This window comes from Crinia signifera, chromosome 3 (genome assembly GCF_055691185.1).
Source record: "Crinia signifera chromosome 3, ASM5569118v1, whole genome shotgun sequence".
Classification (NCBI taxonomy): Eukaryota; Metazoa; Chordata; class Amphibia; order Anura; family Myobatrachidae; genus Crinia; species Crinia signifera.
Window position 1 is genome coordinate 272,451,525 of NC_139219.1, and position 72,089 is coordinate 272,523,613.

At 43.1% G+C, this 72,089-nt stretch overlaps 1 protein-coding gene across 1 annotated transcript; it reads left to right on the top strand.

Moving 5' to 3' along the window:
• The first annotated feature begins 4,318 nt into the window (after positions 1-4,318).
• Positions 4,319-42,987, top strand: SERPINE2 (serpin family E member 2). The gene is made up of 9 exons (XM_083178064.1): positions 4,319-4,474; positions 22,511-22,786; positions 24,432-24,659; positions 25,180-25,377; positions 27,211-27,406; positions 28,973-29,073; positions 33,667-33,753; positions 34,299-34,382; positions 42,360-42,987. The coding sequence occupies exons 2-9, from the start codon at positions 22,534-22,536 to the stop codon at positions 42,395-42,397; spliced, it is 1,185 nt and encodes a 394-aa protein (XP_083034190.1). The 5' UTR covers positions 4,319-4,474; positions 22,511-22,533; the 3' UTR covers positions 42,398-42,987.
• The last annotated feature ends 29,102 nt before the right edge of the window (positions 42,988-72,089 follow it).

Sequence of the window (72,089 nt, forward strand, 5' to 3'; positions counted from 1 at the left end):
TACATCTATCTATCTATCTATCTATCTATCTATCTGTCTGTCAATATCTATTTACCTCTGTCTATTTACATCTATCTATCTATCTATCTATCTATCTATCTATCTATCTATCTATCTATCTATCTATCTATCTATCTGTCTGTCTATATCTATTTACCTCTGTCTGTCTGTTTATATCTGAGGCAGGGCCGGCGCCACCACTAGGCAAACCTAGGCATTTGCCTAGGGCGCCGGCCACTGGAGGGCGGAAAATGCCGCCCGGGTACCTGTACCTGTCTATTTAAACCTGGCGGCGGAGGCAGCGGGGGTCCCTGCAGTCTATTAAAAAGCACGAGCGCTATCCGCCGGGCTATGCGGAAGCGCTTCTATTGTGAAAACTCTGGCAGCCAATCAGCGTGCTGCCAGTGTTTTCACACTAGAAGCGCTTCCGCATAGCCCGGCGGATAGCGCTCGTGCTTTTTAATAGACTGCAGGAACCACCGCTGCCTCCGCCGCCAGGTTTGATTAGAGAGAGCGCCGAACGAAAGGTACCCCCCCCCCCCGGCACCGGGGCGCCCCCAGCCCGACTCGCCTGGGGCGCTCCGGTGCCTTGCACCGGCCCTGATCTGAGGGTAAATATATATATAAGGGGGCTCGTCATAGTAAAATGAATTTATTCCAAAATACTGACACAAACACTTATCAATCATTAAAAATCCTGGGAAAGGGTTACTGTAACAAAAAAAAAAATCAAATGGGAAGAGCTACTCGAACAAAAAAATGTTTTGGTAGCATGAAATATCCCTTTATGGGCAATAGAAGGCAGGGCATAAAATTTCAGTTTGCAGGGGGGCGCCAGACACCCTAGTTTGGACATGCCTGCTCTAATCTGTTTAGTGAGTCATCACCACTGCTCACATTTATCTGCTTCTACACTGAAACAAAAAAAAAAAGTAAAAAAAGGGGCAGACTAGATGGGCCAAATGGTTCTATGTGTCTATGGGGGTTATTTTGGTTCACTCTTTCTGACAAATTCCTTCTTAGATGTACAAAACCATGTGCACTGCAGGGGGGCAGATATAAAAGGTGCAGAGAGAGTTAGATTTGGGTGAGTTATTTTGTTTCTGTGCAGGGTAAATACTGGCTGCTTTATTTTTACACTGCAATATATCTCACTTTGAACTTAAACCCCACCCAAATCTAACTCTCTCTGCACAAGTAACATCTGCCCCACCTGCAGTGCACATGGTTTTGTCGATCTAAGAAGGAATTTGTCAGAAAGAGTGAACCAAAATAACCCCCTATGTTTCTAAACAGCCCTCTTACATCAACCAGCACTACTCTGTGACTGATAGCACCCTTAAGCATGTTTCCCCTTCTTGCTGGGTAAATGTGAATAAACTCCTCTAACTTTCTTTTATTATTTTTTCTTTTGTTTTCTTTTAGATTGTAAATTTGTGAGCAATGGGCATAATTCAGACCTGTTTGCTGGGCTGCTAATTTTTGGAGCACTGCGATCAGGGAAACGCCATCCTGCCAGAATGAGTCCAACCCGGTGCAAGCCTGCCAATTGCTCAGCAGCTCACCATCTAATGATTTTTCCAGTGTGTTCAGCCCATGCGTAGCCCAGGACTTACTCGGCAACTGCAATGGAAAGAGGCTGATTGATGCTTTAGCTGGTTAGCAGCCACAAACGGCAGGTTTCTGTCAATCACCTTGCATACGGTCAGAGATCAAAAAAGTAGCAGGATCTTAGTAAGGTCCTTCTGAGCGATTTTTATATATATAAAAAAAACAGTACTTGTGTATTATCACGGTGCCCAAGTTTCTTACGTAAGGCACCATAGGAAAATCGCATCGCATCGCATCGCATCGCATGGGCCATTATAACGGCCATGCGATGCAATGCGATGCGATGCGATTTTCCTATGTAATTTATTCACTGCTCTCTTAGCCCCGGGGAATCGCATTGCATTGCATTGCACCTGTACAATGCCATTAGGTCTACAATGCCATTAGGTATACAATAATGACATATAATGAGGTTTTAGGCACCCCCCACTATCCATGCCACCCCGAAGCGTGGCGAGCGCAGCGGAACGCATCCTCCGACCTTTTAATACCCCTACTATCCACGTCGGCATGGAGTTGATTTTATATAGTGTGGCGAGCCACCGAGCCCGAAGTGTGGCGAGTGCAGCGAGCCCCTCGAGGGGACGCAGATTACTTTACATGTATTCTGCGTCCCCTCACCACGCTTTGGGCTCGGTGGCTCGCTACACTATATAAAATCAACTCCACGCCGACGTGGATAGTAGGGGTATGAAAAGGTCGGAGGACCCGTTCCGCCGCCGCTCGCCACGCTTCGGGGTGGCGTGGATAGTGGGGGGTGCCTAAAACCTCATTGTATGTCATTATTGTATACCTAATGGCATTGTACAGCCATATAGTACAATATAAATAAAAGAGCACTGAATAAATTGCATAGGAAAATCGCATCGCATCGGCACTTACAAAAAGATGCGATGCGATTTTCCTACGCAGAATAGCCCACTAAGCAAATAGCTTAGTGGGCACTGTGATAATACACAAGTACCCAAAAAAACTACATTGTTATTGTTGACCTTTTGACTACATCCAAAAAATCTGAACTACCCAATCAAAGACAGGACAATTGGAGGTGTTTATCCCTATACTACAAGATATATTATTACACAATAATACTACTGTCAAGAATTCTGGCATACACAACATTACCCCTATGGACAAGTGTAAAGAACATATTGGCTCCAATTTGTACAGTATTAGTAGTAGCCATCTTTTAATCTCAGTGAGTCGCTTGGACATGGAACTGTAATGTGTTTAACAGACAAACTGAACGTTTCCTGGAAGTCTCAGGATGAATAAGGAGTGACCATACTGGTGGGCGGAGATGTTTCCAGTTCAGACTTCAGCTGTCCCTGGGTTTTCAGCCTATTGCACAAGGGAAAATGACTTTAATGGAGAATACTGAGATATCTGTATTTTAATTAATGTTACAATTAAAAAAGCTACAAAAAAAAGGTGAAGTAATTTTATGATGTACACCCCTGCAGCTTGATGAATTTGTGATTTTGTGTGTGGGGGAGGGTAAAAGGCTTGTCGGCAGGGAGCTGCTACTGCTGTTGGTCACCCGCAGCAGCCCCCCTCCTATTACACAAATCAAAAAATTTATATTTATGGGTTAAGCGGTTCCCCCCTGCACTATATGGTTGGCCCTGCAGTTGCCACTGGATGGGAGCAAGGTGTAAAAAAAAAAAAAAAAAAAAAAAGTAACTTGGGATTACCATGCAGGTGAGGCAGATGGAGAGTTTTAAGGTGGCCATACACCTGAAGGCAGTTAACATTGTTCAATTAAGATGGATTTCAATTCAATTTTGCTTGTCGAAGCAAAATCGAATAAAAAATGTGTCCAAATTGAAGCGTGTGTACATCTCATAAACCTGTGTACACACACAAAGATTTATCTGTCCAGTCTGGTGGGAACAAAAATCTATCTATGGGAGCAAATGACATTGAAGCATTTACTCCCAAACACTGGAAAACAAATAAAAAAAAGATTGTTTACATAAATTTGTTAAATCAAACAGCTTTAAACAATTTGTCTGAATGACTATTGTCTGCTTTCCAGCATTTGGGAGCAAAAGTTTTTTGTTCTTTGCTCCCAATGATTACCAAATCTTTGTTCTCACCAGACAGATTGGGCAGATAAATCTTTGTTTGTGTATCCAGCTTACAGGTGCCCATACACTTATCCGATTTGGGATGATTTTAGCCAATTCCAATGATTGGGCTGAGAAATCGGGCCAAATCGGATGTGTTTCACTTCCCATTCGACCCTATGCGTGGTCCCGTGCACATTGAACCTGCTGCTGTATGTGTATGTGTGCTGGGGGGGGGCGACCATTAGGGGGCTGAAAACGGGAGCGCGCACCCGGCGATTTATCACCGGTGCACACTCCAATCGCTGGCAATATGGTCGCTCAGCGACCATATTGTCAGTGATTTTTGCCCATGTGTACACAGCTTTACTTTCTGAATCTCTCATCCTATTAAATTTCACCCCAAATGTCAGTCTCTACTTAATTAAGAACTAGCAGGCAACTCCCAAGACAATAAAGCTGTGACATAGTTGCAGAACACTAGGAATTCCTCATTCACATGACAGGGATCTGACTATCTCATTATACCTAGCCTATGCTTATTGTGCTCAGAGACAGAATGGTACACATAGAACTCCATATAACTCCTTGTTCCTTACATATAAGTCTATGGTGAGACGAGTGAGGAGCAGACAGAGGAGGAGGCAGGGTGGGTGTGCTCCCTAATGATCTGGAGGGGGAGGAGAAGCAGAGTGGATGGCTTGACTAAAATTACCAGAGAAGCATCAGTTCAGGGAAAGGCTTCAGCCAGAGCGAACTGAGCACTGAGGGGAGACTGCAGCAGGCGTAAGGAGGTGGGTGCTCTTTGTACTAAGGCTTCATTGTGAATGTGTATTACATGATTCCATCAGACCAGTAATACGTGCCGGCTGCAGAAGCAAGCTATTCATTTGCACCACACAGAAGATAACTTTCATTTAACCATTTAATTTCTCGCTTGTGCAAGGCATTTCTTTTGTCTTTCCAGCACTGACTTTTAACAAGACCGATGGATTGACCTTTGCAGCTCGCTAGAATGCTCGTAGTACATACATACATACATACATACATACATAATCACAGCCTGTGTACCTCACCATTACTGTTGCTTTGTTTCCTTTGAAAAGCAACATTTTAAACCTTGTACAGAGAGTGCTGTATTTGCCTGGACTGGTGTTATCAGTGCATGTAATCCTAATTAATGGGTGTCTGTTCAGTAGCTGTACCATGTGTGCTACTAATATGATGGGCTGTTTTACCCCACCCACCATAATCTTTAACTATGGGGTTTCTACAAATGTCTTCATTTTCAGTTAACATTTATAGGTTTCTTTATAAAAGCACTGATAGAAAATCTATTGCAACAATGTGTCAAAAGTTTGTTTGCTGGCAGTAATACAGTAAATGGGCTCTGACCAATCACACCAAGTCTCTCATTATTGCAAAATGGAGCTGGAAGCCTGGATTAAATGTATTTTTTAAGGAACAATTGTTATTGTTTATTACATTTATTTTTAAAGCCTATGTAACCACAGGACTGTCCTGGTTAAATAGGGTTTACTGTAGAACAGTGGTTCCCAACTGCAGTCCTCAAGGCACCCTAACAGTCCAGGTTTTAAGGATATCCATCTACAGGTAGCCGGTGGTGTGTCTATAATGGGTGCCGTGTGTGTGGTGCACATGGGCCCCTGAGTCCCAGGGGGGGCCCACACTACACTCATTTTGATAATACACTGACTAGTGATGATGCGCTGTCCTGCATCATCCATAGTGTGGTGGGCCGTCGGCTGGTTTTACCAGCATGTCTAGCAATGATGGCTGGTTTTCAGACATTACCGCTAAGTGTGTTTGGCTCCCGGGCTAGAAGATGACACTTTCAGCCCGCCTGACTGCCCGCTCCCTGGCCCTGGAGCATACTTAAGTCCCACCTCCCAGATGACCACGATGCCATGCTCCATGCGGAGCTCTGCAGCTCCCCCGACTGGCCACACAGCCCATTGAAGGCACCACCCAGCCGACCGCCCCGCTTTCTCCCCCTGCTCAGTCTCCTACACTGTCCACCAATGATTCGTAGTAATTCCTGGCACCACTGCTCACCAATGTATATATTTTTTTTCTTTATGGTGGTAACGTATACATTGCTGGTGCAGAACGATTGGCCAGGGCCTGGGCATGTCAGGGGTGCCCAGGTCGGAGCTCACACTAAGTATTTTATTTTTTTAAACTACACCTGGGTCGGGAGGACGGAGGGTCATTTATGCGAGCTGGCAGCACTGGGGTGAGGAGGGGCAGATCTATGGACACTGTGTGCTGCTAGTCCCCTCCGCTGATTGGCAGCACTGCCGGTCCTTTGTCTCCTCCTGCTGCCTCTGGCGCAGGTGAATAGATTTCTCCCTACGTGCACAGCTGCAAATTAAATTGTAGCTGTGCATGTGGGCGGGATTTCACCCATACGGCAGCAGTTACCTGATAACTGGGCTCTGTATATACGCAGCACAGCAATCATTTTTGAATCAGGTCCCAAGGACAGAAATGCACCGAATTAAATTATTGCTGCTCCCATCCTTGGAATTCAAATCGAGACCATTATGTAAATAGCCTTTTATATGACAGACTTTCAAGTCTTTTGCCTTCTTAAAATCTCTTGCTCTTTGGGAAAATAGCTCAGTGTGTGTACGTACTACTTTGCCAAAATCTCTGATGGATATATCTTTCTCAAGTCTTTTGAAATTAAAATCACCTAGCGTGTATGGGCCTTTAGTATTATTTGATCTTCATTTTTGTTACCCCAATAATGGGAAAATCATACTCTCCGGAATGGAGCAGCTAGGTCTGTTTAAAAAGACGGGAGGTCTGGCGTGTGGAGATGCGATTGTGGCCTTACCCCGACTAGACAATGCCCACATTACTGGCATTGCAAAGGTTATAATGATGTGATTCAGCACCGTCCATTTAGCGGAGATATGCTGGGTGGGAATGCCGGGACACTTGAGCACTTGCAGGCCACTACACTTAAAACACAAGTTGATTTAAAGCAGGCATGTCCAACGTTGGCCCTCCAGATGTTATGAAACTACACATCCCAGCATGCTTTGCCACGGTTTTGCTATTAGAGAATGCTAAAACTATTGCAAAGCATGCTGGGATGTGTAGTTTCAAAACATCTGGAGGGCCAACGTTGGACATGCCTTATTTAAAGTATGAGCAAATGTTTTGCCCCAAGAATGATTTTGATTGGACAGTTATGGTAGACATTTGTAAGTTGGGAAATGACATCACTGGCCTGTGCGTTCAGCAGGTTCTACCTTCTTGTATACCGCAAAGATCCATAAGAAACTGTCCATAAGGACTGAAATTCCAATAAGTTAATAGAAATTATTTTACTTTTCAAACAGGAAGTAATAATAATGAGCATGCACCTTCCAACTATTCAGTTTTCTTATTTACAGTCCCCATTAGCTTGGATCCTCCTCCTGTTACATATAAGGACTTTTTACCTGATCTGTGAGTTGGGAGTTTTTCCCCATGCTGCGATTCAGGTGCTTTCAATGTATAAACCAGGCATGTCCAATGTTGGCCCTCCAGATGTTTTGAAACTACACATCCCAGCATGCTTTGCAATAGTTTTAGCATTCTCTAATAGCAAAACCGTGGCAAAGCATGCTGGGATGTGTAGTTTCATAACATCTGGAGGGCCAACGTTGGACATGCCTGGTATAAACCAATAATATGGTGTAGGAGTTTTCCAACTGGGGGCAATAGCATGTGGTTCTGTCATCGTTTCTTATAGTTACTTATTTGGCAATTTTGGGCATGTTGTAATGGGTAAATGCATAGAAATTCTGGTGTATATACTAAAAAAACAATTATTTATGGGTCCATCCCATATCTTCCATGGTCACCGGCTCCTGAAAAAATGTTTTAAAATATATTTTAATGCAACATTTAGTAAATAGGAGCTTTGTACTGTAAAAAAATCTAGTTCTGTAAAAGAAGTGTTAGACGTATTGACACACTTCCCAAGTACTCTCATAGCTTTCATTTTGCAAACACCGCTAGTAAAATGAGTTACAAGCAGATTAATTGGTACTTTATTCTCCCCAAGCTTGATAAATCTAACTCATAGTGTTATATAGGAAAACAACTTACCCCTTACAATTGGTATTTTTATAAAATAATTTCCTCTACCTCCCCATGGCAGCTGTACTATGGGTTTTCCCCCTCATTAGGTAGATCTGGAAAGGAAAAAAAGACACAACACTGCCCCTATATAAGGACCGCCCCTACTGAGGCTCAGTGTCTTTTTTTCCTTTCCAGGTAGAGGAGGCTTACCCTGTAACTGCTTCAGCCTTCCCCACTGCCTAGTGCAGCTAAGGGGTTTAGGCAATTAGAGGCTACCCGCTACCTAGCGTAGTAGGGACACCTGTCTGGCGATACCCCTCTGCTTAGCGCAGTTATGGGACTATGGAGCAAAAGACAATCAAACCTCATCAGCGTGGTCTCAATAACCAGGACGCGGAGGTATATGGTGTGCCAGTCATCAGCTCCCAGGCATTCACTCGCAGGCCTGTCGGATCTCCCCCCCCCCTCCGGCGGGGACACGAGGTTAGGAAGCCGGCTAGAGGAGACGCCAGACGCGGCGTCTGACGTCATCGCGCAGGCCTCTGACCTGGGGCGCAGGGATATGGCGTCTGACGCCATCAGAAGGCGCCAGGCGGCGTGCGCGCAACCTCTGACATGCAGAGAGGACGCCAGGACTTAAAATGGCGCCGCAGCTGATCAGAAACGCTGCTGAGATCCTAAGCCAGATGGATATTGGGTAAGACTCCACTGAGCAGCGTTGCTGCTGGAGTACATTGGTCTTATTACTTTACCCATACATGTCTAACTAGCTTATCTGTTATGACAGTGACTCCGCAGTAATGGAGGAGGATAGGAAGCAGCAAACTAAATCAGGGTAAGCCAGAAGGAAATTATTAGGAAAGTTCATAGTGTATTCTAGTTCTAAAGCAAGGTTATTATTCCTTGCAGGTCAGAATCAAGTAAAGAAAAGTTGGAAGTGAAGCAGAAACACAAAAAGCTGCATGTGGCTAAATGCTCGGCATGTGATGCACCTCTGCCAGATAAATGGAAAGGTGCTGTGTGTGAGAATTGCAAAAAAGCCCCCATAATGAGGCCGGACCAAATGGCGGACTTGGTCGCCATGCTTAAAACTTCCTTAGCGGATACCTTTGTTACGTCGGAAGATATGAAGAAGGGGTCAAAAAGGCCTAGGGACCCACCATCTGAGGGATCCAGGGGAAGGTCCTGCCACTGACTTACTTGAAGAGGTGGAAGATGGTGAAGTAACCCAGGAGAAAATGGAGCTGGACTTCAATCCAGATCTCCTTAACAACCTTCTCATACTTATAAATAAATCACTCAGTATTGAGGACCCGCAAGAAGAAGGGAAGTTGCAGGACCTCCTCTTTAAGGATAAAAAGAAAAAAACTAAATCTTTTCCCTTATCAAAGCCACTTCAAGATATAGTAGAGGAAGAGTGGGCTAACCCAGATAAAAAAATAGCCGTACCTCTCAGAGTCAACAAGATGTACCCATTTGACACAGACCAGGTGAAGAAGTGGGAGGTGGCTCCTAAAGTCGACTCAGCCATTGCCAGACTGTCAAGAAAAACTACTTTGCCCTTAGAAGACGCCAATGTATTTAAGGATGCAATGGAAAGAAAGATGGAGATGAGCCTGCGTAAGCAGCATATTACGTCAGGTGCCTCCATTAAAGCTTCCTCGGCAATAGCGGTGACTTCGAGAGTATTAAGGTCCTGGTGCCAGGACTTAGAGTCCGACTTATTGGACGGAGTAAGAAGGTCAGAACTCCTTAAGATAATCCAGAATGTGCAAGTGGCAGTTGAGTTCATCTGCGATGCATCACTGGATGCGGTCAGACTGGCGGCCAGAACAAATGCGAGCACCGCGGTTACCAGGAGAGCATTGTGGCTGAAGCCTTGGTCGGCGGACGCACAATCTAAAAATAAGCTGGTATCCCTCCCGTTCCAGGGTGATTACCTGTTTGGGAAGAACCTGGATGATATCATATCAAAAACCACGGGGGGAAAGTCAGTGTGGCTCCCCCAGGACAGGGGCTTTAAGAAAATGCCTAACAGATCTCAAAAATTTCAATCACAAGATTTCAAGGAGGTGAGGACATACAGGCCGGGCAGAGGGTACAGGAGGCCCTGGTCTGGGGGACGAAGTTCCTTTCGTGGCCAAAGAGGCAGAGACGGAAGGTTTGGATACAATAGACAAACGCAATGACTCCAAGGAGAAGGTCGGGGGCAGGCTGAAGAAGTTCCATTCAGCTTGGGGCCGATCTACAAGCGACAAATGGGTGAAGGAGGTCGTATCATCAGGATACAAAATAGAATTTGTAAAGGATCCTGGGGTATGGCTGGAAGATTCACCCATACCAAAAAAAAAAGAAGAAAGATTGGCGTTAAAGCAAAGCCTACAAAATATGATATCGCAAGGCGTTGTGGTGCCGGTCCCCAAAGGACAAGAAATGACAGGATGGCAATCAAGATTCTTCATAGTCAAGAAACAATCAGGAGGGTTCAGGACCATACTGGACCTGAGTATATGTGACAGCCAGAAAATTCAGGATGGAGTCCCTCAGGACGATACTCCCAGACATAAAAAGAAACTCCTTTCTGACTACAATAGACCTCAAAGATGCCTACCTACACATACCCATCTATCCGGAGCACCAAAAATTCTTAAGATTTCGAATCTCAAGCATAACTTATCAGTTCACGACACTGGCCCTTATTCTGATTCGAGCGGTACGGCCCGCGTGCGGCCGTACCGCCGATGTTTTCCGTCTGCACATGCGCAGAGGTCAATCTGCGCATGTGCAGGCGAATTCGCCGCACATAACGTTACTACGCCGCAAAGGGGGCGTATAGGGGAGTGAGGGGCTTCATGCCCTCATTTCCCTATGTATACGCCCCGCGTTTCATGGGCGTTCCCATGCAAACGCGGGGCGTACGCATGCTAATGAGGGTATGACGCCAGTGATGGGGGCGGAAAGCTGACGTCGCCGGATGTCAGCTCTCAGCCCCCATACAAGCTATCACACGGACGATTGTCCGTGTGGTCTCAGCTTGCGGGACCTGGTGGGGCGTGCGGCCCTGCCTTCGATGGTCGCCGACCATCGAATGCAGGGGGCAGCTCCCACCATGGTGGAGGCGTACGCCCCACCATTTTCGTGCGGATCGCCAGCCGTCCGTGTACGGACGGCCGTGGCGATCCGTAGTGTGGGCGGGGATTGGTTTGTGCGGCCGGAGCACCGTGTGCGGCTCTGGCCGCACGAATCAGAATAAGGGCCACTGCCGTTCGGCCTGTCAACATCGCCAAGGACGTTCACAAAGGTCCTGATAGTTCTCGTGGCAAAACTCAGGGAAGAAGGCATCACAGTCTGGGCCTACCTGGACGACTTGCTGGTAATGGCGCGGTCAGAGGAGCAAGCCTTAAGGGACACGCACAGGGTAATGGAGTTTCTCCAAGAACACGGATGGATCATAAATCTAGAGAAAAGTCAGCTCCAACCCACAACAGCAGTAAAGTACCTAGGAGTAATCATAGACTCAAGGTCAATGAAAGTGATGTTGACAAGGGAGAGAATAATGAAGATATAACAAGAAATAAGCTACTTCTTACAAAGGAGGGCTGTCAGGTCAGCAGACTGCCTAAGATTACTGGGTCTTCTGTCAGCAGCATCGGACACCATAAAATGGGCAAGGCTTCATACAAGAAGCATGCAGAATTGCTTTCTGTCCCAATGGGACGGGGACAGCAAAAAGACAACCCAAAAAATCCTCTTATCAAAAAGAGCCAAACAAGACCTACTCTGGTGGGTGACGAAAGGAAGACTAGGACAGGGAAAGTCCTTCACCACAGGGGAACAGGTGCTGGTGACAACCGATGCCAGCAGGTCAGGCTGGGGGGCAGTATGCCAAGGAGCAGCAGCCCAAGGAGAGTGGACAAGACAAGAGGGACTGCTTCACTCAAATATCAGGGAAATGAATGCAGTGAAGGAAGCGTGTCGGCATTTTCAATCCCACCTGTACCGAAAAGACGTAGTAGTCAGAACAGACAACCTGGTGGTAGTGGCATACCTGAACAAGCAGGGAGGCACGAAAAGCAAATCCATGATGACAGCAGCCGCACAGGTACTGAACTGGGCAGAAGCCTGGACAGAAAGTCTCTCAGCAGTATTCATTGCGGGGCAAGAAAACCTGTATGCGGACGCCCTAAGCAGGAGGCCGATAAAACCAGGGGAGTGGGAATTATCCCAAGAAGTGTTCGAAGAGATAGTACAGATGTGGGGCAATCCATGGACAGACCTTATGGCAACCAGAGACAACAGGAAGGTGACGGAAGTTCATCTCCAGACACTGGGAAAAGGAGTCATGGGGGACAGACGCGCTAACGTGTCAATGGGAACAAGGTCTGATGTATGCTTTCCCACCATTCCCGGTCATCTCCAGGTTGCTAAACAAAATACAGAGGGAAAAAGCGACGGTGATAATCGTCGTACCCACATGGCCAAGAAGAGCCTGGTTCCAGAAACTGGTCAGGATGGCAGTAGCAGGGCCTTGGAGGCTGCCAGATCGGGAGGACCTGCTGGGGCAGGGAAAATATGCGCAACAACAGCCCAGGAACTGGAACCTAGCGGCATGGTTGCTGAAACCAGAACCTTGGTGAATAAAGGCTTCTCTTCGAAAGTAGTAAGAACTCTTCTGAAGGCCAGGAAAAGCTCAACCTCAGGTACATATTACAGAATTTGGAAAACATATATATACAATTCTGCAGGACGCAGGGGAAAAGCCATAAAGCTATACCCACGGTGCTAGACTTCCTGCAATCAGGGTTAGACAAGAAACTGTCAGTCAGTACGTTAAAAGTCCAAGTATCTGCTCTGGGGGCTATACTTGACAGGAAAATAGCAGAAGATAAATACGTACAAAGGTTCATACAAGCATCCAAGAGGATAAGACCAGAGTTTCGCAACCCCACTACACCATGGGACCTTAATCTGGTGCTGAACGCCCTAACAGAGAGCCCTTTCGAACCACTTGAGGAGGTACCAGTCAAGTGGCTAACAACTAAGGTGGCATTCCTGGTGGCGGTGACATCCACAAGGAGGGTGTCAGAACTGCAAGCCCTCTGGGCAGAAGAGCCATTCCTAAATTTCTACGAAAACAAGGTCGTACTTAGGACGAACCCTAACTTCTTGCCCAAAGTGGTGACTTCTTTCCACATAAACCAGGAGATAGTACTACCGTCGTTTTGTGCAAAACCAGTGAATGAGAAAGAGAGCATAAACTCGATGTGAAGAGAGCGTTAATGATCTACTTACAAAGAGTGAAAGATTGGAGAAAGACAAAAAGGCTCTTCGTGGTGACTGAGGGCAAGAACAAGGGCCTGGGGGCATCAAAAACAACCATCGCGAGATGGATCAAGACATGCATTGCTGAGGCGTATAGAAGGAACAATAAGGAAGTTCCACAGAGCTTGAAAGCTCACTCCACTAGAGCAGTGGGATCTTCCTGGGCTAGGAAAGGGGCAGCATCCCTTGAAGAATTATGCAAAGCAGCCTGTTGGGCCTCAGCACATACTTTTTCTAGACATTGTAGTTTGGATATCGAGTCCTCCAGTGACGCAAAACTTGGCAGGAAGATACTAAGCGCAGTAATCTAAGGATTACATTAAAATGGAAAGGACATTTAATTTCAAAATAGCCGATATGTAGGTGATGACAACCTGCATCCTAAAGGTAGTATACTTCTATTTGGTCCCTCCCAAAAAATTTTTTTTCTTTTCTTATACTGCTATGGCATTACCCAAAGTACAGCTGCCATGGGGAGGTAGAGGAAAGTACGGATTCTTACCGTTAATACGCTTTCCTCTACTCCACCATGGCAGCATTATTCCCACCCTTGGGATATATGAAGCAATATAAGTGTTATGTTATGTTAGATTATGTAAAAGCGTATATTTGCTGATAATCAAGACACTGAGCCTCAGTAGGGGCGGTCCTTATATAGGGGCAGTGTTGTGTCTTTTTTTCCTTTCCAAATCTACCTAATGAGGGGGAAAACCCATAGTACAGCTGCCATGGTGGAGTAGAGGAAAGCGTATTAACGGTAAGAATCCGTACTTTCCTTACGTCATTACTGCATGGATCTTTGGCATTTGTTTCTGATCATCCTTTCTCTGGGTCAGCTGTATAGTGGTGTTGGCATTGTGCCCTGGCTCAGAATACAGCGACCTGTAATAGCATTCTCCCTGTGTGTATTTGTATGATGAACGCTATTGGGTGTGTTACATAATAAATCTGTTGTTGCTTGTTTGTAGACGCAAGCGAGAGTGCTAATTCAGGACAAAATGTCCCTTCAACCTTATGAAAGTTTGATGTATGTTTTTCTGGAAAACAGCTGTGCGGGGAAGTAGTTTGCATAGAATTATTTGCACTTGGAACTAGAATAATGAATTGAAAATGTTGATCTACAGTACATTATATGACAAATACTGTGGATTACTGACTGAAGTGTTTCATTCATGGCCAGCTCTGGTTGTTTTCTTAGTGACACAACGGTTTTGTGGTTTTAGGTTACATTTAAGTATGACTATTTTGCTGCAGTGTGTTTTATTTAATAAGGTATTAAAATGATAAAAAAAAACTTTATGTTATTTATTAAAAGTTCTAGGCATCTGGCAAGGGGATGGTTATGTGAATGCATTTTCTTACAGGGGCTAGTGCCTAGTGGAATGCTAATCAGTAATGCTGACGCATGTTCTGAATCAGACCACATGCTGCTATGAGCAATGTGAACACAACACGTTCTATTTCCTCATACAGCTGACAGGGTGGAGCTGGTAGTAATATTTAGGCATTCACACATTGATTGGGTTTAGTGAAGGTGTGACTGCATGGGGCTGCTTTAAGTACATTGCAGTTTCCATATGCAAGCAATATGGACACACAGCAAAACCATATTAAATTGTCATATCGTGTCCGACCTCCCATCTAAAGTGACAGGAGATTGATATGTACAACTCCTATACATGGGTCATGTGGACAAGTGGTACAGGACAAACTAAGGACTAAGGGCCTTATTTTGGTTCACTCTTTCTGACAAAATCCTTCTTAGATGGACAAAACCATGTGCACTGCAGGGGGGGGGGGGGGGCAGATGTAACATGTGCAGAGAGAATTAGATTTGGGTGAGTTATTTTGTTTCTGTGAAGGGAAAATACTGGCTGCTTTATTTTTACACTGCAATATAGATCTCACTTTGAAGTAAACCCCACCCAAATCTAATTATATCTGCACATGTTACATCTGCCCCCCTGCAGTGCACATGGTTTTGTCCATTTAAGAAGGATTTTGTCAGAAAGAGTGAACTAAAATAAGGCCCTATATGACTGAAAGGCCACTGGGTAGATGCATCGTCTTCTGCAGCAGCAGCATCTCCGAAACACCAGCTCCTTCCAAGGCAGGCTACACTGTGATTCACCGGTTTCAGTAAGAGGCGCAACACAGACAACCTCTTAGAGAAAACAAAGGGAAATCCTCTTGCAGTGGCTTACCCTGCTTACTCTCCAATGTCAGTAACATTATGCGGGCATTACATATAGGCAAATTCCAACATGTGCCATATTTTGCCCAAACAAGAAATTTGGTGTTGCAGCATGTCCTTAAAAGTGACAGGAGCGTGCAGGAGATGCTTGTGGTGGCCGCAAAATTGCAGAACACTTTCGCCATTCTGCCACTGCCTGCCGAAGATTGGAGTGCTATCAATCCCTCCTGAACCTGCCTTGCCATCACCTCCAACAAGATGTTGTGACGCGCTGAAAGCACAAAGCATGTAGGTCTTCTGGATGAAACCCTGCATACGCTTTGCCAGGATACAAGGGTGGTCAGTCTATTAAAGTCAGAGGAATACATTCTGGCCACCATCAGTTGGCCAGAATGTACCTCAGTTTAAAGCATATGTTGTGTCTGTTTCCGGCAGATATATGTCTACAGCGGTGCAAATACCTGCTGGTCAGGAGATTATCATCTGAAGTGGACTGTGACACGGCAACAGCTCCTCCCTCATTTTCTCCCACACCTGTGGCTGCGAGGAAGCAGCACAAATTTCCCACCAACCCTCTGGCGGTGATGCAGGGCAGGCAGGAGAGAGTTTGGACATCTGGTCGGGACTGAAGGACCTGCCAACAATTGCTGACATGCCTACGGTTGCTGCTTAAGATGCTGTCACCATTGAAAAAATGGTGGAAGATTACATTGATGACAGCATCCAAGCAGGAATGTCAAACCTGAACTGGCAGGAAAAAGAGGCAATTTGGAAGCCCATGTACAAACTGTCTCTATTTTACTTGAGTTGTCTCCCCTCCAGTGTGTACTCCGAAAAAGTTTTTAGTGCAGCTGGGAACCTGATCAGCGAGCGGTGTAAGAGGTTGCTTCCGCAAAATGTGGAGAAGATGATGTTCATCAAAATGAATGATCAATTCTTAAATGAAGACCAGCAATTGCCTCCAAAGACTACAGAGGGACCTGCTATTGTGGAGTCCAACAGGGACAAATTGATAATCTGTGAGGATGAGGAAGTATACTGAAGGGGGTAAGGAATCAGAGGGTGAGGATGACATTTTGCCTCTGTAGAGCCGCTTTGTACAGGGAGAGATGACTTGCTGCTCCTCCTCCCCCCCCCCCCTTTTTTTTTTTTTTTTTTTTGTGGGTGCCCAAACAAACCAATCATTTCAGCCACAGTTGTGTGGCAAACCCTGTCGTTGTAATGATTGGTTTGTTCGAGACCATGTGCATGTTCTATTTACGCAACATAAGGGTAGGTGGGAGAGCCCAAGGACAATTCCATCTTACACCTTTTTTTTTTATTTATTATTTCATTATGTACTTTTTGGGGCCTAGCTAACTGCCATCTTGTCTGCCACTCCTAGATGGGCCACATCTTTGCCACCCACTTGCGTTGCTTAGCGTAGTCATCCAGCTACTGTACCTCGGTGCAACCTTTTGACCTAAAAACAACATTGTGAGGAGCAAAAAAAAAATAATAGGTTTTTATCTTTTATGGTAAATAAATAATACAGATACAAAACACAGAAGGGCGGTGTTTTGGAACAGATCCAGACCCAAAACATGGCCAGAGATACAGACCCAAAATGCAAAAAATGCCCGATGCACACTCCTACATTTAATTTGCATACCTTTTTAATATGGAGAGGTTAAGTAAGAAGGAATACAACTTTGTCATGGAATGTTGGAGCCATTGCATTTGTTGCTAATATTTATGGCGTAGTCCAGGAATAAAGGAATTATCCTGCAATTCCTGTTCAGGGTCATGCTAACATCAATGTGCAAACACCCACAGGTACTTTAAATGCTAATCACGCATTCAGACTTTAATCACGTCTCTCCAAACGGTTAAATTCTGGCGAGACTATCATTTTGTTTACTTGGTTGTTTACTGCAGGAACGTGTGTGGGTTTCTTCTTTGGATAAATATGTTGTGTAACTTGTCCAGTGTCAATGAGTCTGCCTGTTAGCACAAGATTTTTAATGGGGGACCAAGACTTTACCTAAAGCAAATGCTTTGTGTGAGACTTTGTTTGTTTTCTACTGTTCATATATGTAAAGGATTACCTACATTATAAATTTCTATATTCAATAGTTGTCTGCAAACAAAAGTGTAATTTGGGAATTTCTATAAAAAAAAGTCTGGCTTCACTCAGCGCAAGATAAATGGCTTTGTGTTAAAATAGAGGAATACATACGGATGGCTGCAGGACTGGATGCTGTTGGTCAGAATGCTGATAGGCAGTGGTGTAGCTAAGGGCCATGGTACCCGGAGCAAGGGCATGTTTTTTGGTGAAAAGGGGGCGTGGCCTACCATTATACCACACACCATAATGCACTTTGTAATACCAATTACGCATAAGGCCACACATGATGCCCATAGCATACTATATAACAAACCGTAATGCCCGTTACACATTTGACACCTACAGTAAGTGCCACTTACCTACATGCTCATTGCTAGGAAATTCATGCTCGTTGCCAAGGGGGACTGAATTCTGCAGCAGCCTGCTCCCCGCTGCTATTTTCAAGACTCCTGCTGGACCGCTAGCCAATAGGTGCTCGCAGTCCAGCAGCCACCAATGCTGCTTCTGATTGGATTTTGGACAGCAAGCGCCTATTGGCTAGCGGTCCAGCTGGAGATGTGAATTGAAAATAGCAGCGGGCAAGCTGGCGGTGCAGGCACGGCTCTGACGCTCTCTGATTTTCCTGCTGACCGCTGCATCCTTATGGAGGGAATCCCGGCAGGCAACCGTTAAGTTATACATACATTCCTCCCGCCACCTTCTCCCCACTAGCCTAACTCTGACTATTTATGGCTTGATTATGCTGTTCACCTTTATGGAAATGTTTATCTATTGAACAAGTCAGCTGAGTGCTGCCTTCTGTTATCTGAATTCCTGGATGTAAGGTCTGTTGTTGTATGATACTTTGGAGATCACCCCAGCAGTTAAGAAGTTTGTCCAACACACCTGGAACAATCAGACTTTTTCAAAGAGATTTGGAGAGATGCTTCTTTGTGACTAGCGTGAGAGTCCTATGTATTAAAGGAATATGATTACTAAGCCTTTTAATAGGATTTAGGGGTTCTCCTTATTTATCAGTGGAAGCAGGATGTGATGGCCATGTAATGCATAGCATGGGGAAATCAAATTACTGGAGATTTATCAAGAACTGCAGTGGTATTGTACTGCCAGCTGTCCTCCTAGGCTATCTACCAGAAACCAGGTGAGGTTTGCACGCATGATGAAAAGGAACCGAACTGTCTGGCAATGCAGTAAGTTATAACAGCTGTTTGCCGCCACCTGATGGCAGTGTGTAGTTTGGAAATTGGTGTGGAATGCTTAGCATGTCAATAGTGACAACGGTGACCCTATTTAACCATCAACAAATCATCCCTGGTTGTATCTTCTCTTCTCCCAGCATTTTCTTCTGTGTCCTGCTGCTCATATAAGAAGTCGTTCCAGTGGTGGCCTCTCCCTCAGCCTAACACTAATGCTGGTTTCACATTGAAAACCTGCTTTCAACCCGTTTTTGTAAACGTGTCTTAAAACGGGTCAAAAGCCAGTTAAACCCCTTTCATATTGCATGTTGTAAACGGTATATTGCAGTTTCAATATCGTTTTTGTACCTTTCAGATTCAACCAGTGCTTCTTTGCAATGAATCTCCTTTGTGCGTTTCCTGCTTGTGGGCGGGGATCATGCTGGGCGGGGATCATGCTGGGCGGGGATCATGCTGGGAGATGCTGGGAGATCACCCTTGTGTGGTTATCATTTGAAGCAAATACCATTTCTGAGCTGTTCAGACTGCTGGGAAAACGGCTCAGAAACGTGTAGGATCCTGCTTTTAACACGTGTCAAAATACAGGTTTTCTGTAACCGGTAAATTGACAAAGGCGCTTTCACACTGCAGCTGTACCCGTTTTAAAACTGTAAAAAAACAGCAATATACCGTGTTAAAGCTGCAATGTGAAAGGGGTATTATCCTCCAAGCAGTGCCCAACTCTAGCAGTCTGCATCCTCTGTATATAAACAAATAGTATGACGACATTGTGATCATGTCCACATTCTACATGGTTACAGTCGACCATTTGAGCAGATACCATTGGTGACCACTCGATAGTCGGGGTTCCGACGGTCAGTAGACCTCCGTCTGTATTCCGACATACAGGCTATTCTCCCTTGTTGAGGTTCAAGAACCCCATAGTGGGTTAATTTAACCTGTTGAGCACAACGAGCCTGCAAGGGACTTCTTTGTGCTTGCCCCACTGTTGGAGTACTGGTAGCCAGGATTCCGACGTTTGTCTAATGACTGTCAGAATCCCAACTGTTGGACCTCCATACCGTTGGAAACCACATGCTGGCTGTCTCAATTTAATTGCCCAATGACACTGCTATAAACCTCTAAAACAGAAAATGTTTAAAGCCCCCTATACATGGGGCAACTTGAGCGAGGTGCATAAGCACACTTCGTTGCACCCAAGCGATGCACCAGCGATGTTTGTTTGTGGAGTGATCTGTGCTAAGCAGGGTTTTGCCTATGCTTCTAAAGAAAACACTGTGATCTAAGCAGGATAGGTAGACAGTGCTTGCACTATCTCTGCAGGCAGTGGCGACACACAGAACTGCGTGTCTCCATCACTATAGGGTGTACACATTGCGAGATCTGTGCCATACCTCCCAACTTCTGGAACTACGGAAGAGGGACACTCACGCAGTGTAGCCGTGCGTCGTGTCGAAAAGGGTGTGTGCAGTAGCGTAAGTTTGTCTGAGTTGCCCGGAGGCAAGATCTATATTGGTGCCCCCCCACAACCTTATAAAATATATATATTTATAGAGAACACATATTTTAGAACTCTGCCAGAGAAGTGATATTGATGGCTTTCAATTAATGGATTTCAACTTGCAGGGGAGGTGAGGTGCCCCCTTGGGAGCAGGAGCCCGGCGGCAGATGACTCCATTGCCTCCCAGAGTTCTGCCTCTGGGTGTGTGGCAAATGCAAATAAGGGCCATGTCATAGGCAAATTATGCCGCTGCCTGGGCCATGCCCCATTTCACCCTCTGTTTTGCAGAATCGACACTCTGCGCACAGCGTCTATTCCTTCATGCTGGGGGACTCCCAACCCCCCCCCCCTGAAGCGGGATACTGTCAGCCCAGGGTGGGAAGCGGGACTCTCCCAAAGAAACGGGACAGTCCTGATAAAAACAAGACTGTTGGGAGGTATGCTGTGCTTAAATCACCCTGTGTGTATGCACCTTTAAGACTTCTGCATTTTAGGTGCAAATATAATGGGTACTTTGTTTTGTTGTAATACTGGTTTACAGCTATGTGCTGGGGATTCTTATTTCTTCCGTTTCTAGCATTTGCTGTTTATTTATTTATAGATCAGTTTAGTACATTCCGTTTTGTGTCTAATATTATTATTATTATTATTATTTTTAAAAATGTCATCAGAGGATGAGTGGAGGACTACACCTCGGTTGTGTGAACCCAGCTACAGCCCTTGCCACCCTTAGGATTATTTTTCCCTAATAAGCTCCCCAGGGCATACACTGACTGTAAATGTGTGATTGTGGGTTATGATGTGTGACTTTGTCAGTTGGGCTAAAGCCATCTGGCTGTGTGTAAGGTGGTGCCAGCTATCTCTGGGTTATTTTCCATCAAATTCTAGTTAGTGTTTTTTTGTGGAAACTGGATACTAGTTTCCTCCGATACAGAGCTGGATCCCTTTGTGGTTCATATAGAGGTTATAGGTACAGTCAGTAAGCTCTGTTGGCCATACTGCACATAACCCGCTCTTGTGTTTCAATGTCACAAGTTTAATCAAGCTAGCACAATCGCTGCAAATAATAAGGCTCTGTGTTCTCCTGCTCTCCCCACATCAGGAGGGGAATATAAATGTTGCGGCTTGATTTTTTTTTTTATTTTTATTTTTTACATTTTGAAGAGTGTCTGAAAGGGATTCCATGCACTGTAAATGGCAGTTAGCTATAGTGCTTGTACCTTGTACAGTATGTATTTGTTTTACTGAAAGGCAAGATCAGATTAAACGTCCTAATTTTAAAAAGTATTACAAGAATGAGGGTGATAAAATGGTTTAAAAAAAAAAATGAAATAAAATAAATTAATGGCTGTCTATTTGGTGCTTCTTGGGAAGGCACTGCAGTATCTCTAATTTGAAATAGAATTGTTTGAGTAAATGGGTTACCCAATCCATCAGTTATGATGTAGTTCATATGCTGGATGAAAAAGTAGGAAACCTTACAAACCTTTAAAATAAATATATATTTAGTACAGGGAGGTCCAGCACATCCACAACTCGGCGGGTGGTAAAGTGACTTTAACATAGCACAAAGCAACGTTTCAACATAAACATGTCGTCATCATTTTTTGCGCAGAAATGCGTCTGCGCAGACGCACACCATCGGCCCCCGGCGGATGAACGGACCAGAATAATGGCCATAATCCCCATTGCAAAATCAAAATTTACATTGTCCTTTAACTACATTATAACGATATAATATAGCATTGTCAGTATTTGGAATAGAGCAGGACCAAATCCTAGTACATAATCATTTAGTGGGAAGAAAATAGGAACCTCTCATGTTTGTTGTTTTTGTTGATTACATTGTTAACTATCACTGAAGGCTCTCTCTGCCCGTGTTTACTTTTAAGTACCCACTTTTTCTATTCGTGTATTGCTGCCTGATGCTCTCTCGTTTTAAATGATTAATAGAATGTGGGTTCAACGTGTCATCCAAAAACAACCCTCTCCCCACTTGAAATTCAGGTCAAAATTACTGGTAACCAGAATTTCTGGGATCCATACAGCCCTTTTTTAGACAAGAACTTCTATTGCTCTCCCACCGTACCTTTTTGGCATAGTTCCACCAGCAATGCTTAGCTCTGTACAATGAGAAGTTGGGAATCTGAACAGAAATAAGGTAACAAAAATAAATTTGAACTACCTTCCTTTTTGGACAAGTGTGATTGGGTTGGAGCCTTTCCCATTTCTACAGTTTTCATTATGCTGAATTGTTTTTTTTTACTTGGGTTCTTCTGCATTTTTATTGCACTTCTAAGTTCAATGTGTATGTTTCAAAAATCTAAAACATCTGTATAAATGTGTCTGTCTGTGTGTGACGTTTGTAAGAAACATGAGCTTATTATAACCCACATTTGTATTTTTCAGGTGTAGATTATTGCCAAAGGACCATGAAGTGGCTTTTCTTCACGCTTACAGTGGTGTACTTGGCCTCTGTGCAATCTCAAATAACGCAAAAATATCTGGAGGAACTTGGGTCGGACATTGGAATCCAGGTGTTTAACCAGGTGGTGAAGACAAAGCCGCATGATAATGTGGTCATTTCTCCCCATGGAGTTGCTTCGGTGCTGGGCATGCTTCAGCTGGGAGCAGATGGCAAGACCAAAAAGCAGTTGACGACAGCAATGCGGTACAAAGTGAATGGTCCGTCTTTGTCTAACTCTTGTTACTTTTGAGGATCGATGGGTTATACTGTAGAATGTATGCATCCAGTTTTATTATCCTAAACGGTCAATGTGTAGAAGTACATTGGTTTCCTTTACAACAATCTAACAGGGATTCTTGTTTAGACACCTGTCAACCTATGTAAAGTAATTATGCTTCTATCTCAGGTTCCCTCCACTTTTATGGGCCAGGTTTAATAAGTGTGAGATTACTGTGCACATTGGGACACATGCAGATGTGCTTGTTCTTGGAATTGATGTTGCCCTCTTGCAGTTCACAACTGTGAATATATGTTAATGTGGGCAGAAGCTTCTGTAGATGCACAGGCTAAGCGGCTCTCCTAGAACGCAGAGGGCTCTCCAGTAGTAAGCATGTCCAGAAAACCCTGCATACAGACATGTTATGGCCATTCAAACAACCACTCTCCTTTACCCCCCCCCCCCCCAAACACTGCTTTCCTGCCACACTCTGCAACAAATCTCTTGCTGCCACATTCATCGCAGTTCAATTGCTGCACAATAAGAAAAACGTCTGATCTGCATACAAAAGCCGCTCTGCAACCACATCTCAAAGGCCCCCATACACTAGTGATATTTGGTCCAATGAATTAGGCCGATAAATCGGACCAAGGCCCTTATTCTGGTCCACATGCAGCTAATCTGCATTTGCACGGGGACCGATGCTTCTTTAGTGTGCATTTTTTGCACATGTGCATACACATGGTGCGTGCAAACATTCTGTTCGCGGAGTGCACGCACCCAACATAGCAGGCTGGGGGTGGAGAGGGGCAATGGGCGACGGGCTGCCCCATTACCATATGGGAACGCCCAGCGTTTCATGGGCGTTCCCATGAGAATGCTGGGTGTTTTTATGGTAATGAGGCCGTGACTCTAGTTAGTGGGGCGGGCGGCTGCTTGCCCACTTCCGTCTAAGCGTGCACACATGTAAGTGACTTGAAAGTCACTTTTATAAGCGTGCACCTTCCACATCTTTCAATGGTTGGCGACCACTGGAAGATGTGGGTGTTCCCTGCAGCATGCAAATGGATATTTTATGTTAAACATCCATTCGCAGCCTGTGCTTGGGAACACACGCTGCGAAGGGGCAGGGGCGGGCGGCCGGGCATTCGCCAGGCAGGGTTTGGTGAACACGCAAGGCTGCAAATTCGCAGCCTTGCAAATCAACCAGAATAACCCCCCAAATCTTATGTTTTGACATACCATCTGACCCGGATGGGATGTTTTGGCCATATTTTCCTTGCAGTTTATGGGGTGTGCATAAAGAGAGCCTTTCCTTCTAGACAACCCACACTTAGCACACAAGAGGGCAGATGTATTAAGTCTGGTAAACAGATAAAGTGGAAGGTGATAATGTACCAGCCAATCAGTGTTCACCCTTCACTTTCTCTTCCCCAGGCTTAATACATCTGCCCCACAGTACCAAAGGAACCTCACCACTAAATGAATTTTGAATCTCCGTATGTATGTATGTATCCATCCGAGGTTTTAAGGGCCTAACCAAAATGTTGTTTATCACTCTATCACCTTGATTGTTAAGTTTTATATGTGCCTTTTTTACAAAACCTAAATCTTCCATTGCCAAAATGTATTCTCTTTCTGTGCAGCTGTTGGTAAAATACTAAAGAAGAACAAAAAGGCGATCGTAGCGAAGAAAAACAAAGATATTGTCACGACGGCCAATGCTGTGTTTGGAAACAGCGGATTCAAAATGGAGGAAGCCTTTGTTAATAAGAATAAAGAAATTTTTCACAGCCAAGTAAGAAGTGTTGATTTCCAGGATGTGAACACAGCCGCTTCTATTATCAACCAGTGGATAAAGAATGAAACCAAGGGTAAGCATCCCACAGATGTGCTAGATTTACTAATATGAGCTTTCCTTCAGGGTATATTTAATATAGAAGAAGCATGCATGTAAAGGAAGGAATCTTAGGTACTATATTGTTAATAAATAGTAATTAAACTTCATAGGAGTCCTTCTGTGCATGTGTAGATTCCGCGAGGGTAGCTGGGTGGGATCAGATTGCGTTTCTTTCAGGAAGTAATGCATATTTAGTCATTAGGTAGCCTTAAGGCATACCAAAATCTAAAATCTTCTGTTCCTCTGTACACCAGCTTGACTCTACAGCAATGTAATGGTGTCTATATGAATAAAGAGACCATCAAAAAAAAAATGCTGAAAACATACACATTCACTTTCTCTTAAAGCATCAACTTAAGGTGGGATACTGATCACATACTACAAATTGATTGTGCGTGTGCTGGTGGAAATGGGGTATTTTGGCTGTGGCGATCCTTTTTAATGTAATGCATTAAAGAATTTCTTTTTACAAGTGTTTCTCTTGAACGTAATAGGCATGATTGAGAACCTTCTCTCGCCTGAGTTGTTGGACGGCTCATTGACCCGAATGGTCGTAGTAAATGCACTCTATTTCAAGGGTCTTTGGAAATCTCGTTTCCAGCCAGAAAACACAAAAAAACGTACATTCCATGGTCCAGATGGCAAGACCTATCAAGTCCCAATGCTGGCCCAACTTTCTTTGTTCAGGAGTGGTAAGTCGAACATTCTTATGAAACATTTTATTTTGCTGAAGCCAGATTTTAAATATATATATATATATATATATTTTTTTTTTTTGTATGTTTTATAGGATAACCAGTGAGCTACTTAATCTGGAATACAATGTGTCCTCATACACTTGCTGCCTTTTGGCCAAACAGTCCTTCTCCTTGTACTAGGTCCCATGTGGCACAGCACTGTGCTTCATCTGCGACTTTGTACAGATTTCCTGTGTGGTTAAAGTCCCAGACTGGTATCTCTGGTCACAGTTGCCATAAGAAATTGTGGGGCCCGGGGACTGTCCATGTCGACCCAGAGGTCGACAGGTCATTAGGTCGAGACAAGCATTAGGACGACAGTCAAAAGGTCAACAGTGGGGTTTTCACTGTTTTTTGACCCAAATGTCGACACAGTTGACATGGACACAGGATTAAGTGCACCACATCCCCGTGCATGGCTCGCTGCCCTCAGCACACTATTTTATTTTCCCACCATACCCTAGTGGATGGTAGGGCAGGAAATACTGCTTGTCGGCTCAAAAAAAAACAGTGAAAAACTCCATGTCGACCTAATGACATGTTGACCTAGACCCCTGTCAGCCGTGCAGTATGTCGACCATCTTTAGGTTGACCAGCTGACCGTATCCAGACTTTACTGTGTATATTTACAATGCACAGATATGCTCATAAGAGAACATGCCGTGAGAAAGAACTTTCATTCATGTCTTTCCTTTATTCTTTCAGCATTGGAATACAATTTTTAAAATATTTGCCATGTGTGTCTTCTGTACGCTACAGTATTAAGCTCTTGTACAAATACATGTTGCACATCATCCATGTGCACTTTGTTTATGTCTTTTCTAGAATAATAAATCAATAGAACTGATTAAACCATTTGCTGGCTTGATCACATATTTCTTTGATTGCTTCACTTCAGCATCTGTTTCTGTATGGAGCTGCTGATTGCTATATTAATTCCAAGCCCTAGTTGAATACCTGCTTCTGTTGGACCTACAGAGTTACAGAACATCATATATACAGAATGATGGTGCACTAAATAAAATAAATATATTTATAGAACTATTTCCCAGAGTAGCGTGCCTATAGCATTCATTCTTCAATTGGTTGCATGCAGACTTTCAAGACTTGACATACAGTACACGGAGAGTATTCTAAAGCCACCTATGAAAAATTACATTCACACTGTTCACTTAGCTGATTTTATTTGTCCTATATATTGGCGCCTACAATAAGCATGGAAGCACCTTGAAATCTTTGATGACTTTATAACTGGTTATGCCTAATATATTGTAGCGCACTCAGGGGGGGCTTCAGAGTACCCAAAACCCCTCTGAAGCAAATATTTTTTTTGCTGCTCGAGCATTAGTGCCGCCCACTTTACAGATTAGGCTCCACCCACTCGTGGCATTTTGCAGCGAAATCAAAGGGCTGTATAATGATGGAAGAGCTTGAACACAGGAAGAAGCACCTTCTAAGACTTTATAAGGACTGGCAATACAGACCGACTAGGGTAGAAGCACTTAAATGTATGTATGTGTGTGTCTATATCTATATCTCGATCTATCTCTATCCTAAAAAAAAATCTTTTTACACCTTTTTATCTCAGAGTGACGCCCTGGCTTTGTGTAAGCTACTTTGGAGAATATATATATCTATATATTTTTTATTATTTATTTCAATCCTGCGTCTGCCCCTGAACTCTTGTGTGATATTTACATGGAATTCCATGCTACATATTATTAAATGTTTACCTTGGAAGTTGCACATTATGATTTTTTTTAATTTATTTATTTTTTGCTAATTCAGGCTCTGCAAGTACACCCAGTGGTCTGTGGTACAATGTAATAGAGCTTCCCTACCACGGGGGAAGTGTAAGCATGTTGGTGGCAGTACCCACAGATGAAAGCACTCCCCTGTCTGCAATCATTCCACACATTAGTACGAAAACCCTGCAGAGTTGGATGACTATGGCGCCCAAGAGAGTCCAGCTTATTCTACCAAAGTAAGCTATTTCATTTTTTTTTCTTTGCACACTTTCAATTTTGTCTAATTTTTTTTTTTTATGTATTTTTTTAAACACGGCACACATTTAATGTCTATAGTTGTGTACACACGTATCGATTTTACTTTCGATTTGGCCATTGCTTTTACATTCGCTTTCGATATAGAATTCGATTTACATTCAAGGCAGTGTACACATTCGATTTACTGGATTGAATTAGATATTTCCTTGCCTGCACAGTCTATTTTTGTTTTCCATATAGAGAAAAAGGGAGCACGAATCGAATCGAAAGCATCTTAAGGACCATTCGATTTTGATTTGATTTTGCTTCTATAAGCATAATCGAATTGAAAACCTGTCAAAATCAAAGCGTGTGTACACCCCTTATAGATTAGATTATGTAGGTGATTGTAAATATTCTTTCTTCATAGAACAATAAAATTAAAGCCGTAACAAAAATGTAGCAAGCTACTATTAGAGTAAATATTTGTGTGTTAAGACCCCCATACACTATGCAATTTCATCCACTTACGGCTAATCGGGTCTTGAAATCGGTGCAAATAGTGTGTGTGATATCTAATCTTATGCGTGGTCCTGTGCGCATCGGACTGGAGATCATATGTGCTACATGTAAGATCTCTGCGTCCGACCCCATCCCGGCAGCAGCAAACAGGGATCGCATGCGATTCTGCTGCCCAGGAAGATCCTGGTCAGCTCAAGGTGGATTGGATGTGACCTCTCTGAGGGAGAAGTCGCATAGTGTGTTGGTGGGTGGTAGGATTTTACTGACTTATTTCCAGATGCATTGGATTACGTGTGTTCTGTTTTATAAAGTTGCAGATGGAATCAAAAGAAATCTATTTATCTGTGTGTATTTCACTCACTACTTCAGAGCTCCGCGCTCACCATAACAAACAATAAGGTTTTAGTTCATGAATTGATCAATGCATTCAAGCTTGTAGCCTATGTCAATGGACCCCATTTGACGAAATCTTGCTTGATCACTTAGCAGTTACCAGGTTTGTAATTCTATCAGAATGACACTTGAGGAATGTTAAATGGTTTAAAGTTCACCTGCCAATGAACTTATGTCTTTTAAAGGTGAGACAGACCAGTGGCGTAGCTAGAAATTTTTCTCCCCCCTGCCAAAACAATTCTGGCACCCCCCCAAGAAGGGGTGAGGCGATTGACTATGGGCACCGCTGGCTGAGCTGACAGGAGACCCAGGCAGCAGTGAGCTCTGAGCATATGCATGGGGCAGGGACACACTCATTAAATATACACTGCGCTGGGTCCCCGCTCATTAAATATGCACGGAGTGGGACCAGCTCAGCACTCACTGCTGCCCAGGTCATCTGCCAGTTCAGCCAGTGGCGCCCACCACAGACCCTGCTGGTGCCGCTCCCCCAAGCCACCGCAGGGTCTGCCACACATGTAGCTACGCCACTGAGACAGCCACCAAGGAGCATAGCTGATTCAAAACTACTATTAAAACTGCTGATACAGATGTGCTCCAAATAAAGGTGTTTTTTTTTTATTTGTTATACACTTAATCTTACTATGCAGGTTCACAGTGGAGTCTGAAGCTAATCTGAAGGATCCTCTTAGAAACCTCGGCATTACGGATATGTTTGACTCCTATAAGGCTAACTTCACAAAAATAACCAGTAAGTCTAAGTTTTCCTAAATGGTCATTGGCAGTCCCTAGTTTTCATATTACTTCCTACATTCTGCTAATTGGATAACCCCTCCCCAATTTATCAAACTACAAAACACTGCTTTGAAGTGGGAGATGGAAGACCATGCAGACGTAATTTGGTTACCAAATGATTATCTACTAGAGGATGCAGGTATGCTGTGTGACTAGAAGTCCTTCCTTTTACAGTATATGCTGGAACATATACACAAATAATTCAGTGCTTGGCAATAGCACTCTGATCATCTTTGGGCTCAGAGCTTTCTGTGTTCTGTATTGGCGGAGATTACTATCTGCATGGAAAGAATGTGCTCTGCCTGTCTGACTAGTACTGTACTTATTGCAAAGGATCTCTTTGCCATTACGAAACGCTTATTTTTCCCACAAGTTGCTAAAAGGACAAATCTGAATCTGGTGCTCCATAAATGTTTTTTTTTTTTCTTTTTCTTGAGCATCCCATCCCAATGGGGCATCCCATTCCTTCTTGATCCTCAAAAGCTCTGCACATGGACCTATTGGACTGGACATCACACTTCTGTCCCTTATCACTACAGTCAAGCTAGAACAAGACCAAAAGGCACATATTACCCATTGGCAGAATTGGTCTATTCTGTGGCCTGTGAATAACTCTTAAATTGCTCTTAAGCTGTTGCTCTGGAAGGAGGCCAAACCAGTCCTTGATCTACCAATGGTCCTCTTTTTCCAAATCGCCTAGCTGGTGCACAGCTGTAGTCATTTCTAACCTGTCAGTTTGAAACATGCTGCATTCATTCCTACATTAGATCCACAGGCTGTCTGAAAGACATGAACTGGTAGATCTTGAGGACCGGTTTGACCACCACTGGTCTAGATTGTTAACAAATCCACAGTCACCTGACATTGGTAAGGGCCATACTATTCAAACACTTAATAACCTGGCTTTCACCTGTGGTGTGGACAGAAGAGATGTTTTGTACAAGATTGTCTCATGGCGCACACCTACCCAATGACACAGGTACTGTAAGACATTGTGTATACGTTTTGCATTGGTGTAGGCCAGTGGTAGCCAACCCTAGCCCTCGAGAGTTACCAACAGTTCCCATTTTCCAGACAACCTAGCTGCTGCACTCATTAATCACTGACCCATTTTAAAAGATACACAGATGGAGCTAATTAGCTCACTTGTGAGTCTGTGAGGAGACCTGCAAAACATGCACTGTTGGTAACTCTCGAGGACTAGGGTTGGCTACCACAGGTGTAGTCTTTCCTTGACCAGTCTTTACTTTGCCTATAGAGAGCAGCCCACAAAAGTGTATGATCACAAATGTGTACAAGAGTAGGGGCGAGATGCTCTAAAACAGAAATGTGGTAAAAACCCTGTTACCACGGATCCCTCCCAGGGATGCCCCGTTGCCAGAGCCACATCTCAAAGGTCTGCTCTTACCCAGGGTTGCTGACTTCTTCTGGAATGGCTGGAAGGCTCCCAAAAATCGGGTTTCCCTGCCGGCCATCTGGAAATGTAGGCAACCCTCCCAGATATCGGCATCTCCCCCGTGGCAGTGTTAATTTCCTGGTGAGGGGGCAGGGCCAAATAGGCAAATTACGTAATTTAGCCCCGCCCCCTCATCGAAGACCCGCAAATTGCGGGATTTGCAGTACTGGGAGGTGGGGCTTGATGTCTACGCCAGGCCCCACCCCCTGCCGTGCTCCCGGAGAAAAGACTATAAAAGTAGGCAACCCTGCTCTTACCGCAACAGCTGTCCTTCGTGTGGAATATGCGATCAGTAAGTATGTGAAGCCCGCCGATGTGCAGCTTATATGGATGGCGGATGTTAGAGCATCCCGCCCTAGATCTGGAAGTTGTAACAGATTACTGTGTGGGTATCAATACCTTCACTGATGGCAGAACATGCATCACTGGAGAAACAATGTTAGGTTGTATACTTTAGCCCACCTAAATATGTCCTTTTTAGTGAGTCAGGTTGGATGCATATACTGTAGCCAGGAGTGCAGGTAAAGGCTCCGATGTATTATACATTCTCCTTGAAAAGATAATTTCTAATCGCCCAGGAGCATTTTCATTTAGTGTAGTCTGGTGCCATCTAATGATGAAAACTGATGCAGCAATTTTGGCCACCACTTTTACAATGTCTCACAAGGAAATGTTTTAAGTCAGTATGTATGTATGTGTGTATATATATATATATATAATGTGTGTGTATATGTATTTTTTTTTTTTATTTGAGACTACTGTATATAAACATTGTACAGTTTCTGTTGAACATGCATTTAAAATTCAAAATTGCTCCTGATCTATTTTGTAACTGATTTTTTACATATTTTGAAAAAAAATAAAAATGTAATTTGTGTTTGTATATGTCATTCCTAGTTTAATTTTGTGGTGGGGAACAGGATTTGCTTCTGTTTGTCCACATAAATTATGATTGGAAGCCACAAGCGCTGGTTTTGCCGATTTACATTCAGGGTCAGCGCCACCACTAGGCTGCTTTAGGCATTTGCCTAGGGCGCCGGCCACTGGAGGGCGGCACTTGGGACGGAGCAGGTCACAGTGTACCCCCCTTCCCACCCTGGAGCCAGGTGAGGTGAGCTACAGCAGTGCCCCTACCCCACCCCCACCCCCATCGTACAGCGGGTGAGCGGTGGTGCTGACCAAAAAGTCCCTGGTGGCACTGTGCAGGAACTCGCGGGGGCTCAGGAAGCGCTGCTCTGCTATGATGGTGCCATCTGACACACAGCGCATGGGGACACTGAACTTGCGCAGTCTCACTGTCAGCACAAGCTTCTCCCCTGGCACCATCATAGCAGAGCAGCGCTTCCTGAGCCCCCGCTGTCAATCGCCAGCCGGGAGAGTGACCCAGTGGCGGTGGATGCATCCCCCGGCGGGAGAGGGGCGGGTGAGCGGAGAGGTGCCCCCCCCCCCCAGGGCGTTGTAATGACTAGCACCGGCCCTGATTACATTGACCATAAATAATTTGAGTTTGTCATTGACAACCAACCCAAGGCACCCCTGAAAGCGTCCTGAGTATTTTCTAATAATGTTGGGAAATACACTGCATGAGGATTTAAATTTAAAGGAAAGCTAAAATAACATGTGTGTGTGTGTTTTTTTTTTTTTTTTTTAGAAAATGTTATCAGTAGTAGTAGTATAATCTTCTCTTCCTGGATGCTTTGAATTATTAGAAAAATAGGGAAGATTTCTTTACAGCACTAAAGGTGCACACACACTAGAAATATCTGCAATCTTAAGATGTGCGCATAAATTAGCCTTGAAATCTTTTGTCCGTCCTAAACAAAAGATTTTGGGCAATCTTTTTTTGTTAAATATGATCTTTCATGCAGCATGTAAGAATACACAGAGAGAAAAGAAGACTTGTGTTGGGGGCACTGGTTTTGAGAGATGGATGCGTTAGTTATGTTAAAAATTAGCTTTTATTAAATCATTTAGAAAAAGGTCCTATAGTACCCCTTCAATTGTAGGTATGAACTGGGTATAGAAACTATAGAGGAAAAATTATTTATTTCCACAATTTACATACAACACATAGACAAACTAACATACATTTAATGCACACAGGAAAAATATATATATTTAGGTAATATTGACACCCAATTGGTTGAATTTAAAGGCAGTCAATATTTGTTTCCTTCTATTTTTCAAAAATCCACATCTCGCCATCCTCTGTAGCAAGATGGTGAGAACAGGAGAATAAGCAGAGTGTCTCGCTGGGAGCTCACAGTTAAACTCTCAAACTTGGTATCTGGAATACTTATAGCATTAGCAACAAGGTGATTATACAGGGTACTCCCTAGTGACAGTGTCTCATAGCATCTCACAGATTATAGCACAGAATTACTGCGATAATAATTTCAGGAGCGAAGAAGGAAACAAATATTGACTGCCTTTAAATTCAACCAATTGGGTGTCAATATTATCTAAATATATACATATTTTTCCTGTGTGCATTAAATGTATGTTAGTTTGTCTATGTGTTGTATGTAAATTGTGGAAATTAAATAATTTTTCCTCTATAGTTCCTATACCCAGTTCATACCTACAATTGAAGGGGTACTATAGGACCTTTTTCTAAATGATTTAATAAAAGCTAATTTTTAACATAACTAACGCATCCATCTCTCAAAACCAGTGCCCCCAACACAAGTCTTCTTTTCTCTCTGTGTATTCTTATATTGTTTCTGACTTAGGGGAGCACCTCCTACCCAAAACACAATATAGCTATCTATAGAGGGTATAGGCGTTCTTACTGCCTACTTACTTTCAATAGGTACATTGTACTATTAGGCAGCAATCCTGTGCGAAATCACACAAACCCATATCTATGCAGCATGTAAGATCAGAAGATTTAGCAAAAGGTCTGCGGGAGCGCGCATCTGACCAATATATGACTATTTTCGGCTGATTATCAGTAAAAAAAAAAAGCGTGGGCACCTTAAGATTAGTTTTGCTTTGCAGAGTACTAAAAAATATATTGATGAATATTTTAATCATAATCTATTGACTTATTTTGTCCTGTAATAACGTAGAGTGATTTTGTTCTATTATCAGGATCAGAGCAAGTTCATGTTTCTCATATGCTGCAGAAATCTAAAATAGAAGTGAAGGAGGATGGTACGAAGGCATCTGCTGCAACCGGTAAGGTTCTTGTAACCCCCATAACGTACGTGTTGGCCAAAGTATTTCTAGCAGAGAAATTCCAAAGGATAGTACGATTTTTAAAAATTCCTACAATATGTAAGTGATTGAATAAAATAATCTTGGAACGTTTAGATTTACTGGAGCTTCAGAGGAACAAAAATCTGATGTTAAATCTAAAATGTATTTTAGATATTTTTACTTGCAGTATGCATCAATTCAAGTTTTTAATATTCCATGATTTGGCTATAAATTCTCCTTATACAGTAGAACAATGGTTGTTGCCCCTTTTTTAAGAAGCTTCTGTGTAGTTATTCCAATGCTTATAGTATATAATCACACAACAGTCTGATTTATTGTCACATTTATATTCCTATAATGATCAATCTCTAGCCTACATTACAAAATGTTCTACAAGTCTAGACATATTAGCTAATGAAGTTTAGCGGTGCCTGGCTGCTTGATGGAGTTGCGGCAAGTTTATACAGAATGCAAATTGAAACCTGCTCAGGTTCAAAAAGATCAAATCTTGTTTCTATTTTCAGCTGCAATTTTGATAGCAAGATCTTCTCCTCCTTGGTTTATAGTCGACAGGCCATTTTTGTTTTTCATCAGGCATAACCCAACAGGTATGTATAGTGGTGTTTTGGTTCAATTAAATATGGTTGGCCAGTTTCATAACTCTAAATTTATGTCTCTTTTTGGATCGCAATCCACATGTTCATGTTTTGTTTTATTTTAAATGGTTTCTTCAGTATCCTCTATTAATGCAATTGGGAAACACATCTCTTCTGTTTCCCAAAAATGTCTTACATACAGTATATTTATTATAGCATTTAACTTCCTGAAATTGCACTTTAGTTTACTAGGTACAATGCCTCATTGGCTTGCTGAAGGGTGACCAGGAGTGCCAAGAGGAGTTTTTGGGTTGATACAAATTTACTATGAATGACCCGCCTCCTTCATGCAGCTTGCATTTTATTCCAAGTTGTTTTTGTTTTTAACCAGCATGCTTAGCCACACACCATGTAAAGCCCAGACCCAACTTGTCTGTCTCTGCACCTCTATGATTAACCAAGTGAATCTACCGTATTTGCCGGCGTATAAGACGACCCCCCAACATTACCACTCAAAATATAGAGTTTGTTATATACTAGCCGTATAAGACTACCCCCTCTTCTGCACACCTTCCACACACCAAATAAAACGTAAAAGAACATCAGATTTGATTTAAACATGTTAATTTATATTCAAATGCTTATGACATGCAGTAAAACTGTCACAAGGCTGTATGTTATCAAACTTGTACAGTAAACCTAAAAAAATGCAAGTTTATTAAACGTATTTCACTAAAGACAACACACTCCTCAGCCCAAGTGGACCCTATGGACGGGTTGATGCTTATTGGTATTATACCGGTATTACATGAGTGCCATTAGTATTGGTGCCATTACAGTACCTGTCATTGTCACCATTGTACGGCCGCAGCGTGACTGTAGCACCTCCGGCCCGCCACTGCATCTCCCTGTGACCGGCACTAGTGCGCATGTGCGAGCTCTGTGTAGAAGAGGGCTGGGCCGGAGCACCGCTGCTTCCCGCTGAGCAGAACCGGCCGGTCACGCCGAACAGGCTGGCACCCCTGTCTCGCTGCTGATGACCCACCGCGGCCGTGCTGGATACCGCGTGATACTGGATGGTATGTAGAATGAGGTGGGCGGGCTTCGGGAGGCCACTATGGGCAGCTATGTCTATCCCAACTGAAGTGCACCCGGTGTATAAGACGACCCTCCCACTTGGAGGCATGTTTTTCAGGGGAAAAAAGTAATCTTATACGCCGGCAAATATGGTAGTTGTGTCAAATTTATTTATTCAGACCAAACACTAGTATGGGAAAGAAGAGTGATCAACGTGAGTTTCACCATGTAGTTCTTATTAGGAATGGATGTGGCGGCAACTCTGAACCTGATGATCTTTTGGATTTTTCTTAGTTTTGGCACATTGTTCACAAAAATGTTAATCCTATGGCAGATCCTTTGTGTTCATGAGAGCGGCCCGAAGAGGATAGTCTGACTGTTTGTTTTTAAGCCAACAGGAAAACTGAACACTCAAAGGTGTTACTTTAAGTGGTACGCAGAGCACATCTCAAAAAGTGCAAAGCAAGCAGCCACCGATCTCACTAGGTTCCTTTCCTTTCAGCTAAGAAGAGAAAGCTGAGGCTATAATGAGCACCGGTTTAGCTACACTGGATAGTAAAAACTTGGAAAACTTTGCCTGGACTGAGAATTTCTTTGAACATAATAAGAGTACACAAAAAAGATTTTCGAGTGCAATTGCGCAAGAAATACCTAAGCTGCTAGAAACAACCTAGACAAGTTAACACCAGAACTTGACAAAAATATACAATAGAACAAAATTCTAGGAGTTCCATGCGCTAGGGTATACAAAATGAGTGATACAGTTTAAAATCAAGAAAACTGATGAACTTACACCAAATATTTTATAGGTACAGTTCACTGTGAATCCTGATATGTCCAGTGACTTCACTTGACTGTTATTTGTGATCCTATAATGAAAAGAGACACATCGTGCAGACACCTTTTGTATAAGGGGAGGGCAGATTCCTTTAAATAGATGCACTCACAAGTGTAGGATATGAACAGGCATATCATCACCCATAGGTGATAAGGTAATGGCACTCAACCTTCAGATGTCGTTTTGAACTCCTACTAAGAAGAGAGATACAAATCGTGCAGACACCTTTGATAAAGGGGGGTACAATTTATTTAAAAAGGATGCACTCACAAACATAAGATAAAAACGGGCATATCATCACCAGCAGGTGATACAGAAATGGGATGATCTCACCCAACCGCAGATGGATTTCACAAACGACTCTAATGACAGGAAGCCAATGAGGTATGCTTAGCGGGTCAAAGATGTTCTCCCAGTGATAGCGTCAAAAATTTCTCCAGCCAGGGGTATGATCTGCTCAATGCATTTCGGACACTGTAGTCCTTCGTCAGGAGCATACCATAGCCCCCGGCTGGAGCTGTTTAAATAGGCTGAACGACGCGCGAAAAAACGGCATCCGGCGTGTTTCGCCGGAACCGGAAGTGCGTCATACTTCCGCATTGCGGAAGATTGCGTTCCACTGGAGACGGAAGCGTGCGTTCCAAAGTGCCGGGACTTGCGTTCCAAAAGCACAGGAAACGCTTACCTCTACGTGTCCAGACAGAAAGATGTATAAGGGAGAAAATTCCTGATCGCTCTGCTATTTACATTGTTATGCATGATATATAACAATACAAAACATATGGTGTATGCTTGGATCGGTTCCTTTCGGGATCAGCAGAATCTTTTCTTCTAATTTCTGGATAAATTCATCCTCCAAGGTTAAAGTGCAGTTGCTTAAAGGGACATATCCTTCTATTGCACTTCAACGTTACCGATATGAGTCCATAGCAGCAAAATCATGTCCATATGTATAGAAAAATATAATAAAAGATAAGAACAATTAAAATTCATATTAAATTGCCAAGGTAGTTAAAAAGGGATAAAAGACATATAAAAACAGAAGAGGAGTATAAAAATGCAAAAAGATTAAAGGAACCACTTAAGCTCGAAGTCTCCATTTAAACCATTGGGCACCAACGTTTTTAGCTTAAAAACCCATTTCATTTCTGTCTGGGCAAGTCTGGTCTCTATACTTTTGTTTCTCCAGGTTGGGTTTATTTGTTCTAATGCACCAAAAGATTTTAAACCACATTCACTGGAGTTATGAACACTTTTACAATGAGCAGAAAGGGTATGAGTCAAGGTTCCCTTTCTTATATTATATATGTGTTCTGCCAGACGTGTTTTCAAGTTTCTTGTAGTTTTTCCTATATAGAATAAGTTACATTTGCATTCAATAAAATAAATAACATTTTTTGAATTGCAGGTTATAAATTCATTAATTCTATATGTAACATTATTAATGGTGACCTCTTTCACTTTACTGGTTCCTTTTACACTCCTGCACATAAGGCACATCCCGCACCTATGGAAACCTTTGGTACGGTCACTGGTTCTTTGTGTGGTTTCAAGAGAACTTTTCACCAATTTGTCTTTCAGAGACGGTGCTCTTCTATATATAAAGCCTGGGTATCTTGGAAGTTGTTCCCCTATTATAGGGTCATTTTGCAAGATTTTCCAATTTCTCTTAATGACTTTTTCTATTTCTTTAAAATGGGGATTGTAATCGGTTATGAAGGACCACTCTTTATTTTTTTGTTCTTTTGCTTTGGTTTTATCTCGCAAAAGCTCTCCTCTTTCAATGTGGTCTACCCTGTTTTTTGCTTCAACAAGGTCTTTGACTTCATATCCTTTTATTAAGAACCGGTTTGACATGTCCTTTACTTGTTCTTCATAAACATTTATATCACTGCAGTTACGTTTGACACGCAAAAATTGGCCAAAGGGTATGCCCTCTAACCAATTATGGTGATGTTGACTATTGCGTTCAATGTAACTATTGGAGTCGGTGAATTTTATATGATTACTCGTACATACTTTTTCGTCCTTGATATAAATATTTAAATCCAAGAATACAATTTTTTCTTTACTACAAATAAAAACCATGTTTAGATTCAAGTCCTCCCAGTATGCCATGTACAGTTATGCAAATTTGTACATGGCATACTGGGAGGACTTGAATATCTGGTCTTCTCCAGAATTTGGGGCGGACCTGGTCTCATGGCACCGTTATATAGATGATATTTTACTTGTTTGGAAGGGGGATGAAAGTACACTTTTAGAGTTTTTTAATAGGTTAAATCAAAATGATTTTAATCTAAACATGGTTTTTATTTGTAGTAAAGAAAAAATTGTATTCTTGGATTTAAATATTTATATCAAGGACGAAAAAGTATGTACGAGTAATCATATAAAATTCACCGACTCCAATAGTTACATTGAACGCAATAGTCAACATCACCATAATTGGTTAGAGGGCATACCCTTTGGCCAATTTTTGCGTGTCAAACGTAACTGCAGTGATATAAATGTTTATGAAGAACAAGTAAAGGACATGTCAAACCGGTTCTTAATAAAAGGATATGAAGTCAAAGACCTTGTTGAAGCAAAAAACAGGGTAGACCACATTGAAAGAGGAGAGCTTTTGCGAGATAAAACCAAAGCAAAAGAACAAAAAAATAAAGAGTGGTCCTTCATAACCGATTACAATCCCCATTTTAAAGAAATAGAAAAAGTCATTAAGAGAAATTGGAAAATCTTGCAAAATGACCCTATAATAGGGGAACAACTTCCAAGATACCCAGGCTTTATATATAGAAGAGCACCGTCTCTGAAAGACAAATTGGTGAAAAGTTCTCTTGAAACCACACAAAGAACCAGTGACCGTACCAAAGGTTTCCATAGGTGCGGGATGTGCCTTATGTGCAGGAGTGTAAAAGGAACCAGTAAAGTGAAAGAGGTCACCATTAATAATGTTACATATAGAATTAATGAATTTATAACCTGCAATTCAAAAAATGTTATTTATTTTATTGAATGCAAATGTAACTTATTCTATATAGGAAAAACTACAAGAAACTTGAAAACACGTCTGGCAGAACACATATATAATATAAGAAAGGGAACCTTGACTCATACCCTTTCTGCTCATTGTAAAAGTGTTCATAACTCCAGTGAATGTGGTTTAAAATCTTTTGGTGCATTAGAACAAATAAACCCAACCTGGAGAAACAAAAGTATAGAGACCAGACTTGCCCAGACAGAAATGAAATGGGTTTTTAAGCTAAAAACGTTGGTGCCCAATGGTTTAAATGGAGACTTCGAGCTTAAGTGGTTCCTTTAATCTTTTTGCATTTTTATACTCCTCTTCTGTTTTTATATGTCTTTTATCCCTTTTTAACTACCTTGGCAATTTAATATGAATTTTAATTGTTCTTATCTTTTATTATATTTTTCTATACATATGGACATGATTTTGCTGCTATGGACTCATATCGGTAACGTTGAAGTGCAATAGAAGGATATGTCCCTTTAAGCAACTGCACTTTAACCTTGGAGGATGAATTTATCCAGAAATTAGAAGAAAAGATTCTGCTGATCCCGAAAGGAACCGATCCAAGCATACACCATATGTTTTGTATTGTTATATATCATGCATAACAATGTAAATAGCAGAGCGTTCAGGAATTTTCTCCCTTATACATCTTTCTGTCTGGACACGTAGAGGTAAGCGTTTCCTGTGCTTTTGGAACGCAAGTCCCGGCACTTTGGAACGCACGCTTCCGTCTCCAGTGGAACGCAATCTTCCGCAATACGGAAGTATGACGCACTTCCGGTTCCGGCGAAACACGCCGGATGCCGTTTTTTCGCGCGTCGTTCAGCCTATTTAAACAGCTCCAGCCGGGGGCTATGGTATGCTCCTGACGAAGGACTACAGTGTCCGAAATACATTGAGCAGATCATACCCCTGGCTGGAGAAATTTTTGACGCTATCACTGGGAGAACATCTTTGACCCGCTAAGCATACCTCATTGGCTTCCTGTCATTAGAGTCGTTTGTGAAATCCATCTGCGGTTGGGTGAGATCATCCCATTTCTGTATCACCTGCTGGTGATGATATGCCCGTTTTTATCTTATGTTTGTGAGTGCATCCTTTTTAAATAAATTGTACCCCCCTTTATCAAAGGTGTCTGCACGATTTGTATCTCTCTTCTTAGTAGGAGTTCAAAACGACATCTGAAGGTTGAGTGCCATTACCTTATCACCTATGGGTGATGATATGCCTGTTCATATCCTACACTTGTGAGTGCATCTATTTAAAGGAATCTGCCCTCCCCTTATACAAAAGGTGTCTGCACGATGTGTCTCTTTTCATTATAGGATCACAAATAACAGTCAAGTGAAGTCACTGGACATATCAGGATTCACAGTGAACTGTACCTATAAAATATTTGGTGTAAGTTCATCAGTTTTCTTGATTTTAAACTGTATCACTCATTTTGTATACCCTAGCGCATGGAACATAATAATGAGCTCAGAGTCTATGTCCTCCACGGTCACCAGATATCATTCCCATAGAGCATCTTTTAAAGAAATGTATAGCCAAATAGTTCAGATGATAAACTCCTCACGTAGTTGCTACAGATTTATGTCTGTGTGAGCCAGAGTTCTGTAATCCACAAGCAATGTATAGATGGCATAATATAGATGATCTCTGACAGTTCTTCTAACATGGGTTAAGGTCCACCTGTATCTTAACAGCCAGCACCAGGCACTTATACCAGCCCTGGTTCTAAAAATCTGGGTGAAAAAAAGACTTTGGGTCCCCTGTATTTGTAAAACCAGAAGTGGGCTCCTTTAGCCAAGGGAAAAAAAAGAATATGGGTTCCAGTTCAGGAGGGAGCCCCTAAATATACCTCTTATGTAGCAGATCTATTAAGACCTAGAAAAAAGTAAACAAGTTTTCCATTCTTTCAATATACCGTATGTTACAATAGCTTTTCGAACCCTAATGATACCCGTATGTATATCTATCAATGGGTAGTTCTTCAGTACTCAATGGTGAGTCAATATGAAAAAGAAATAGGTTATATAGTGTAACACTGCTTTAATAACATACAAATCACAGATACAGGTTGGATGATGACCAGATTCACCTGAGATACAACATGATCCTGGTAAAATCCACAGACCGCAATGAAGATAGCCATTTCTAACTGTTCAAAAGAACCAGCAATCTACAGTTCTTATAAGGAATAAACAGGGTTCCACAGTACCTGCATTCATCACCAGGATGTCAGCCAAAGATGCTGCTCTGTATGCACATATATACATCTGAAAGTACGGTCTTTTGCCAGTCCTTTACCTACTACTGGTAATTGCCCAATCAACTTGCCTTTGTGGATCTCTGTGTATTCATGTTGCTAACTGGATATGTTTCCTTGATTTTGTTTATTCCTTATAAGAAATAGAAGAAAACTAATTTTATAATTGTTCCGTTGAAATACTGTAGCTTCCACTAATACCCCTTTCACACCATTCAAATAACCCGGGATTGATGCGGATCACTGTAAGGTGGGAAAGGGTCTTTCAAAAAATTCCAGTCAGCAACCAAGCAATCCAACCCGGATTAAGAGAAGGGTCAGACACGGGTTGCTGGGCAGTGTGAAAGGGTAACCTAGGTCAAGCAACCTGGGTCCTGTTCACACTATAGGGAGGAGATGTCCGCTCCAAGCGCTGCCTCCTCCTCCGCCCTGATGAAGTCAGTGACCCTGCTTATTGCGAGGTCGTTGCAGGGAGCTTCACCTTGCAAATGCCAGATCACTCCCTCTAAGGAGATTTGCAATGTGAAAGGAGTATCACGTGATTAGATTAAAATGATATAGTCTGGAAAACTACATTTTGGTTTTTTATTTCTACTATAGATTTATACTTTACCCTCTATAGTGAATATAACCACATACTGTCTACACGCCTCAATGAAATATTAGGGATATATACACTAACGTTTTACCTGGAATACTCGTACAAACGGTTAAAACGATAGGATTTGTAGCCTATACAGTAATGAGCTCATTTTTTTTTTCTTCCAGGCGCAGTGCTGTTCACAGGACAAATAAACAAACCTTGAGGACAAAGTGACAAGCATGACTCTTGTGTTCTGGTGATCCCAGTGTTTAGATATTTGTATAATAATTTAGGATCCTTTTTTTATATTTTACAAGGGAGGCTTCATTGTGCTTTTTTTTATCTTATTTTATTTTTAAATGGAACTTTTATATGTGATATTTTTAATAACTCCACTCCATGTTTATTTTTTATTTTTTTTTAACTACTGAAAATTTGTGTTAAGGTTTTTTTTTTTTTGTATTTGTGCATTTTACTTTTTTAAATTGCCTCCAGTTGTGCTGCCTAATGTTCACCAGTGCTTCATGACCGACTTCACAGTACTGTGTTTGTGGCCAGATGTCTGTGCTATAAATAAGGACTCCTCTAGCCTTGAAAGGCAATACATTGGTACACATTATAAATTAAGATTCATATCTTAATATATTTTCATTTGTTTGTATTTATGAGGTATTTTCAGTATACTCCATTTAATTTTCTCAAAAACCGAGATTAGATTGTACTGTTTTCATATTGTTTGTAACAAATGATGTGTTCTTTCAAATAAAACACTCCAGACAGCGCCTCTGGTTTGAGGTGTGTTTTAAAAAGTTATGGTGAAGTTTGTATTTACTTAAACCTTTGCCCAGGGCTTACTGCATTCACCACCACGCGAACAACAATACTGATTTTTCCAGAATCTCTGGTGAAAATGTGGAGGTGGTGTCTTCAAGGTTGCTTCTCTGAGTTATCCTTTGTCAGATTCAGGAACATAGATTCTGTGGTCCCTAGGCAGCTTCATAACGGTAGAGTTGGCTTTATTAATACAACCACAACAAAGCCCTTTCCTGGTGTACATCCAAGCTTCCACATGTGAAAGGACTGAGATGCCCACTTTCAATGTCTAAAGACAGCGGCAGCGCTAAGACTAGAATTTCTGGCGCATCGCTCCGTCCTCTGCTCCTCTCGCCTTCTTCAGCCTTCCTGCATATCTACTGACCTTAAGCAGGGCATGAGGGCTTCAGATGTGCGGGAGGCAGGCATCAGGTGACAGGAATACTATTATCCCGGGAGTAGCGCTAGCGCCTCAGCAGAGCCAGGGAGGCACTGTATCTGGGAAACTGTGAGGGAGACATTACAGCTGTCTCCCCACGCAAAGCTGCTGCAGCTGATTTCCAGAAGACCGAAGTCTGTCAACCCTGGGAAGGGGGGGGGGGGGGCATGCTGGGACTTGTAGTTCCACAACAGCTGGAGGGCCATGAGTTTGACACTGCTGGTCTAGGGCGTCTAGATGGCTTGCACTGAAGGGAGCACAGCAGTGACACAGATCGGGTTGTTTTTACAGCTATCCGATTTGTGGTGGCTGGCGGATGTGCCACACCCTGCCTGGTCGCATGACCCCCCCCCCCCCCCTAGTTATGGCTCCGCTAAAGATGGTGCAATAATGCTTTGCACCATTGAAACTTGCGGCAGCCCTATGGTAGATGCATTTATTTGTTAAATTAATTTTAAAGTCTTGTTGCCACTGAATGAAAAACACATTGCCAGGAAGGCAGTCTTCCAAAAGGGCATAGTGCAGTGAGACGCATTGCGCAGTGGATGACGTAGTGAGGCGCTAGGAAGGGCACACACACCTCTTCTACTTTCTTCCTGGTAGTTTGCGCCTTCTTCTCCATCATCGTAGTGCTCTATTTTGTGGCCACGTGCAGCAGCCAAACTGGGGAGTAGGCAGGGATGCTCACATACAGTATTAGCAAGCTCAGGCAGTGTTGGGGGTGTGGTCTAATCACTGCCCCTCTTGGCCATACCCCCCCTTCTAAAAAAAACTTCTAATGTACCAGGAACTGAAGCTGGAACATTAAGCTGGCCGGGAGAGCTGCTGTGGGACCTGGGCGCCAGATAAAAACCTTCAAGACCGCCACTGCCCTTATTAAGCTGAACTGGCTCTAGGTTAGGAATGCATGCCCATAGTTCACCCAGAGCCGGCTCTGCCCTACAGAAACAACATGGTAATACAATCTATAAAGGACTTTTACACTCTGCAGACAACTCCCTCTGAACACAGCTCACTTGATATATGAGGCTAATTGCCACATATTGCGTACTGGTAAATGCAGATTGCGGTGGAGTAAGTGCTTAATAAATCTATATGATCCAATGCTCTGTAACACAAGTCCTTTCTACTGCAAGGTGGCTTGTGACTTACCACATGTGTATCCAGCTCCAATATCAACACTACTTATCTTTGGCACTCTACCAAATATGTTACTTCAGAAAGACCTTCTTCCAGTTTCTCTGATACTCCATGCTTATTGTCTGGGGCAGATTGGGAACTGACAGTGGACCTGGAATATTTTGTAGAAGAGGCCTGACCTGGGCAGCCCTGGATATACTGTACTGCAGTGATGGAATAACGCATACCTCCCAACTGTCCTGATTACAGCGGGACAGTCCCACGGGTGGCAGTGTCCCAGTGGTGGTAGTGGGGGGGCCGTTGGGAGGGAGCAGGAGATCACCTCTGCTCTGCAGAGCAGTGGTGATCGCTTAAGAAATGCTGCACACCTGCTCACAACATCTCTTCAGTGCAGGGAGGGAGCTGAGGCCTGGGAGCGATGGACACGACCCAAAAATGACAAAATGGGGGTTGTGGTGCTAAGCCATGCCCTTTGCTGAAGCCACGTCCGCCTACAAGTAGCTCCTCCCCCTTTTCATCCTTCGGCGCAGCAGGTCCCAATTGCATCTTTAGCAAATGTTGGGATGTATGATGTATTATTTCTTGCTTTGGGAAAAGAGAGTGTGTTGGTGCACTCCTCCTCTGTCGGTCGTAGCTGCTTTCAGGGACTGGAGTTTGCAGGGTGTGTGCACATGTGCTGGTTAGTAAACCCCCAGTGGCAACTACGGCTTTGTGAATAGAAAAATGTTACAGTATTGTCCCCAGTGACAGCCAGGGACAGTACTGTGCATGCAGCCCTAATGTGGGTGGGGCCTGGTGAGGAAGGTGGGATCCCTCCTCATAGTGCATACTTGGACACATTTGCTCCAAGGGGTAGTATTAAGGTAATTACCGGCATCCATCAGGATTTTAACCATTGGGGTGTACCCAATACAGCAATGAGGTAATGAGTATTCCCAACATAGCACTTACTGTGTAGAGTTTGGATATTTTCCCCACACTTGCAGGGGTTTCCTCTGGGTACTCTGGTTTCCTTTCACAATCAAAAAGCACAGGTAGATTAATTGTCTGCAGACCAATGAACCCTAGTGTGTAAGTGTGCGTGTACATGTGTTATGGGCAGAACAGGTGGGCAATGTCGAATTCTATGTTTCTAAGTAAAACATGCATACATGTAACAGTTAGAATAATAGGTAGAGAAATTGGCAGGTACAACCAAGATAAACAATTCAAATAGGTATTAAGGAATTAATATTGTTAGTTTTAGTTTTACAGTATTTCTTATTTTTTGGTCCGATTTACTTTCTTCTTTGTCTTTTGTCTTTCTTCATTTGCAAAATGTCACTGTTTCCTCTTCTAGATGATGTAGCAGCAGATCTACTCAAACGTTGACCCCCCCAGTTGTGATGTAATTAATAATGCCTTTTATATATCTCTTACTTTTATACAAATATTATATTTCTCTCCCTAATCCATTACCAGCCATCAGAAGTCCATCCATTATAATCATTTTATTAACATCCTATTCTTAATATCAGCAAACTGTACGCCTTCCCCACGTTCCATAGTGTATATAGCATAGCTTTCTCAGCTCCCCAACTACAGTATTATTTCCCATTACCCATTCTGGTCCCATTGGCTTGGCTAGGTCTCATAGCCTCTTCCCCTACTGAGAGTATACGTTCATAAAACAAAGGCACAAAAGTCTCTTTTAAAATAATTTATTGAGTTTTTACATAAAATTATACTTTTTTTTAACTCTGCATTATAAATTAGAAAATTATTAATCAAGATTGTCCGGCGCCTCGTACAATCTTGTCCTATAAGAGGACCAAGCTGGTTGTAACCTCATGACTTGCAGAGTCATCACTCAGCGCTCAGGAGAGGGAAACCTATGGGGACCCGTGGCTGAAGGACTACCCGTCCCTCTGGGCATTAGGAGGCTATGCAGAGTTACATTTCCAAAATTAATTAAATACTGTATGAACCTGGCAGATGGAAATATACATTAAAATAAAAAGAAACATACAAATCTACCCTAATAGCTAACATGGCTGATGTCATTAATAATGCTCCTGTCCACATCTCCTGATATTACCCAATTTACATTCCTCTCAAATATGCGCAATTATAGGAATAGAATGCATATCCCCTTTTTGAGAACCATCGGATTTACCCAAATGGCTATGACATTGCGATAGCTTCCCTGTTCTGCTAGAACCTCCAGTGATAGGAAACAAGCTCAAAGTCATATTTTATGGCTGTCATGTCAAGCTCCAAGTCTGCAGGCACATCCTAGTGAGGCACGAGACAACTTACCTCCCACAGGGATCTCTCCCCTAGAAGGTTGGGTATATATATGTCTTTGCCTTCAAGAGCCGACAGCCAGGGACACTACTGTGCATGCAGCCCTAATGGGGGTGGGGCCTGGTGAGGTAGGTGGGATCATAGTGCCTGATTGTTGGACACATGCTGTAGTTGCATCTGTGACTATGCTAAAGCTGCTATAATGTCCTTTCACTGGTGTACATCCATGTGTCTGAATAAGCCAGAATGAGATGCCCCCTTTCGGTGTCTACAGCCGCTGCAATCATGCTTAGTGCATCGATCACACCGGTGACACTTTAACCAGTCCTATACTAGGTGCAGATCATATGTCTGTGGCGGCAATGTGACAAATTCAGGGTCTACAGTATATACTGTATGCAGCCACTGTCAGCGACAGCTACAGGCCCATACTACGTTACATCATGTAATAAGTTCTTGTGAAGCAGGAAGACAACTGCATATCTTGACAGATCATCAAAGAACATAAAAATCGTACTTCCTGGGGTCTCAAAGCTTAAATATATCCATGTGTTTCACATCCGTTCATCTGTTATGGATGGTTTTTATTCCTTGGAAAGCATTTCCTTGTCATTTTCTCTTTAATGCACCTACTGAATTTCATTATGTGGCTGCACTGATCTACATACCATTATCAATTGGCTTTTTTCCTAATTAGCTCCTGGAAGTCAATGTTCTGAACATTGGAGCCACATTTGGATGCCTAACAGAGTTGACCTATAATTAGGGATGTTTCTAGAATATTTGGCTTCCAGCGAGAACTGTAAAAAAAATGACACCCCCCCAACCCCCTGCCTCCCCCCCCCCCCCCCCCGCAGCGAATCAGGTGCCACCACTGCAACTCCTGATTGGCTGCTTTACCAAAAGCTCTAATTGGCTCAGGAGCCAGCGGGAGATTTCAGGAAACTGCTGGCCTCGGGCGGGATGGGAGAACGTCACCAAAGAATAGGACGTTTAGAGGAATGCACAGGTAACACAATTGGGATGAACAAGCCAAATCTCAATATTGATTTCACGACGAGGAGATAAAATGGAGGCTCAGCTAAATAAAAATAAAAACAAACAAATTACCAGGGCCAGATGGGATCCATCCTAGGGTAGTAATGGAATTAAGGGAGGAACTAGCGACCCCTCTATATTGCATCTTTGATAATTCCTTATCATCAGGTAAGGTACCAGAAGACTGGAGAATAGCTGAGGTAGTGCCAGTATTAAAGACCTGTGAGGTTAACATCAATAGTGGGTAAAATATTTGAAGGAATTTTAAGGGATGGTATCCTGGAATATTTAGACTTTTATAGTTTACTTAGTATCAACCAACATGGGTTCGTGAGAAATCGTTCTTGCCAGACAAATTTACTAGGCTTCTATGAGGATGTCATCAAAAACCTTGATAATGGAAACACAGTAGATGTGGTCTTCCTAGATTTTGCAAAAGCTTACGATACAGTACCACACAAAAGGTTGAGAAATAAAATGGAGGACCTGGGATTAGGGGCAAACATCTGTAGATGGGTAGGGAACTGGCTGTGTAATAGAGAACAAAGAGTGGTTGTGAACAGTGCCGTATCAAATATGATACCAGTACTAAGTGGAGTGCCACAGGGTTCGGTTCTAGGGCCAATTTTATTTAACATATATATTAACGATATTGGGATGGGGATACTCAGCAATGTATCCATCTTTGCTGATGACACAAAATTGAGTAGAGTTATTAAAACAGCAGAGGATGCAACCGCACTTCAAAATGATCTTAACAAACTAGATGAGTGGGCTAAAAAATGGAAGATGAGGTTCAATGTGGATAAATGCAAGGTTATGCACCTCGGGAGGCATAACCAGTGTGCTAATAACAACCTAAGCGGGGAGGCATTGGGCATTTCAGTACTTGAAAAGGATCTAGCAGTCCTAGATTTTGCTAAAGCCTTCCACACAGTACCACACAAGAGGTTGATAAATAAAATGGAGGACCTGGGATAGGGGAAAATATCTGTAGATGGGTAGGGAACTGGCTGTGTAATAGAGAATAAAGAGTGGTTGTGAACAGTGCAGTTTCAAATATGATACCAGTACTAAGTGGAGTGCCACAGGGTTCGGTTCTAGGGCCCATTTTGTTTAACATTTTTATTACTGATATTGGGATGGGGTTACTCAGCAATGTATCCATCTTTGCGGACGATACAGAACTGAGCAGAGTTATTAAATCATCAGAAGATGTCACCACGCTTCAAAATGATCTTGACAATCTAGATGAGTGGGCAAAAAAGTGGAAGATGAGGTTCAATGTGGACAAATGCAAGGTCATGCACCTTGGGAGACATAACCAGTGTGCTAGTTATAACTTAAGCGGGGATGAATTGGGTAATTCAGTACTCGAAAAGGATCTAGGAGCTCAATGTCACATAGCAACAAAAAAGGCCAACAGAATTCTAGCATGTATTAAAAGGGGCATGGAAACTAGGGACTCAAAAGTAATTATGCCACTGTACAAGACATTTGTTAGACCTCACCTTGAATATGGAGTACAGTTCTGGGCCCCACACTATAAAAAGGACATCATAGAATTGGAAAAAACCCAAAGAAGAGCAACAAGCTAGTCAGGGGAATGGAGAATTTCAACTACGAGGAGAGATTGAGCACTCTGGGACTATTTATACTAGAGATGAGATGATTAAGTGGGGACATGCTCAACATGTACAAATATATCAGGGGCCAATATAAGGAACTGTCAAGCACCATTTTTTCTGCAAGAAAGGAATCTAGGACATAAGGGCACGAGTTTAGATTAGAAGAAAGAAGATTTCGTTCCCTCAAAAGGAAAAGATTCTTTACGGTCAGAGCAGTCAAACTGTGGAACTCTCTTCCTGGAGAAGTGGTATTGGCAGACACAATAAATACGTTCAAAATAAGGGTGGACAAACATTTATTGGACAAAAACATCCAAGGGTACTAATAAGAATCATATTCTGTCTTTTACAAGGGATAAGCTATTAAAATCTAGGTTGAACTCGATGGTTGCAAGTCTTTATTCAGCCTTATCTACTATGTAACTATGTAAGTACACGTTTCCCTGGAAAGCGGGACAGTTGGGAAGTATGTTTGCAGGTGCGACACCATGCTAAGTTTCTGGCCTTCCCTCTTAATGTATTATTGCCATCACTTGTTTTAAGCAGATTAAAGGGTATAAAGGGGTTTCACCACAGGTGATGGTAATCATACATTAAGAGGGAAGTCCAGGAATAGAAAATTGTGTCCCTCTTGCAATGGGTCATGTTGGGTGGTATGGTTAACATGATAAGTATGTTAAGAATGTCTTATTCAGGCCATGGCCGGATTAAAGGGGGGTCCCAGGTGGTCAGTACCCCTGGGCCTCCTTTTCTGATAAGGCCCTCCACCAGGCTTTACTAAAATTCTTGTTAATTCTGTTATAAAATTAGCTGTGGCCTGTAGTATATATATCTATGGCCCTCATTCAGATTGACACGCTCGCATCTGAATTCACATTGAGCTGCAGAATTAAACCATTGCGCATGCGCAACATACCCAATGTGCATGTGCGAGGATTAAACAACTTATTCACAAGCACCCTACCGAGCATGTTTTGCCTTGCGAATGAGTGTGTGGAAAGTAGGCGTGATGTGGGCGTTTGTATGGGCGTGTCCAGAATAATGAGCAAAACTGGCCGTATACCGGGGCGTACACATGGGCGTTGACTGCAAGTGGTGGGTGTTTGCTTTGCATGTGTGCAAGAGCATCTGTACGCTTCAACCTTAAAAACATTCGGTAGGAAAAAGCAGGTTTTAAGTTTCGCAGCCCATACTTTTCCAGGATCAACATTCGCACCCCCAATCAACACGCACTAAATGGCTAAATCATTCTCACCTGCACACATCTACACCCATACATCCCTCAATTTGTTAGCCAATTAACTCACCATGACTACTCAATGCATACACACGGCAAACATATTTTTGCACTGCAAATCAACTTTTCAGGCGAAATTTATGCTACACAAATTTGTACCCAAAACCACACAACTCAAAATATTATAAAGTGTTCATATGTCCCATCACACAGCATATTAAACTTTATTCAACTATGTATTGCATGTTGCCCCTTTGTACATTAGTCAACATGTGTCAACTCACATATTTTAATGCATACATGAGCATGTTGGTGAGTAGAGAATGTGGTCCAGAGCATGGTCGCTTGCACACACTGTTGACTGTGTTTGCGAAAATAGCGATGTGTGTGTGAACTGTTTACTGTGCGTGCACTCTCAGTCCACTCCCCTTTTGTTGTTTTTGCAAATTAATGATTTTGCATCCACAATAGGCGTGATTATGCCAGATGCGTGCGTGTGTGTTACTCTTGTAAGGCTGAGTGCGAGCGACTGAATCTGAATAAGGCCCTTTATCTATATATCTATATACAGATAAACATTTATTAAGAGTTTTCCAGCAAGTGTAACTTTATCCACATTTTCAAGGTGTCACATGTAAGATCAGTTCGCTCAACACGTTTCGTCCTTCAGGACTTTATCAGGGGCAAATGAATAAATCTCTAGAGGTAGTACATCCTCTAAAACAAGTGGAGATGGTATGTCCTTTATAGTAATCAAGTGATCATGTGCGCATTTTCAGTCCTGAAAATGTGCGCATTTTCATATATGCGATTTTGGTTGTAAAAAAAAAAAAGAAAAAAAACGGCGTGCGGTCCCCCCCCTAAGCATAACCAGCCCCGGGCTCAAAAAGCCGGTGCTGGTATCATAAAATCAAAGGAACAATCAAGTTGGGGTTCCCTGGATTTTATAAAACCAGCACCAGGCTCAAGGTCCGGCGCTGGTTCCCAAAATACGGGGGACAAAATGACTAGGGGTCCCCCGTATTTTAAGAACCAGCACCGGACACAACCAGCCAGCAGGGTAATGCCACAGCCGGGGGGAGACTTTTTATACAAGTCCCCCCGGCCAAAGCATTAACCCCCTGGCTGGTCAGCATGGGCAGGGGTCCTGGGGAAGTGGGGACCCCCCCAATGAAGGGGTCCCCCCCCTCCAGGACTTACCAGCCCATGCTGATAGTCCGGGGCTGTCCCCGATGCCCCTGGGCGGTGGGCATCGGGCTGATGACTTGTGTAAAAAAAAGGATAAAAACTATTGTTCTTTACTGGCGAACTATGAGTCCCAGCAAGCCTACCCCGCATGCTGGGACTTGGGGAACCACAAGTCCCAGCATGCGGGGCATTAAAGGGCCCGCTGGCACTTGTAGTTCTGCAGTGAAAAAAATAGTGCACAAAATCACACTGACACCCTGTAAAATAAAACTTTAATACACACAAAACACACACACACTGATACTTACCTACCTTGAGCCCGTAGGTCGGTCCCTGGATCCTGGGTCCGGGCTCCGGGGCTCCAGGGCAGAAGAGTCCGGTTCCGGGGCCTTGGTCCTGGGGTTCCGGGGCTGGTCCTGGGGTTCCGGGGCTCCTGGCGTGAAGAATCCGAGGTCCGGGATCCGTGGTAGTCCAGAGGGGTACCTAAGGAGGCAAATCCTACTCACCTGCTCCCCGGCGGCGACCTCCGGTGACAGCGCTGCTCCCGACTGGTACCCGGCTTCAAGGACTTTGCCCGGCGCTGAGATGTTTCCTCTTCGCCGTCTGTGAACAGAATGATTTCTCGGCCAATCAGGAGCCGAGAAACTCGGCTCCTGATTGGCCAGAAATCATTCTGAATACAGACGTCGACGGAGTAACATCTCAGCGCATCCAGAGCAGAGATGTTACTCCGTCGGCGTCTATATTCAGAATGATTTCTGGCCAATCAGGAGCCGAGTTTCTCGGCTCCTGATTGGCCGAGAAATCATTCTGTTCACAGACGGCGAAGAGGAAACATCTCAGCGCCGGGCAAAGTCCTTGAAGCCGGGTACCAGTCGGGAGCAGCGCTGTCACCGGAGGTCGCCGCCGGGGAGCAGGTGAGTAGGATTTGCCTCCTTAGGTACCCCTCTGGACTACCACGGATCCCGGACCCCGGATTCTTCACGCCAGGAGCCCCGGAACCCCAGGACCAGCCCCGGAACCAGGACCAAGGCCCCGGAACCGGACTCTTCTGCCCTGGAGCCCCGGAGCCCGGACCCAGGATCCAGGGACCGACCTACGGGCTCAAGGTAGGTAAGTATCAGTGTGTGTGTGTTTTGTGTGTATTAAAGTTTTATTTTACAGGGTGTCAGTGTGATTTTGTGCACTATTTTTTTCACTGCAGAACTACAAGTGCCAGCGGGCCCTTTAATGCCCCGCATGCTGGGACTTGTGGTTCCCCAAGTCCCAGCATGCGGGGTAGGCTTGCTGGGACTCATAGTTCACCAGTAAAGAACAATAGTTTTTATCCTTTTTTTTACACAAGTCATCAGCCCGATGCCCACCGCCCAGGGGCATCGGGGACAGCCCCGGACTATCAGCATGGGCTGGTAAGTCCTGGAGGGGGGGGACCCCTTCATTGGGGGGGTCCCCACTTCCCCAGGACCCCTGCCCATGCTGACCAGCCAGGGGGTTAATGCTTTGGCCGGGGGGACTTGTATAAAAAGTCTCCCCCCGGCTGTGGCATTACCCTGCTGGCTGGTTGTGTCCGGTGCTGGTTCTTAAAATACGGGGGACCCCTAGTCATTTTGTCCCCCGTATTTTGGGAACCAGCGCCGGACCTTGAGCCTGGTGCTGGTTTTATAAAATCCAGGGAACCCCAACTTGATTGTTCCTTTGATTTTATGATACCAGCACCGGCTTTTTGAGCCCGGGGCTGGTTATGCTTAGGGGGGGACCGCACGCCGTTTTTTTTCTTTTTTTTGTTTTAACTATTTTTTTTACAACAGAACCATGCACAGATCTCAATGATCTGTGCATGTTTCTGATAAAAGCGCCAGGCAGAACCTGGTCTATTTTTTTTGCGATTTTTAGTAAGCTTTACTAAAAATCGCAACCCATTAAATATGCGACTTCTATCCTTTTTAATGGGAAAACATCTGGATGCGATTTTAAGTCTAACTAAAAATCGCACCTTTAAAAAATGCGATTTTTCCCGCAAATCGCACCCTATAAAATATGCGATTTTCGGAAAATGGCCGAAAACGGCATATTTTGCGGGAAAAAATCGCAAAAGGAAAAAAAACGCACCCTATTACATTTCGCCCCAGGTGTGAATGACCACCTCAGCTGGCCATTTGGGGGTCACTGCGTGTCCTGGCTGGGCAATGGTCATGTCCTCCATGTACCATTTATGGAGAAGTGTCCATGATTGCAGAAGAATATTCTGCCTCTGAGACTCTGCTGGTCACCCAGACACTCCACCCCACCCCCCTTGCGCCCCAGCCGGCATCAGCTGTCACACGCACCCCCCCCCCCACCAGCCAGTGCTGGACTTCAGCGCTGCGGTCACAGGTCACCCACACCTCTCTGCCCCCCCGCCGGGTGCTGCCCGACATCAGTGGTCCCACATCACACATGCTGCTACCTGGCATCAGCGCACACATGGTTCCCCTGCCGGCAGGTGCCTGACATTAATGCTGTCATTACCTGGAACCTCCTGCCGCCTGACTGCATCAGCGGTCACCCAGTCCCCCCGCAGTGCCCGCATAGTGTCAGAGATTGCCAGCCCCGGCCCGCACTGCCAGGAGATAATTATGTATAACCAATGCCTTTTAGAGTTGTATAATTACATTGTCCACCCTAGTTTCCATTCCCCTGTTTATACAGGCTAGTATACTGTTGGATTTAGTGGATGCAAATGACACTGAGCAATGCACAGCAGTTTGTTGTCAGTTTGGACTCCTACAGCTGGAGCGCCTGTCAGCCAGCCTGCAGGATCGCCAGATCTCCTGAACTGGTGCAGGCTGGCAGACAGGAGCTCCATCTGACGGGGACGCGCGAGTGTCTTACATGCTCCTGCTTCCCCGTCAGCAAGGCGGTGGGGAGCAGCTTCCCTGCCCTTATCCGCTTCAGGGAGATGGGCAGGGAGTGGGTTCATACTGGAGGGGCTGCGGGGGAGCTGCTGGCGGAGGGCTCCGACAGAACGGGGCGTGCGTGCGTCTCGTGTGATTCTATCACCGGGAGCAGCTCCATCTGTAGGTCCTTTTCCAGTTCTGATTTGTCAAATTCGACCTCTTTGGGGTATAATTCACACACTGGTTATGTCTCCCGAGATGCAGAACCTTACTTTTTTTCCATTTATCTGCCCACTCATCTAGTTTATCTGCCTCTGTAGCGTGGAGACATCCTTGACCGTTCTAATCACCCTACACCAGGCATGTCCAAACTATGGCCCTCCAGCTATTGTGAAACTACAAGTCCCATCATGCCTTGCCACAGTTTTACTATTAGGGAATGCTAAAACTATGGCAAGGCATGCTGGGGTGTGTAGTTTCACAACAGCTGGCCACAGTTTGGACATGCCTGCCCTACACAGTTTGACAGAACTACTGAAGGTTTACGGACATCGTTCAAAATAATTTGAATAATAATAGTAATTGACTACTGCATTATTATTGTCACTTAAATCTATACATTGTATTAATAGCAGTAAAACAAATACAATCACAATGGTTACAATTTGTAAAACAAATCAAATAAAAGTGGATAACTTAATCCATCAACTACTGAAGAAAATTCTGAAACATTTTTTTACTTTTTGTGTTGCCTCTGCTGCTGCTGCAACAAGTTTCCACTAGATGGCACAAACTGATCACAAGACAAATACAAAAAAAATCATGATTCATCATATGTTGTATGTTTTGTTAAATGTAGGAGAACAAAGAAAATCTGGTCTAGAAAGAGTTGCTCAATCAATTTATCAAGCAAAATGTTCATAAAAAGACAATAAACGCCCACAGTTAACAAGATCCCACTGTATAATCTGCCTCCCTGACAGATGAGAAATACACCATTCAAATGCTGCATTTAAGGGAAAACTAAAACACAGAAATTCAGGTTACAGAGCTGAATTTGTGGTTATTGACATTTAATTTTTTTTCACAGAATCAAAATGGATTGGTTTGGAAATTCATACCTCTGATCAATGCACGGTATTCTATGCTGAGATTTTTACTGTCAACATTCAGAATGTGTTGACAGAATGGAAGCCGAAAAATATAGCCACATACAAGATATAAGGTGTGCGCAAATCCATCATGCATCCGACCGTACACAACAACTTTCCAGAAATAAAGAAACTGAGGCAAAGACGTTCACTGCACATGCGCAGCTGGGAAAAATACCACGCCATCTGTCTGCCAACACATTAACCCACTGCGATTAGATACAACGCCGCTACAGCAAAAGCCTCCTTTTCATTTGGGCACACCTTATAGCTTGGATACAAAATACAAATAAATACAGCACTTAAGTATGGCTATGCCACGGATCTAAGTAACATCAGGAACTGGTAGAATGATTTGCAAAATTGCTATTTTAGGGGTAAATTTACTAAGGTGGGATTGATGGGATCTATTGAAGATGGGATGTTGCCCGTAGCAACCAATCAGATTGTATCCATTATCTGCTAGAGGGTGCTAAGTAAATAAGTAGAATCTGATTGGTTGCTATGGGTAACTCCCATCTTAATAAATTTACCCTTCAGAGTGCATGCAGTTGAGTGACAAAACAAGTCAAACTAATCTACTTGGTTTCTTTGAAGAGGTTAGCAAAAACCTTGATAATGGAAATGCTGTAGATGTGATTTTCCTAGATTTTGCTAAAGCCTTCCACACAGTACCACACAAGAGATTGATAAATAAAATGGAGGACCTGGGATAGGGGCAAATATCTGTAGATGGGTAGGGAACTGGCTGTGTAATAGAGAACAAAGATTGGTTGTGAACAGTGCAGTTTCAAATATGATACCGGTACTAAGTGGAGTGCCACAGGGTTCCGTTCTAGGGCCCATTTTGTTTAACATTTTTATTACTGATATTGGGATAGGGTTACTCAGCAATGTATCCATCTTTGCGGACGATACAGAACTGAGCAGAGTTATTAAATCATCAGAAGATGTCACCACGCTTCAAAATGATCTTGACAATCTAGATGAGTGGGCAAAAAAGTGGAAGATGAGGTTCAATGTGGACAAATGCAAGGTCATGCACCTTGGGAGACATAACCAGTGTGCTAGTTATAACCTAAGCGGGGATGAATTGGGTAATTCAGTACTCGAAAAGGATCTAGGAGTCCAAATAGACAACAAACTAGGGTGTAGTGCTCAGTGTAATATAGCAACTAAAAAGGCCAATAAAACTCTTACATGTATTAAAAGGGGCATGGAAACTAGGGATTCAAAAGTAATTATGCCTCTGTACAAATCATTGGTTAGACCGCACCTCGAATACGGAGTACAATTCTGGGCACCACACTATAAAAAGGACATCATACAATTAGAAAAAATCCAAAGAAGAGCAACTAAGCTTATTAGGGGAATGGAGAATTTAAGCTACGAGGAGAGATTAATCAAGCTGGGACTATTTACACTAGAGAAGAGACGTTTAGGGGGGACATGCTCAACATATATAAATATATTAGGGGCCAATATAAGCAACTGTCAGACACCATTTTTTCTGCTAGACAGGAATCTAGGACGAGAGGGCACGAGTTTAGATTAGAAGAAAAAAGATTTTGTTCTTCTAGAAGAAAAAAATTCTTTACAGTCAGAACAGTCAAACTTTGGAACTCTCTTCCTGAAGAAGTGGTGTCGGCAGACACTATAAATACGTTTAAAATAAGGTTGGATAAACATTTATTGGTTAAAAACATCCACGGGTATGAATAAGTAACAATCTGTTTTTAAAATATCAGAACATACTATACAACAAGGGATTAGCTACTATAAACATAGGTTGAACTAGATGGACGCAAGTCTTTATTCAGCCTCACCTACTATGCAACTATGTAACTATGTAAGTCAGCAGTAAGGGCGCATCAGTGCTGTCTCATATGCTAAAAACTACCTATCCCAGCATGCTCAAGAAACAAAGATAAACAAAAAAACAAAATGCGGCCAGGGCCTAGGAGTGAGCAGTCACAACTCTTTCTGATAAAGAGCATTCCTCTATTCCAGTGGTTCCCAAACTGTGTGCCGTGGCTCCCTGGGGTGCCGCGGAACACTTGCAGGGGTGCCCCAGGTTGGATGTCCAGGAGCAATTCAAATTATTTATGGTTAATTATTTATAGCCAAAACCAGTGCTGGTGGCTGCCAATCATAAAATGTGTACAATTAGAAGCAAATCCTGCCCTTTACCCAGGGCATAAAGTGGTCATGCAGAGGTGGGGAAACTCATTTCTCTATGCCACCTAATTAACACCCCTCCCCTCCCCCCATTAGGCAGAGACAGTGGTAGGGTTTTTGGCATCCCCCTGCAAACTAGATTGTTTTTCTGTGAGAATTACTGTTCAGGGTCAATGTGGAGGTTAAAATGTTCCACCTCACCATTAGAGGTGGTGGAACTCAGTTCCACCTCGTTCCCCCTCACTTTAACCCCTGCCTTTACCACATAACTGACCCTAAGAATCAAATATAAACCCAATCTACTGTAATTCATTTTTTTGGGGGCCTAGGGGTGCCGTGAAAAAATTCCGATACTCTAGGGTGCCGTGATTCAAAAAAGATTGGGAACCCCTGCTCTATTCTAAAAACTTTTGCTATATCTCTATAACCACCAAACCTGTGACTGACACCATATTGAAGGCATTTCCTGTCAATTACCTGTATAGCACTCTGTAGGATAGTATATCATATACTCCAGGGTCCTGATCAAGAATCGTTTGCAATATTTGTATTGGTGCATTGAATACCCATGTTATCATATATCTTTTTCTTGATCAAAAAAATCATTTGGGACTGGGAAACTCCCTGTAAACATTTTCGCCTATCTGAATGACGGTGTGCAACAATTAACTTAGAATATTGTTATTCTCTATATATATTCCAATTGATGCCTCTTTTTTCTGTGACGTGTATATTTATGTATAAATTTTAAATATTAAGAAATAAAGGTTAGATTTCACTTCACCCATTTCTCACATTCCTTCACTGATTCTATTACTACATATGTGTGCCCCAAAAAACCTTAAGGTGCGTACATACGGATAGATTTGGCCAACGATCTGGGCGTTCCCGATCGATTGAAACGACCAATCGTTCAAATCGTTCCATGTGTATGAACGATATATCGAACGATGCGCGTACCCGACGGTCGTTGGTAGAGGTCGCTGATCTTTCCTGCATGCAGAAAGATCAGCGACCAATCGTTAACGATGTGTACCAATCGTTTCATGTGTATGCACGATGAACAATTTGGTAAGGCTAATTGACTGGCTCCCTCTCTCTCCACCTTCGTAAAGATCAATCTTTCATGTGTAATCGTTTGCTCAATCGTTCATCATTTGTCACCAAATCTTTTGTGCAGGAGGTTCAGAGGAAATCGTTAACGAGATTGAATCGTTTGACAAATCTATCCATGTGTACGCACCTTTAGTGTTCTTCCTACGTCTTTCTCTAGACATCTACTTTAATACAACTCTTTCTGAGTCAGGCACAAAGGTCACCCACAGCATATAAGATCTGTAAGGTGGTAAGTGCTACAAACTCCATAGACAATGCTGCAAGTCACACAGGGAAATTTTCCGGCTTCCCAGCAAAAGTTGCCAGTGTTGCAGAAGAGGCTGGTGAGCTTTCAAGAAAAGCTGCCAGACAAACAGAAGGAAATGCCTATTCCAAAAGGGAGTCTGCCATTACCAGAGAGGAAGTTGCCATGGAGCCTTAGCAAGCTGTCAGTGGAAAAAGGAAGTTCTGGATCAGAGCAATAGAGAGAGTTCAGGTATACTCCTGTGTTGCCTGCAGAGAGTTGTCAGTGTAACTGGGACCACCCAGTATTTCTTTATCAATCACCTTCAGTATCTGTCAGTAACTTTAGAAATGCATGCTTTATCGATCGATCGGAGAACAGATCACAGTGCCTTGAGTATCATGGAGCTGCCTCCTTCTCTTGGCAGTTTATTTGTATAAAACAGGTTTGGGGTATGGTAGGTTTAACATCCAATCATAAAACAATACACGTACAAAGGAACTGTTTTTGATAAAAACAGAATATAGGGAGTTTAGAGTAAAAAGCTAAATATTGATGGTGTATACGGTAACTTAAGGCGTCTCTGAGAATTTACATATACAGATAGAGCCGGCCTCCCTCTTGCTGGCGAATCACCAGATTGTCTCCGCTGGCGATCCGCCAGCGGCGAGGCGCTCCATCTGACTGAGACGCGCGTGCATCTCACACGCACGCGCGTCTCAGTTTCCGGGCGGCGGGGCAACGGGAACCCTGTCCGTCTACGCTTCAGGGAGGTCCACCTGCGCTGACCTTCCACTCACCTGAACATGCTACGCAGGGGGCGAGGGGGGGGGAGAGGTTTTGTTGGTGAGTGACGTGCTGGTGTAAGGATGATCTTACTTCTTGCCACCCTCCAGTGGCCAGCGCCCCCAGGCCTAAAGCTGCCTTGTAGTGGCGCTGGCCCTTAGTACATTTTCTAAAAAGATAAAAAGGGTGCGTCATATCAGACACCCAAGAGGAAGAACAAGTCAGGCACTTACAAGCCAGCTCTGCCTTATGCCATTTATTGTGTCTTGCTATCAATGACCTGTAGTGGTTGAATGCCAATCAATCAATCAATCAATCAGTCAATCAGTCTGTTAAAAGAACTTCATTTTGTATGTGAAGAACCACTAAGGGAATGTGAATGGGCCCATTAAACATGCCGATATACTAGGTTCCACATTTCTTCGCATATTTCAGTAAGTCAGGTAGGAACCCATTGTAATTGTGGTTTTCATACTGTATTCATATTTTTGATTTGTAATAGATAGCACTTCTCACGAATATGTGTAATAAGGAGGACAAAGTAGCACTGTGCCTTTTATAATCATAAGTTAACTAGAAATGGCAAACTTTGTTATCTTAAACTCCCCTATGTCAAGGCAGCATTAAAACTCCCAAGATCCTAAGCGTAATGTTCATGGCAAATTGGTTTAACATCAGCGGGTATGTCAAAGACTAGTCTCCCCTGACCTGAAAAGTCCTTCTATTTCCTGAAATTCTCAAATTCACTCATACTTCCTGGTTCCCAGTGGGCATTTAAATAAATTACCCATTACAAAGCTGCAACCTATGAATTGATATACAGGTATTCTGGTTTCCTTCCAGCATCATAAACAATTTTATCAACCCAGTTAAGTGACTAGGAGGCCAAGGCTTGTACAGAGCTAAAAATAATGAAATGATTGAGTTATACTCCAGAGACCTTAGCCTGCCATTGCGGACAAGGGCTTATTCTATCTGCTATGTGACATGTAATAAATGTAAGAAAACATATTTTCAGCATAACTTCTGAATTTAGAAACAAAAAATCTACTAATGAAAATAAGTATAATTCCTTATTGGACCATTACATTATGTTTTTACCTTTAATCATTCTTACTAGGTGTTTGTGATGTTGAGAAGTGGATTAATGAACTTGACCTCATCAAAAGAGAAGCAACACACCTTATAGTATGTACTGTTTAACGTAAATTAAGTGGAACGTTTATTTTGCAAGCACTTTCCCCCGTTAAGCATGTGATATGTCATTAAAAGGTTATACACCTATAGTGTTAAAGGCAGCTTAAAACAAAAAACGTATTGTATATGTATAATTACCAATTAACGGCACTGGAATTGTGACTGTTTATTCTGAACATTGTTGAATGTGTTTAGTTCTTGAAAACCCAATATATTAAACATTTTATTAGAATATTACATTGTATGTGAATTTTTTTACATATGAATAAAATCATATATACACAGTTCTACACCGAGGGGGTTATTCTGGTTGTGTGTCCACCAAACCCCGCCTTGTGAATGATGGCCCGGCCGCCACCCATTCGCAAAGGGCGATTCGCTTGCAGGGCCTGCGAATGGAGTGCACAGTAACATCCATTTGCAGCCTTCGGAGATCCTCCCACATATGCGTGCCCACTCTGTAGGAAGTGGACGGGCAGCTGACATCCGGTGATGTCAGATGCCTGACCCCGCACCTGCGTCATTGGCCCATTAGCATTTAGCGTTCTCATGGGAATACCCATGAAATGCTGGGCATTCCCATATGCAAATGGGATGCCCCCCACCCCTCCCTCCCCCCCGCCCACACACTTGGTGGCATGCGCCCAGCGAACACCCTGTATGTAGTGGCACAGAGTTGAATATTCAATAAGTTCTGTCAAAAAGCAAGGAAGAAAACATAAAACATGTATTTATGAAAACCAACTGAAATGGAGGGAAAGGGTATATTTGCAATCCAAAATGATAGCTAAGATCTCCTTGGTTCCTATAGGCAACACTTAATTAATTTTTAGCAGGTTTGATAAATCTACCCATGTGTCTTTATGCAGCAGGGGAGAGAGATATCAAGGGTCCCAAAGATGGTAAATGGAGACGTTGTCCATAGCAACCAGACTGTAGCTAAGATGTATGTTGTAAATTCTATAAATGGATAGTAGGAATCTGTTTTCTTGGTACCACCTCTACTTGTCCTCTGTAGAAGGTTTGATACATCTCCTCACAGAAGTGTTAGCAACAGATACTGTAGTTCAGGAAATTGGACAGATGTATTAAAAGCAGCCTTTCCATCCTGCCCACCCCCAAAGCCTAACCCCCCCTGTATCCTTACCCTAATGCTTCCCTTCCACAGATTAACGCTAACCCTTCCTTCCCCTCCTGCAGCCTAACCTTAACCATCTACCCTTCCCTCACTACCTAACCCTCCCCTAACTGTCCCCTCTCACAGCCTAACCCTAACCATCTCCCCTCCCCCGCAGCCTAACCATAACCATCCCCCCTCTCCCTGCAGCCTAACCATAACCATCTCCCCTCCCCCGCATCCTAACCATAACCATCCCCTCCTGCAGCCTAACCCTAACTGTACCCCTCTCACGGACTAACCCTCCATTTATTAAGCATAACATTTTTTTTAAATGTCCTCAAAATAATAGTCTCCAAAAGTCCCAGAATAAACAGTCCCCAAAATATACTTTTTTTTTTAAAATGATCAATTTTAATCGCTCCTGTTATCTTAAACCCCATATACACTGGGCAATATTGTGAACAATATCGCGCAGAAAGGGCGAATCACCGAATCACAGTATTTTTGGTGACAAAGCTAATATCCAATGGGGGCTGAAGCCCCTGGGCTGCAGCACCAACCATGTAGTGCAGGGGGGACATAGTCTCCATTATTGGAAAATAAATGATTTTATAAATTAACTCTAGTTTATTAACTGTCAGGTTTATCATTTTAGCATACACCAGAAAACAATACTTTGTGAAATAAATTCTGCTTTCACGGCAGACTTTGCCTAATGAGCATATTGTATCCTCTACATCTCCAATTAATGCAGCTTTCAGAATGGGTGCCTGAGGAGGATCAGGAGCTGATATAGCATGTCTCTGTGTACCGCGATAAATGTGCCAGTGTAAAACAAAGACGTCAGGGCTGTCAGCCTGCCCTTGTGCCTGTCAGCCAAGAGATGTAGAAAGAGAACATACGCTTTTCACTGTTAAAAGCTACATTGGAGAGAGCAGTTTTGTTTTCAAAAAGGTTGAAACAAGGTGGGTGTTTTCCTTTACAGTTTACATTAAAATATATTTCATTTACACACACTGTAATATGCTAATTTCTTGAGTTGATGGGATAAAAATATAATACAAAATTTGCTTTAGATAAGGAAACCTTCTTCTCCAAGTCAATGGCATAATGTTCTATCTCTCAACCACTATATTGGGAGTCATGGCCGTCAGATGTGCCCAGTGGAAGCGGATGTTTATCATTTTCTTTTGCTGCAGGTAGTGTAGACACATGTAGGTAGTGTAGACACATGCAGGTAGTGCAGACACAGGTAGTGTCACATGACTTTAAGCTGGCCCTGCCTAAAACAGCACCAAACCATTGGGTTTAGCCACCCAACAGCTCATTAAAGGAATTATGGTCCAGATGTACTAAGCTTGAAAAGTGATCAAATGAAGAGTGATAAACCACAGCCAATCAGCTCCTAACTGCCATATCACATGCTGTGTTTGAAAAATTACAGGTAGGTGCTGATTAGTAGTTGGTTTATCACTCGCCATTTTATCACTTTTCAAGGCTTAGTACAGCTCGCCCTATGACTGCTGATGCAGTGATATATATAAAACTTGTCCATGTTCTGCAATAAGCATAATAATAAAAATGCTAATAGTAGTATTAGTAATAATAATAATGGGTCTTACTTTAGAGTTGAATGTAATTGAGAAGATATGGTATGGGTATTTAGGCAATTTGTTTGTATCTACAAACCTGTGTTTTCATGGGCGTAGGTTGCTAGTATGAACTAACCTAACGGAGATATCTTCCGTGAAAGTACTGTATGTGGCTGTCCTCCTAATGATCTCCACCCGCCATGGAAGCAGTTTGTCCATCAGGATGACAGTTGTATATTGATGAAGCAGTAACCTTATCAAGTTGATAAAGTGGTTATGAAGTCTTCATTGTGCAGAACACTTCAGCTCATAAAGCAGCCAGCATAGGGGGGGGGGGGGGGGGGGGGTATCATGGGCTCATGCCCCCCTGTCATTTCTGTAAAACAATATGTAAATGGCGGACCAGAGCAGTCTAATTCTAATCTGATAGTGCCCGTCTGCTTTCACCCGCCATCATATTTAATACATTGTGCCGCTGCTGCCAGGGAGCTATTCCCTCCCACCGTCCCTGAATGCCAGTGAGGGCATGACGTTATTGTGCTTGGAATGCTGGGGGCAGAAGCTGGAGTTACAGCACAGCATTGGGTGACAGTGATTAATACTACTGTACATGTGGCTGCCTAGACGCCCGCCCACAAGCACCTGGTGACAGTCCTTACTGCTGCCTGTCTGACCGTGAGGAGACCCATCACATAATTCAGACCCATAATCCAGACCCAGCAGCAGAAAGGCCAGTTTAAAAAGATGTAGTAGCTTTTTTAGTTTTCCAAATGGTACTGTGCGCTTTGTTGGGCTCCATAATTATTTGTACTTATTCGAAGGCAAATCTAGAAAATAAAAAAAAAATATATTTTTTTTCTAGTGCAGATGTTATTACGAAAAGCTATGTACACACTGTTATATTTTGCTGTTTTGCACAGGTAGGTTAATGCCCAAGTAAGAAGCACAAAGTGTTTCTTGATGGTCTCTTTAAAAAAAAATCATCTTACGCACATTTGCATTTACTTACTTTTCTTCCTTCCAATGTCAATAATAAAAAAAAAACCATCACTTTGGCCATTTTTGTGTTGATTTTATTTGCCATGCCGGATGTAGTAAGCAAACTAATAGAATTTCTGGAAATTCAAAGTCATCTGAAAACAATAAGTATCATTTGTATGGGAACTGCATAAGATATTACAATAACTTACTGTATGCTGGCTGAGTGGGGAGAACAACCTCATCGGCAAAGACATTACCCATCAAAGGTGAGTTGGAATTAAGCCATCATTAATTTTAACTATCTGCCTAAATGCAATAAGGGATTCAAGTGCATCAAGTACAAGTCAGCCATTTTGTCCTTGTCAGTGTTCTACCTGTGTCCTATTACAAATATGTTGCTGCATTTACATGTGACTTTAAAAGCCACAAAGTTGTAGAGAGGATGAAGGTGATGAAATTAAGTTCTCGGAAGCCCAATAAGAAGAATCAGGTTTTCTTGTTTTGTCTGGGTCAAGTTCAAATTGTGTCTGCTGCTACCTCTACGGTGCTTCCTATAATGCACTTTGAATGGAGAAACACATTTTAAAGGCTTCTTATCTGCTCTACTCCTTTCTGCCAAGAACGATTATGTGCAACTAAACACCCCACAATTAAAGGACTTACATTAACAAAAAAAAAAAGTGAGACATGGTTTGGTTATTTGTTAACACATCCAGTGCCTGCAGTAGTTTTACATCGCGGTATATGAAACATGTCTCAAGTCCCAACATGAGCAGATCAAAAATCAACAGCATCAATTTTGGCAACCATTAAATTAAGCATGCATGAAAATTATTATTGGCGTAAATCTGCTACTTTACTTAATGATCATAAATTGTGTCATAATTACAGAAATTATAGATATGATTGGCAGATTCAGTTGGGTTTCTGCATCCTCCAGCCAGCAGGAGCCTTGCAATGAAAAGCCTGTTCTATTATTAACATCCTATATTAGCTTCATTTGTCATCTAATCTTTGCTGCTATTGAGATGCTGGTATCAGTGTCGCTAAGGTGCCTATCTGCCATCTCCTTACAGTCATTGTGCCCAATAGTTTATGTAGGGCAGCTCCTGATTGACTGTGCAGGACTGGTTTAGTGCAGACACAAGTAGTGGATTATAAGGAGTAAATTAGAAATGTTTAACCAAAATGAGTAGAGAAATATTCTTTGTGGCTTGATGATCGTTAGAAATCTTAGCTTTACTAGCTTGCAGAACTCCTATGAATAACACTGTTTTGTGCTGCACAGTGTAACTGGTTAAACTGCACCTGTGCGCCTAGTTCACTTTCTTGGCCACAAGTGTTTGACTCTTTTGTGTATTATTTGAGACTATGACATTTACTTTTTGGCTCAGAATGTTGAGGATGTACAGTATAACCAGCTTTTATTTGTTTTTCTTGTTTAGACAGGATGGGAACAATTATACCTGCTTATAAATCTTTCCTTCCTGAGGAACTGATTTACCCATTAAGGTGCCAGGGAAATGAATTGTTATTTATTGTTATAGAAGAAGAATCAAAACAAGGTCACACTGTCCAGCTAAGGGGATCGAATAAGATGTACAAAACGCAACCGGTTTAGGTCATATCAATTTGAAATTTGACTACAGTTCTACACACATACTTTTATTCAATTTAATGTATAAGATTTTATTTGCAGAAATTGATGCTTTCTAAAAAAAATGTACAGTACATTGCCGTACATGGGGCCCCATTCAGCATGGATCGCTGATCAGAGATTTTGAATTGCAAATTGCAGTATTGGCACATGTTTTTGTATGCACAAGCTCACAGCTGAACATAAACTCCAAATGGGGGCCGGATGACGCTCCAACAATTGGGATTCCGATTGTGAGTACACCGAGATAGGAATCCTGACAGTGGATCCTATTCTCCCTTGTGGGGATTCGCGACCCCCATAGAGGGAGAATAGAACCACAGCGAACCACTGATCCGTAAAGGGGCTTCTCTGTGCTCGCCCCTCCCTCTCTGTCGGAGTACCGGCGGTTGGGATTACAATATCAGTATAATGACAGTCGGAATCCCTGACTGTCGGAGCCGCATACCACACCCTTCCAAATGGTCACTTCCTGTCAACCACTTTCCAATAAATCCTCAATGCGAGTGCGATCACTGCAGCGCTGTCACACATGGGCATTGCATTTCGCAACACATGCTGTTTCACAACTCATGATCTCTCTATTGCCCATAGTACTGTATATTACAAATTAATGGTTTTCATTAGACTAAATTTGACAAAACTGTGGGGTAAATTATCTGATTGGTTGCTATGAGCAACATCACCTCTGTACATTTTTAGAACCTTTAGTAAATTTACCCTTGATTTTTTTTTTTTGCCAACTGGGGTTGAACCGACTTGGTTCCTTCTGCCAAAATCAGATTTGAAAATGAAGCAAAACTTTGTGATCAGACTTTCTGTATATTAGATGGTGACCACTGATGCTGTATGCATTGCATGGTGGTAACAGTTGTATTATATAGTGATTGTCGGAAATCACGTGTGATGTCACGCTGTCTACCAGTCCATGGATGTACGTTGCCACAGAGGTCATGCAGGCACCCTTGTGCTTAGTCCTGCGGATGCTGTCGCTGTCTTTGCTCCATAAGCTACATCCCTGAGATCCAGACTGTAAACTACTGTCGTATGGGGATGCCCTGCTCCATCGGGCTAGGCCATTCTGTGCTACATCGGATCCATTCTGATACTCTGCTTCATCTTTACAACCGATACCCTGTTCCTTATATCCAGTACAATACTCTGCTCCATCGGACCAGCCAATACCCTGGTCCTTGGATCCAATCTGATACTCTCCTCCATAGGTCCAGCCAATGCATGTTTATAGTAACATAATCAGTTCTAGTGAACTTGTCTGCCTGACTTCAGCTAGTTCCTATATGTAAGTCTCAGTTCTGGCTCACTGGCACCTATACAAGTATAGCCAAGCAGAGGGCCGCAGCCTGCCCGCCAGGAGCAGCGAAAACAACATTGTCTTGCTGTGGTCCCTGTAGAAAGACCTCCCTAACTCCTGTCACCTTGCTACATGCAAGAGTTAAATAACACCACATGGTGTCAAGTACACTGGGCTTACCATTGGCTCACTACGGTCGAGAATGTAAAATACCAGACTTTACAGTGATCATTGCTATGATCTCTGTGATGGGTTAGGCGTTAGGCAGTGTGGTACAGGAAATAATATTTACAGTACCATTGAATCTTAAGACACTGAAGCCTGCATGCTCACTTCTACCCCTTCTGCATCTCCCCAGTCTGTCTGCTCCTTCCCTTTAGAATGTAAGCTCTCATGAGCAGGAACCTCTCTTAGGGCGGGATGCATTAATATACATTGCCCGGCCGCCGCGATGCCAGCGCATATGTACTAACATATGTGTCTGGCATCGAGGTGCGGTGACGGATGCCCCCCGTGATACCTGTGATGTGGTGTGCAGGGGTCTCCATCACCTCCTGGGCACCTCCTTCTCCCCTCACGCCGGGACAGCTAAGCAGGCTGTCCCCGGAGCCTCCTCCTCCCCCTGCAGCCGGAAGGACGTCTGCGTTACTTGGGGGGGGGAAGGTTTAACTTTTTAGGTCCAGGAGGACCTGATGCAAGGTAAGCCAGAGGGAGAGGGAGAGGGGGTTGGCAGAGGCGGCGGGTTGGCGTCGGGCAGCAATAGAAGCCCATAGTGGCGATAACCTGCTATGCGGTAACGCGGCCGCCGGCAATTCATACATTAGGAAATGCGGTAAACCCCCCGAAAAATGGGGGTTTTACGGCATTTTCAGCTTAATACATCCCGCCCTTAATGTACTTTTGTTAGATATATCGCTTCCCCCCTGATATGGCATCCGTGCCCTGTCCCCTGATGGAACTGTTGTTATTTACCTTTTACTGGTCCTAAATTGCCTTGTACTGTAATTAGTTATTTTCTTGTTTTTCGCTCATCTATAGTAAGTATTGTCAGGCGCTGCGGAACCCTTGTGGTATAAATATAAATAAGTGATAATAATAGACACTGTCCTGGGATTCCCGCAGCCAAGTAGGCCTTTTGAATTACATGTCATCGACAGTCCCTGGATTTGTTTCAACGCCAAGTCGGCCTTTTAAGTTCTTTGTTTTCTTCAGTTGGTCCTGTGGCTCCTGAGTTCAGACCTACCACCAGCAGTTCTCCAACACATCCTTTTGTCAATAATGAGTTCTTCTAGTAAGGGGCCTCGACCTGCTGTCCAGACTCCCTTGCTGGGGTCCCTGGCGAATACAGCTGGGTAGTTAGAGTCAATACTCATGTTAAGAGAGCATATGCGTAGGTCCTACATTCTTCCTGCCAAGCTCCCAGCTCCTCAGGTGTAGCCCGCTCCGGGACTGCAGTCTGAGACAGATCCACAACCACCTCCCAGCATGACACCAAAAAGAAATAAAGCCATCTTACCGATTCATCAAGTAATAATATGCTTAAAGTTCCAGTATGATCATTTAAAGCCATATACTGTACAACTTTTTGAAAACTGTATCATCACAGCACCTCACCCTTTTCATTCTTCCATACTTGTTGCTGTCTCTTCCCATTCTTTATTAGCCTTGTTGAGGAATACTTGGGTTTAAGATTTCACCTTTTAATACCAAAGCCAAAAGAAAAAAAAAAAAAACTTCTGTAGTTGGCAGTGGGCACTGAGCCAAATTCCTTACCTGACCTCCTCAACATGAGCGATTAGTTAGGCATAAAAATGAGACTGTTGTAATGGTTCTTTTTGTCTAAACCGAGGAAAATGTATTTATTCATAAGGAACCTTAACATAAACTACATATGCATCTTTCTTTAAATTATGTATCACATTTCATCTTAAATTCCCTAGTAGAAGTTGCAGTCACTCTTTGGACTAAGAACAAGTTGCATACTCTGATTACTGTTTGCTTGGAATAGGCATCTTTTGACTGATTACTTATGTTAAAAGGCACATTTCGTTAGGGCTTTAGATTTTGCCTTAGTTCTCTTTTGTGCTATGTCCCTTCTGGAAAGTAACATTCTCTGCTAATAAATAGTCATTTGTTGCTCCACTTCCTGTGTATACCGGTGTGATGGTAATCACATCCTCAAACCTAATTTTCCGCTAAAGAAAACATGATCTTTACTCTATAATAAAAATACTTAAAATGTTGGAATCGTCCATGTTTTCTCGTCCAGATTTCTTTAAATTACCTGTTTAAGTTATGCTTAATTGGGTATTACTGTTGAAGGTCTTTTTTTTGTAGGCAGAGTTTATATATTGTCTGAAGAAGGTACTTTATAGGAAAACTATATCTAGCTTGGAAATGCCATATGTTTACTTAAACATTACTTAGATTTAAGCATAAATGACATTGGGTTAGAATGTGCCATCTGTCTCTTGCTGGAATAGAGTAATGTCCTTACCTGCTCCCTAGATCTGGAACCTTTGCACATGGGGGAAAAGGCTGCTCATTCACACAAAATAGTTGCAACACTGTCTGGTGCCTCCTGGGACTTGAACCGTGGTCTCCTGTTGGCATCCTGGTTCTTAGATGAGTGACAGTTGGCAGTAATTGATCTGTGCTGTTTTACATTAATTCTGTACTTTGACAGAAGACACCTGTTTCGTTTGCAATTGCAGCCAAGTGCTGAGCTCGCTGCCTACTGTACATACTGTAGTCCTCTAGAAACAGTGTTGTACCCATGCAAAGGGGGTTGTTTATTCGGATTCAGTATGAAATCCCGGCGGTCGGGATCCCGGCGTTCAAAATCCCGACGCCGGAATCCCGACCGCCAAAATCCCGACAAGGGGGGGACGTGGATCGCTCCCCCCTGCGGGCTCGCTGCACTCGCCACGCAGTGGGCCCGGTGCCTCGCTACGCTCGGCACGCTAAATTATTCTTCCTCCAGGGGTGTCGTGGACACCCACGGAGGGAGAAACTGTCGGGATTTCGTCAGTCGGGATTCCGGCGTCGGGATTCTGAACGTCGGGATCCCGACCGCCGGGATTTAAACTGCATCCCGTTTATTCAACAGGTCTGTTACCAAGTTCCTGGGTGCACTCTGTTCTGCTGTTGTAACTTTCTGACTGATCACTAGCTTTGCTATTTACTAATATCATTTTCTGCTTAACCCTATCTCACCTTACACTGAGATCTGCCAGTGAAAGAATTATGATCTAGTGGTTTATATCATTGTTCCAATCACTGGTATTGTGCTCTTTAAGAACCCATCCTGATAATGAATAAGAAGTAGTGATCACTTACACAACTGAGCATGTGCCTCCACCCAACTGCGTATTTGCAGTGTGTGTGATGGACATCCTGTTGTTCAATCACCAGCATGCTTTGGTAGTCATGGGTTTGCTGACACTTGTAGTACCACAACGCCAACATAAACATACAGTAGGTGAAAACAGTTGTTTTTTTTAATACATTTTTTTACTTAGAAGTGTTGGTACATGATGTATGCTACTACGCTTCTTCCATGACGATCCCTCAATATGAAGCTTCTGATCCTATACAAAGATCGCCATAGTTTAGTTTGCATAAGCGCCTCTGAGCTGAACAGTAGTTCACAGATGTGTACTACTTAGCTCCATGGGGGACAGTGCCAGATCAAGAACCCATGGGGCCATAGGCAAGATTTTGGGTTTGGTTCACCTACTCTTTCAATTTGCCCATTCCCTTGGCAATCCTTGGGCCTTTTCTACTACTAATCTATTTACTGTACTTGGCCCATATCTTCTTACTAGCTTTTCCTTAATATCCCTCTCTTCTCATCATATTTTCCCTAACATACATCTTTGCTTTTTGCTTTTCTCTTACATGCCCACCCTGTTCAACCAACTTTTTCCTTAAATGCCAAGCCAACTGCCAGTTCTT

Bases quoted from the DNA above. Each gene is read 5' to 3' on its own strand.
- SERPINE2 (XM_083178064.1), top strand. From the start codon at position 22,534: ATGAAGTGGCTTTTCTTCACGCTTACAGTGGTGTACTTGGCCTCTGTG. The intron at 29,074-33,666 runs GTAAGTCTAAGT...TTCTATTATCAG, and splicing joins TAACTTCACAAAAATAACCA to GATCAGAGCAAGTTCATGTT. The intron at 34,383-42,359 runs GTATGTATAGTG...TTTTTCTTCCAG, and splicing joins CATCAGGCATAACCCAACAG to GCGCAGTGCTGTTCACAGGA.